This window comes from Lagopus leucura, unplaced genomic scaffold, assembly GCF_019238085.1.
Source record: "Lagopus leucura isolate 7727_CA_CO unplaced genomic scaffold, USGS_WTPT01 Super-Scaffold_100001, whole genome shotgun sequence".
NCBI lineage: Eukaryota > Metazoa > Chordata > Aves > Galliformes > Phasianidae > Lagopus > Lagopus leucura.
This window is the reverse complement of record NW_024962262.1, coordinates 66,972,535-67,044,623: the sequence shown is the minus strand read 5'-3', so window position 1 is coordinate 67,044,623 and position 72,089 is coordinate 66,972,535. Positions and strand designations below refer to the sequence as shown.

At 44.9% G+C, this 72,089-nt stretch overlaps 1 long non-coding RNA gene across 1 annotated transcript; it reads right to left on the bottom strand.

Annotated features, from left to right (window-relative positions):
- Nucleotides 1–23,830: 23,830 nt before the first annotated feature.
- LOC122178131 lies at nt 23,831–69,062 on the bottom strand. The gene is made up of 4 exons (XR_006178237.1): nt 68,921–69,062; nt 67,020–67,110; nt 38,758–38,954; nt 23,831–24,161 (listed from the first exon to the last, which is right to left on the bottom strand). It is a non-coding gene; the product is annotated as an uncharacterized LOC122178131 (long non-coding RNA).
- Nucleotides 69,063–72,089: the final 3,027 nt, after the last annotated feature.

The following is a 72,089-nucleotide window of genomic DNA, read 5'->3' as shown; positions in this document are numbered from 1 at the left end:
CTATTATAAAAATCTTTTTCTTTTTTTTTCCTTTTTCAAACAAAACATGACCCACTCTTAACACTACAAAAGAAATAAAAGAAAAACATAGGAAAACATGAAAAGTTCTGCATAATGAGTGTAAGAAACAAATGTTTATCATTGTATGAATACCTAATTAGACCAAACAGCTCAAAATCAAACCAGCAAAACTACGGGTTAAAGCATGCAGCGCTCCGCACAGTTGGAGCTGCAAGGATGCAGGCTAGAATGTGAAATGAAAACCCTGTGAAGGAAGAACCATTAAGCAGGCGAGTAAGAAATCCTGCAGAGATGAAGGTATGCCCTAGCCGGGCAGCTACTCTAATCTCTTCATTGCACTCCTTCTGGTACTCCACCCATTCGTAGTCCTGCATTTAAAGTGTAGGCCTCCAACCTGTAAAGACATCTACTCATCCTTTAAGTGAGCAGAATGTGTGGGCAAAAGGTAGACTTTTCTTAAAAACACTGACCTGCTTTGTCCAAACCAGGCTGGCTTGTGTTGGCTAATGTGGTGCTCAGGAAAAGAAAACCCATGATTGTCATCCAAATTCCTGGGAGGCCAGATTGTTCTGTGCAGAAACTGCCTACATTTGGTTTGGGTCAGAATCTAGAGCAGTACGTGGCAAAATGCTCAGAAAATGTGTTGTTCTCAGTGGCTTCATGGTAGTATCTTGTGATCTATTCTTCCAAGCAATCAGAACAAGAGGCTTCATCCAAGTCCAGATATCAGATTAGCATGAAAAACATCACCTGAAAGAATAAGAGAGTAACAAAGAACTCCTGGTGTTGTGAAGAGTAATGCTGAATGAGGAGATGTGTACAAACTTAATAGAATATACTTTGTGCAGCATGCTTGCAGGAAGGCTTCAGCTGGAAAGAGCATCCAAATTTTCCTGTCCCTGGGAGTTCCTATTCTTAAAGGTTACTGCTCTGGCTCCATTTCTTTTTTAGCATTTCATCCAGCAGATAAAAGTTAGTGTCATATGAATAAGTTTTCAAAAGTTTTCCTACCACCTCTGCCCTATCCTCAGCCTTTTCCTCAGAAAACCCTTTCTTCTGTTGATGTAGTTTTAAGTAGGTGTTCATTTCTGCTCTTCTGCATAGGAAAAATGGCAAGAAGTTCCCTCAGAACTTTCTTGCAATATAGCACTCTTCCTTTTGCAAAGACTTTCTTCCACAGTGTATCTTCTACCTTTTACTGCCAAACACAGCAGATCCCTTCCTGAGCTTCTGGAGTACCCTTCTCCCAGATTCTGCTGTTGTTTATTCTTTGGGGAATAAATGGCCTTGGGATCTGACTTAATATTTTCGTGATTGCTCCTTTGCATCAAAACCTCATCTTGCACTTGGCCTCTCAACATAAAAAAAAATATGGTTAGAAGAGCTACAACTATCCACTGAGCCCTGGAGATAGGAAAAAAAAAAGGAGATGAGTTAAAGCCATCCATCCGCTGCACTCACATTTTTCTTGGAGTGACCCAAGGTGGTGTATATGGGCAACAGGAGAGGTTCAGAACAGAACCTGCCTCACTTTAAAAGTTGCCACAGTCTGCTTCAGGCTTTTCATCTGGTTAAGAGCATACACTGAATTTTCTAATGCATCCTTGTCAGTGATGGGGTCTCACACCTTTTCTCTACCTTATGCTATTTTGCAGTTGATCCTCTTCTGTCTGAAACCACTCCTGAATAGCACTTACCTGAGCTGTCCCATACACAAGACTGCTCCAATAATGGGACAAGAAGTGATGGGACAAAGGCTGGAGGGAGGCAAGCATACCATCCAGATCCTCAGCTCTTAAACGGGCTCACTTGCAATTTTGCTGCCTGCATGTTAGTAAGAGATTAGCTGCCTTACTCCACTAACCATTTTTTGTGCTTCTCAGAGAAGCGTATTCTTGCATTTGGCTCTTTTAAAGAGCAAGCTGGGTGCATGCTAGATGTGGTATTCCCCCCCCCCAACCCCACACACACACATTTAATTCTGCTTTCTGAACTGTGCATTTTGAACACTTTTACAGAGCACCATATGCAATTAGAGACAGTCCCACAGGGCAGAGGTGCAGGCTGCATTTTGAGATATTTCTCTGCCATAGAAAATAAACAACAGCCTCTGAGACTATTTCTATGCCAAAATAATTTTAGCACTTTGCTGTCACACAGCAAGCAGTCTGGGTGGGGAGAGAATACACTGAGAGGTGCCGCTGTGGCAACCTCAGGAGGCTGGTTATTTTAAAATGCACCAGACAATTAATTAATTTTCCTTTAAAAAATGTTGTAAAAATGTAGTTCGAGGTATTACACTTTCATAACAAAGTCTCTATTATAAATGAGCCTCTCCTCTCCAGACAGGGCTGTAATTAGATTGCCTGTGGTGATGATGAATGGCCAAGGTGAATTCATTTCTGGGGAAATGTGCAACAACAGCCCATGTGCAAAATGCAGGACTACCTGTGGTCGCCACCTGAGAAATCTCTCTGCCACAACCCCTCTGTCAGTATGGGGGAAAAGAGGCTGCCTCAGCTGGGGCAAGCAGAGTGCATGCAGGCAGAGGCTATGGTGCTGCAGCTGAAATTGGAGAGATGTTTGTCAAACTGGGGTCAGTCACATATCATACATACATCATAGAATCATAGAATAATAGTATCATAGAATGGTTTGGGATGCAAGGGACCTTAAAGTTCATCTTTTAAAGTTCATCTTTTTGCCATTGGCAGGGCTGCCCCCCACCAGCTCAGGCTGCCCATGGCCCCATCCAACCTGGCCTTGAGCGCCTCCAGGGACGGGGCACCACAGCTTCTCTGGGCAGCTGTGCCAGCACCTCAATCATTCTGTGTTTAGTGATGTTGTTCACAAAAGGCATCAGCCTTTGGCCCAGCAGGACCAACAGCTTAAGCCTTGCACTTTTGCAGAAGTTTCCACTTTCTCTAATTAATTACTTTGTTCCTCTCTCTCTCTCAACTTTACTGTTGGCCATCACACAACAGGCAGTGTCTGGAAGTGAAGAGCTTCATGCAAAAGCTGCTATAAAAAGAAGAAATTGTCCCCAAGAAAGGGACATTTCAGTAAATGGTGAAGGTGATGCAAAATGAAAGATGTGCTGAGATCATTAGTTCTGAGAACACTGAAAGGACTGAAGAGGTAAAAGCTGAAACATAAGAATTATAAGCAGCATTGTCACTTACAGTTACAAAAATACTTGTGTGGACAACATCATTGGCAGAATGAGGCAGGTGATGGCTGCAGCAGCACATTTCTGCTCTGTGGGCTTCTCAGCATTAATAAAAGCAGCCTGCTTGCAGGATGGAACAGTCAAAGGGACTCTGGCTCTCCAGATGGTTGGTGCAGCACAAATGCTAAACCTCAGAAAGTAATAGTGGTTTGAAAATTACAGGCCACCTTAATGCACAGTCAGATTCTTTCTAATCAAGTTTCTATGGGTCTCCCACTCCTTCTTTGGCCCTGAATGCTTTCTGAACAATCCCAAAACTCTCAGCATCAACTAAAGTAAGTGTGACAAGATTCTCTGATAGGCAGAGTAAGGTGTCTTTCAGCCTCATTAGAGGAGGGGAGGGCTTTCCATCCGTCTTCCAGTTTTGATGGAAATAGTATATAACATGTTTAATCTTTGTGGAACAATAAGAACTAAGGGACTGTGGGTCTGGATCGCCAGCTAAGAGCTGATGATCGAATTTAATTGGATAGTAACAAAATTTTAGAGCTGAGACAGCTTGTTTACATCTATTTAATGTCATTGCTGCCTGAATTTGTCTATGAGGGAGGGCTGCCTGACTGCTTCAGACAGATAGCAGACTGGTTTGTGCTGCTTCCAGATTTATCGTCTCTTCTGGCCATCAGCAGCCTCTTTCCAGCCTCTTTTTAGCTTCCGTTCTTTTGAGCCACGCTGAGGTGAGCTCTGTCTCTGTTTATACTGTGGTCTTTCACCTGCTGCTACTGCTGCTCTAATCACATCTTTTGTCTCCATTCTGGCTCTGTACCTTTGGTTTGCCATCCTATAGACCTGTGGCAGTTTGCACTTTCTTGTTTCCAGAGCTTGGTCTTTCCTTGCTTGCAACTCAGAAAATGGCATTCTATTTTAGAGAGGGATTTCAGGTATAAAGATCTAACTGTGCAAGGACCTTGTGAACTGAATCTCAGGAACATGGAATTTCAGAGTGAGCTCATTGCTTTATGGGAGTGGGCTCATAATACACTCCTATTTCCCAAAATTTGCTTTTCCTTGAGCTGTAACTGCTTGCTCCCCAGCACACCTTTAAAAGGCAGATGGGATAGGAAAATGCATTTGTTCAGTTTCATGCAGTGTTGCACAGTGCCGTACACCGGCAGCATTGGAGCTCACATGCAGCAGTCTCTGACTAAGCACTGTTTAACTGGTAAGTGGCAGTATTTGCAAACCTGAGAGTTCAAGCATGAGAAGGAAAAGGCATGCAAGTATAGAGGCAGACCACGACGCAACTCAGAGCATAATGCATGTGTCTGATGCTCCAGAAAGTACCAGTGAATTGTAAAGTACAGTAATTGTGCCCATTGACATTCAGGTGGTGCGCCAAACAAAGAACTTCCACAGTTCAAGGGGAAAAACTATAAGCCAGTATCACTAAAGTGCTCCTGTAAGAAACCTGAAGTCAGTGGTCTGCTGCTCTTCCTTTATGCAATCTGTTATGCATAGGGAGAGATTGTGAAACCTTTCTAAGACTGTAAGAATAGTCTCCGCAAATGGCTCTGCTACCACTGCATTACAGAAGCGGGGAGATAGCAGTAAGTTTTTAAAAGTGAGAGGCAATTGCTTATGGAAAGCTGTAAGAGGAAGCATCAGATGTACCTGAAAAAATAATGGCAGAGAATGATTTTCAAATTTAAATGCTCAACAGAAGGCAGTTGAATAAATCTAACTGGCTTTGAATCTGAGCGATTCCCAAATTTCATCATTTGGGTTCTGATGGGAGGACTGCTTGGCCAATGGGTGCAATCATGAGCATTTCCAAATCCTTCAGCTAAATGCTGAGGAAACTGAATCAGGATAAATAAAAGGTCTCAGTACAGAAATAGGTGCTGGCATAGAAAAGGAATTCCAACCCTCTGACTACTGGCATATACATGTCCATCATGCTCACAGAGTCTGTGAGTAAAAGTTATTACATAAGGTTTAACTATTGCTTACATGAACTTCTAATGATAACCTGCTGCCTTGTTACAAAATAATCAGCTTTGCAGAGAGCATGAGGCTCAGTTACTACTCTGTAATGTCCTCTGAATCAAGTTAGGGAAAAGAGTTTTGGATTGCTATGTATAACAACTGGTAACAGATAGATGTTGTCAAAAAGTATTAATAGGCTAAAGAAACGAAGAAAATTGTTCCTGGAAACAGTAGAGAATAACAAAATTACAGAATCATAGAATGGCTCAGATTGAAAGGGACTTTAAAGATCACTGAGCTCCAATCCAACCATAATGAGGATCTTGTTAAAATAGATCCCACTAAAAAAAATTCTTTGAAAAAGAATTTACCTTTTCAGAAATCATAAGAACACACAGGAGAGCCATGCAAGTTCCATACCTGTCTTTAGGTGGTCTTTGGAGGTTTAAAACATTACTGATATACACAACAGAGCCTTTCAGTGTAACAGAGCCTTGGGAGATAACACTAGAGGGGACCTCCTCTAGGTCCTCTAGGGAGGCTAAGAGCAATAGTAATGTCTGATAATCACTTCTATTGGTGAAGACTAACTAGTGTACAGCTCTACCACAGAAGATATTGAATAGTATTCCTCTGGCATCGCATTTTGTTAGGCGGAAGCATTGACCAAAACTGGCATGTGGCAGGTGCCATGCTGCTGTGGGACTAGGAAGAGAGACTGCAGTCACCTAGCTGTGACAGAACTTTTAAAGATGGGTGATTGCTTTTGGTTATAGGTGAATTACAGGATGTTCTTCCCCATCCCCTGGGACTCCCAAACCTATTTGTGCTACTTTTACAAAATGAAGCCTCTTTTTCCATAGGGGAGAAAAGAGAATACCCTCCATACAATTTTACTTTGCCCATAAGGGCATCAACCAGGCATGACGTGTTCATGGCAACTAACAAGGTTTGTAAATATACCATGTCTAGGAAGTCACTGTTGGCAGATGTTTTTTCTCCATCACTGCACACAAGCTTTGTAAGGAGGAATACCCTTTAAGCACAGTAATGAAGGAAAAAAATGCAGTGACGTCTTGCCACAGAGAAACAAAAGATATTTAAGAATTTAGAGCTTGGGGAGGTGGGCTCATTTAGTAAATTAAATATGACCTTTTAAATAGAAAAGGAATGGACGTAGAACAGGCATCCCATCAGCTGCATGAGACAAAAATGTTACAATCTAGCTAAAAGCACCTCATGTTTTTTTTAAATTCTAGGTTTATAAAAAGCTGTGGGCAAGTAATTTTGTCTGGTTCCTATGAGTATTAATGTATGCAACCATCCGCAACAAGAAAAGAAGCTGTGTCTAATAATAATCGTGATGCATTCTCAGCACTAAGGGAGAAAATACAGCCCTGCTACAATCAATACAATTGCGGAGGAGTCTGATTTCCCTGCTACCTCCGTCCTAGTGCCCTTACATTTCACTGGCTGAACTGCCTTCACAGAGCTCCAGCAGACTCATGCCCAGCTGAGGAAATGAAGCACCCACTGCAGTGGATGCTGCATCTCTGGCTCCCAGAAAGCCTTGTTTCCTTCTCAGGCTCGACTTGACATGGTATAAGAGCATGGTCAGGATGCACGGTCCCATACAGGAGCTGAGAAGTGCTCCTCTTCAGCTCTTTGAGGCCAACACAGACATAGAAGGTGAGCAACTGCCCAGTACGTCCTAAAAAGAGATTCTTGAAGGGGCTGCAGAACAAGATATGGGGCTAAAAATGAGACCAATGCCTATGACGTGCAAGAGCTGTGCAGCCATTGGTGAATCCACTGGACTGCTTTAGGTAAAAAATAAACCACTATCCTATATGTTTCCATCACAAAAAAAACCCAACCCCTACTGACTCTTGCTTGGACATAAAACAAATTTACTCATAACATTATGGGCAGCTGGGAAACCAAAGCTGCCACTCAGTGTGTGCAGGCTGCCTCCTGCCCTTTGGGCCTGCTGCTGCCTTCAGCTGTCCAGCCCGTTCAGCTGCTGTGTCTTGTCACAGTCCAAGCCAATGGGCTATCAGAGCAAGGGGTTGCCAGGACACATCCAAAGAACCCTAATCTACCTGCCCTCCTGGCTCTGCTTCACATCCTGTGAAAGAACATGACCTCATGGCTGTGCTTCCAGCACTGTGAGACTAAGGGTTTCTCTGTGCTGCTGTGACAGAGGCCTCAGCACACCTCTGAGTTCTACATGCCCTCCTTTTTTAATAGCAGGTTCTTTTCATACTGAGTTGCCTGACCAGAAAAGCCTATTCCCACACTGATACTGCTTCAGAGGCTTCATTTGTACCTAGACGTTTGTCCTGTGCCAGCTCATGACCCGTTTTAAAATGGAGCCAACCCATTCAAGGAATGCATAAACTTGGTGCCCTCTGCAGTCCGTGTAACACTGGTTTCCAGGAAGAAGGTATAGTGAAGGAGCTCAAAAGAGCTTCAAAGAGTCAGCCCCTTCATTTCTATGTTTACTTATTCAGAAAAAAGAAAAAAGAAGCTTAAAGCTCTATTAAAAATAGCAGTCATGCTGTATATGCTGACCTTGCATAAAAATGGTAATCAAAGAGCCTTCTTAGTATACGGCCCTGAGAGAACTGTATAGAGAGAGAGGAAAATACTGTCTGTCCAGTCAGTGACAGGAGAGAAGTGTTACTGCCAGTGATGTCATTCTGAGGGAAAAAAGAGAAAAAGAACCAGCTGAAAATGAATCACAATACTAGAAACATATCTTTTCATATTAAAATGTTAGTGAGTACAGTCACTTAGAACCCTATCGCTGCTGGATAGAAGTCAGCAATACTTTCTGCTATGCCAATTCATGCTGTCCAAAGAGCTTTTCCTTTGACCCTGCTCTATTTTGGACTGATCAATTCCCAAGTGTAACTTCCACTTGGCGGGACTGAGTGTGCAGGTTCCCAGCAGTGAAAAAACAAAGGGCCGGGACATAGAGAGGAGACACTGGCCAAGGGTTTTTCCTTCTATTTGAGAAGTCTGTGATCAGTCGTGCCTGGCTACAGTGCATTTTCTCAGGAAAATAGTAAAACTGGGAAGCAATAGGCCTGCAGCTCCAGCTCACAATGCTATCAAGAAGAGGCACCTTTATCACGAGCACTTTACCTTTAAATAGTACAGACTGCACCAGACACAAGATATGAAAAAAAGAAGAAAAAACAGAGTGGCGGACAGCACTCTGTGCCTCTGCAAGGTCTCCACTTACACACAAACCATTTCAAATCAGCCAAGTTAAACACTGACCTGCACTATTGCCACACTCGGTACATTTCCCAAGGACACAGTATAAATGCTTCCATCAAGGCGCAGCCTAATTTATTTGTTTGCTTCTCTCCTTGCTCACGAGAAAGCATTTTTGTTTAAATGGAGAGAATAAATAGTCTCCTGACCCTTCTCTCTGCAGCACATGCTCCCGCACTAGCCTGTGTTTATGAGGCTAATGGGGGAGAATGCTGTGGGAGGCCCTTGTTAAAACACTGGCAGCACCTTCCCTTTCATAATGCAGTGACTCAGGGCTGCATTGTGTTTGTAGATGCAGGAGGAAGAGGAGCCTAATAAAAAAAATCCATTATCAGAGCTTTTTGTGCAGAAGGACAGCCGGTCAAAATGCAGGGAAGACAACAAATACCTTGAAATAAAGAGCCCATGATGGAGATAAATAATCATGGGGCTCATTCAACAAGAGCCTGCTGTTCAGAAATCCACTGGAACAGCTGCAGCTTACACGTCATTATACTTCTGATCAGTGAGCATTAGGAGCCTTTTTGTGAGTCCCTTGTTTGTTATATTAATCATTGCAAAAACAGACTCTGCAGACATAAAGCCAAGCAAGAAATGTGGGGACTGTCTTCACCCCAGCTTTGCCAGGCACCTCAATTTTAGTCTTTTTTAATGTACCACTTTCATTTTCTTTTTTTTTCTTATTTTTTTTTCTTCCTTGTGGTAAGAGTAAGAAATGTACAGTCCTTATCACTTATATCACAGTGTCATAGAAACACAGAACGGTTTGTGTTGGAAGGGACCTCAAAGCCCACCCACCCCAACCCCTGCCATGAGCAGGGCTGCCCCCCCACCAGCTCAGGCTGCCCAGGGCCCCATCCAACCTGGCCTTGAGCCTCCAGGGATGGGGCACCACAGCTTCTCTGGGCAGCTGTGCCAGCGCCTCACCACCCACTTGGGAAAGAATTTCTATCTAACATCTAATCTAAACCTCCCCACTTTCAAATTAAAGCCATTCCCCTTTGTTCTATCACTATTAGACCATGTAAAAAGTCAGTTCCCCTCCTGCTTAAAAGCTCTCCTCAAGTACCAGAAGGCCACAAAGTGTTCTCAGAGACTTTTATTCTCCAGGCTGAACAAGCCCAGATCCGTAAGTATACCTTAGGTAGATAGAGGGCTCTAACCCTCTCATAGTCTTTCTCTCCTGCTGTGAACCCTCTCCAACAGCTCCACATCTTTCCTAAGCTGGGTCCCACAAGCTTGGATGTAGCACTCCAGGTGGGGCCTCAGGAGGGCAGAGGGAAGACAATCTCCTCCCTCTCTCTGCTGGCCACTCTCTACTGATACAGTCCACAGTTGGCCTTCTGGGCTGCTTTCTGTTTTTTAAATTGTCTATCAGTAAAGCTTTGCATGACATCAAGTCTTCTGATTTGGAGATGCCCATGGACATCTGTAGACATGAAGGTAGGGTCTCAGGTCTTACCTATAAAGCTTAGTTCTGCACTGCAAACATGTCTTCTGGCCTCAGCAATACTGTGGCGCTGTGGCAAAACGCTGTGGGGAGGAAATGTTTTTCCTCCATCCATTCTTCTGGGAATGTGCTGAAGAAAAATAAAGTGTCCCTGAGAATCAAGGGGGAAAGAAGGTGCCTGGATTTGACTGAAATGAGAAGGATGCATCTTTCATTCACAAAAAGAAGAGGAAAGGAGCCTGGCATTTTTAAGGAAGCAATAAAAATGGGCTGGGATCCCAATTACTTTATTCTTCTTATAAGTATCTCCTTCACCCTTTGGATGTAGGGCTTGGGCGAATATCATTTGAGTCCCTATGCAAAGTATTGCTTTGTCACACCTACAAGGTGTCTTTCCTCTTGCTTACCTCATGGTGGTAGCCCATAAACAACACTGATAAGGTAGCAGCAGCACAGCTTCCTTCAGCAAATACTTTGTTGGACAGGAAAGGGCAATAAAACGATGCCTGCTACTTTTCTTGTCCAGTCACCCAAGTTCATTTGTGATTTCATGTCACCGTGGTTCCTCTGCAACCACAGATTTTGTATTTGATGCTTATCTGAGATGTATAGAGTCTTCTGTAGACACAGACAGCTGCCATGGAATGAATTGCATTCAGTCCTTTAAGGCTTCCTGGAGCTGCACAGATCCAGTCTTTGAAATTAAGGCCAATTCTGATGTAACTGCATGAAGTCCCAGGTTGTGTGGCTCTGTCTGCATTACCAAATTGGTCAGCAGTTCCAGTTGCTGGCTCTGGGTTTACTTTATGTTTTGCCAGGCTGAACAACACCTATCACACTGAGAACCATACTGTCTGGAGAACATCTCACATAACACAAGCAGACAAGTTCCAGCCTGGGCAGGGCTGGAAGAAAGGATTTTCCTCATTGGATTTTTCTGGACGCCACTGCAGCTGCAGTGAAGCACCACGAGGGAAGCTGAACATCCAAGCTTGACTCTTCGCTGCATTATTGCTGAATGAAAGGATCTCCCTACTTTTTGTATTTCACAACTGCTTGGCTTATCAGGAACAGATAGAAGAACACAGTTTCCATTACAGCTGGCATAGCTTTGGAGCACATCTTCCAGAACTCAGCTGGGGGCTCTCCACCTCTGCCTGGTGTGCCCTCACATAATGTGATCATTCCAGTTCCCCAGGTAGGGGACATCTCCGCAGAGACAGCGATGACTTGCCTACTGTTAGGATGCACCCTCCATGCTAGGCACTGCTCCGCTCATCTTGCTACCTGCATGCTGAGCAGGAGGGTTTATTCTGAAAGTGTTCGGTGGGGGATCCTCTGGATGCTGAACACATTCCTGCAGTTCTTCTCTGATTTCCTATCTCTCTCGGGCTATTATCTTTTCAATGGGGTAAGCATGACAGTGTAGCCTATCTATGTTAGGAACCTGAACAGGAAGTCAGCAGTTAACCAGAGCTAAGGATGCAATCAACATGTAAAAATATAATGTGATGTGTTTCCAAGATATTTATTTAAGATCCTTTGAGAGATAAAACAACATTCTTTTGAAAAATGATGTGATATAATTAAAAAAGCCTATTCCACCCCCCTTTGCCATTGGTTATTCCCTGCTCTTATTCTCCCTCAGTGCTCCCTGGCAACATACCAGCAAATAAGCAGTATCAATCACTTCCATTTGGTTTGGTTTTCGTTTTTCACCCTTGTTGTTTAATTTTAAAATGCCCCAAAGTTGTTATTATGCTCCTCCACTCCTAATAAAGAAGGAAATAATAATAAAGAAAACAACAATGGGAATTAGTTCTGACTTGCTTGTGACTTGCCAGACTAAATATTTAATCACAAACCACAGTGTTCCCTATCATGTTCTGAGCCCCTAACACCAAAGCTGGTCTTTACATTGGCACCTGGGTAACTACAGCAGGGCAGGTAGTTTCTGCAAAAATTATTCATAAAAACAATTTGCTATTTAGGAGGGCAAATAAGGCCAGTGGGATTTGCCACTTCCCCTCAAGATAAACAAAATACTCACTGCCTATATTAACCTTCTAGAATACAGTTAGACACATCGTCACCTTTACCAGCAGATCATAAATGGACTTCTCATCTAACCCATTAGAAATTTGCCCTAGCGACCTTTCTAGAGATGCTCTTTTTCCATTGGCTTTTGCCCTATGTAATGGAAAAAAAAAGTCACAATCAAGCAAACGCAAACTATGTAAAGAAGCGACATATTCCCAAGTCAGAAAAGCATGGCTAAGAAAAGTGAATTTTACTTCTACTAAACAGGTTACACTCTGGGCATTGCTGGAACAATTAGCAAACATTAATTCCATAGAAGAAAAGGTCTCCTGTGCTAGAGAGCAAACATTCAGCCTCACTTTCCATACTGACTGTAGTTCAGGGTAACACTGTTAGTCCAAAACCTCAATAGAGGGATCTTTTGTGCCTTGAATCCATTTCTGTCTCTAAACAGAAGGACCCAGGAATTGGAAGACCTACACATTTGCCTTCGTGTAAATCTGTGTGGCTTCTCCAGAATGAAGGACAGAGTACTGGTGAGAGTGGTGCCACCTCTGCCTGTTTGCACCACTGAGACTGCAGACACCAAAGGTGAACAAAAGAGCTTGAATCAGAGGTGATGCAAGCCAACAGAGGTCTGGCTGTTGGCTTCAGGTACAATTGGACTGAGCCTAAAATAAAGATGCCATGAATCTCTGAACTGTGTTCAGCCTCCCTAGTCAACTATCATAGCTGCTCTGATGTGTAGTTCAAGACCACAGGGGATTCAGCCCCCTGCTCTTCATTGCTGCCTCACACAACAGAAGGAGCCAAGACATTTAAGCCTAACACTGCAGAAGGCAGTCTGAATACAGCAAATTTTCTGCACTGGCAAGCAGGGGAATCGCCTGCCTCGAAGTTTTTGTTGCTTCTGTCTTTTGTCTTGCAGGCATCTTCCTCATCTCCTCCACCTAAGTGGCGTGCTTTGAAATTCACAATGCCCTGGGCCTGTTCCTGCACCTAGGCTGGCTGAGCAGTATGCAGAGAGGGGACACATCTGTGAGGAGCCAGCATTACTCCCCCCACGCTGCTGTCCAGCAGTTTCCCTTCACAAGAGGGGCTGTGCAGACAGACAGTCCATCCAGAGCTCGGCCAGCTTCCATTAGCTGTTAATTGCCCAGTGAAAAGACTTGCTCAGGGCTTCTCTGCCTTTTCCATGGTGTGACCCCTTGTTTGAACACACAAAAGTTGTATGACCTCTCCTCCCATATCTCCAAGAAAAAAGAGGACACAGATGGGGAGTGTTCAATCCCCTGCTGCAGGCTGTAGCCCAGAGGTTAAGGGACTCGGGGCTAGGACATCTGCATTTATAAACAGCATTTTTAACACTGTGGTATGAGTAGCGCTGAGCAGAATAGCTTGGTTTTGAAAAATGCTGCCAAAGAGCACAACCTGTTAGGAGACATGGCTCCAGTAGTAGCAATCCAATCTAATCTACCTGCTGTAAAAGTCTGTTGATCTGTGGGTCAACAGCATTCTATCTAATCAACATTTACACCCTGTCTTTGAGAGTTTCCTGCACCTCAGGCACCAGCTGCATTTCCTGTTGGATCCCAAGGACAATGTTGGACTATGCTCTGCTGCAGAGCTAGCACTGACCTGGAGTGGGGGGTGGATATCAAAACATGCCTCTCCCACTATCTCTTCTCTCCATGGGTCACAATGACCAGGGAAGATGCCCTGCCCCACACAGCACAGCACATCTGATAGCAGGAGTCTCCTGGCCTCTTGGATGGAAGATATGACAACCACAGCCCTCAGTGTACAAGCACTGTCTCTGCTGTGAGGTGCAGGCATCACTCAGGAGGCCCAGAAAATTTTCTCTGCCTTGCCAAAGCAGTCTGGCAACAGAGCTCTCACTGAGATCTTTTATCTTAGTGCTAGGAGCTGGAATTAATCTGAGGATTTGGGAATTATCATCATTTGTCACTAAGACAGAACACAGAAAGTTTCGTAGAGCAGAAATATACATGAACTCAGTTGCTCCCATTGCATCACTCACACAGACCTCTGCAACGCACATTTTTTCTTCTGCGTTTTATTTTCATGTCTGAGTTAGACCTAGCTGGCTCCTTGGAAATGCATGTGTATGGGCAAAGCCAGCATGTATGCTACAGTGGCTGATGCTGCACCTCCCACTTGAGCTTGTCTGGAAGTTTGCCACAGGAGACCCATTAGGGTTGCATCTTTACACCAGAATCATAGGGGTTGGAAAGGACCTCTGGAGTTCATCTAGTCCAACCCGCAGCTACTGTGGAAAATCACTGGCAAAGCAAGGACTCATGAAAGATGTCTTGTTTTGCACTGGCAGAGGCATATGTTATACTTACAGCATGTGTACGTGTGTAGGAATTATACATGCTGAAAAAGGCCAATTTAAGGATGCACATGTAATGTTTCTTTATGTACCTAATTTGACTTCTCAACCTTCATTTCTGCATTTTGTAAAAATGAAAAATGGTCTTCTTGTGTATGTGATACAAGAATATATATATTTCTTGTTCTGGTCTTCAGTTCTTCTATCCCCAAGAATAAAGTCTTCATGTCAGCATCTCCCTGAGCTTCGCACATGAATGGGCAATATTCAAGATACAAAAGGATTGTGAAATCTCAATTGCAATCAAAATTGGCCTGATGACAAAGAAATGTCACTGGAATGGAAGTTCTGAAGAAATTAAGCAAATCTTGTCAGGAGAAACTAATGCTGTCTGCATGCTGGGAGGGCAGGGACACGGGCCAGAGTCATGCGAGCACACCGTCATGTGGGCGTGGTGCTGGCTGGCAATGGAAAGAGCGATCAGCACAGCCCTGTTGGTGTGCTCTTACCTGCACAAGGCGCTGCAGGTTGTGAGGCAGTCACAGCCCGCATCTGCCTCAGCCTGAGCCTGGGAACATGCTGAGACCCTGTGGTGCAGCGCCTTTCCCTGACCCCCAGCTGCCCTCCCCTGACGCAGCTCCATGCCGTTCCCTCGGGCCCTGTCGCTGTCACACAGAGCAGAGCTCAGCGCTGCCCCTCCGCTCCCTGTGAGGAGCTGCAGCCGCCATCACGCCTCACCTCGGCTCCTCTGCTCTGCGCTGAGCACAGCGAGGAGCTTCAGCCATTCCTCACACAGCTTTCCCTCCAGATCCTTAACATCTTTGAATGGAAACGGCGGCTCCCAGAGCTGCTGACAGATTTTTCCCTAAAGTCAGAGAAACCTCACACCACTTAAGGGATCCACGCAATATGGCCTGGCTCCAAGCATCACTGTGGCTCTGGAGGTGGGAAGGTGTAAGTATTGGGGAATCATATCACAGAGTCATAGAACGGTTTGGGTTGGAAGGAACCTTTAAGATCATCTAGTTCCAACTCCCTGCTATGGGCAGGGACACCTCCCACTAGACCAGGTTGCTCAAGGCCCCATCCAGCCTGGCCTTCAGTACTTGCAGGGAGGGGAGTGATGCCACCCATGCCTCCCATCTAAGAAGCCAGTGCTGCTGAGCCCTTCTACTGGTGCAGCCCAGCAGATGTGAAGAAAATCCACAGGTCTGCCGTGGACGCACAGAAACCACACACCTGGCACCCCTTTAGGCCATGCTCCCAACCCACAGCTGGCATGCAAAGCTACTCTCTGTGGCACCAGCAGCCAGCAGCCCACAGGGACACAGGCATAGTTATTGCAAGCTGAAAAGCAACCAGAAAACAGGCATCTGCTCCGCTTTGATTTTAAAAGAAGCCCGGTCCCTTTTTCAAATTATTCAGCTCTCAAATTTCAAAGGCAGGGAGGAGACATCGTGTGCAACAATCCTGCTTTATTCCCTCCCTGTAATTTCTGGTGTGGTTTCTGCTCCTGGTGTCAGGGAGTAACTTTTCAAACAGAATTAAAGAACAGCAAGCACTGAGCGCCTCTGGGTGAACAAGCTGTTTTCTTTACACCTGAAGACATTACAAGAGAATCCCAGACTCTATTAACACTGCTGCCTGGCTTTCATGGTGGCAGAGGAAAGCTTTTGAATATGAACTCTGACTGCTCAGAAAACAGAAGTTGGATGAGAAATAGGGAGAATACATCAGTCAAAAGAAGCCCATTAGTGCAGACGTGGAAGGATGCAGGCGCGATTGAATGCAATTGCAGCCTGTTCGTAAATGTTTGTAAATACTGCTTCGCATCACTTGGGTATTGCAAATCCTCTCAGTTTCTGCTTTCCCAGAATTCCTGCTCTCTCCTGAAAATTCCCATTGGCTTCAAGCTGGCATCTCTCAAGGTCGCACCCGTCTACTATTCACTATTAAATCCACCTCCCACAGCAGAAACCATTAAAAAATACATCAGGAATCAGGCCATTCACCACAGAACCCATTTCTCCTGTTTCATGATAGGATGAGGAGGAATGGCTTTGAACTAAAAGAGAGGAGATTTAGGTCAGATGTTAGGAGGAAATTCTTTTCCCAGAGGGCAGTGAGGTGCTGGCACAGGTGCCCAGAGAAGCTGTGGTGCCCCATCCCTGAAGGCTCAAGGGGCAGCCTGAGCTGGTGGGGGGCAGCCCTGCCCATGGCAGGGGTTGGGGAGGGTGAGCTTTGAACTCCGTTCCAACCCAGACCATTTTGTGATTCTGTGATTCTATGATTCTCCCCATGTGTTTACTGTGCTCTTAGCTTTCACAAAAGGCTCCTGATCCTGTACTGGGCTGCTGGGTGCGACTGTGTTAAACACTAACAGGTTTTGGTTAGCTTTGTTTTAAACAAAACATGAAAATCACGGATTCCAGAACTCACAAGACAAAATGCAGCTTCAGTTGTCCTAAACTGTCTCAGCCTGTGGCAGGTTATTTGCTTTGCCTGTTATGGCATATTCTGGCTCTTAAGGAGGTCGGACTTACCTTGGTTTTCTTCTAGAAAAAATGTTGTAATGCTTTCTATGACACTTGTTTTTAGAGCAATTCAAAAAATAAATATGACCATCTGTCTGCACAGTTTATTTTTATGACTCTCAGAGAATTGTATTAATTGCTTAATTTATATTTCCATCAGGTTCCATCAATTAAGAGGAATCAGTGGTATTATTATCCTCGTAGAATACTGCATCAGTCAAAACTGAAGCAGAGTCAGAGGTCTAGCTGTTAATCAGGTCACATTTCACTTCCTGTTGACATTTTTATTTCCCTTGCAGAAAATATTTGACGTTAAGCCTTGGATTATGAGCACTGTTCACCCAGTGCAAACAGCACGGTGGAGCAGTTCTGCTGCTGCAGTGGGGAGGTGCGCACAGAGTTGCTCGCGAGGCACCTCTCTAGGCAGCGCAGGGTGGATTGACAGCCATTTGTCTGGGTGATAAATGGGAAATCACTCCAAGGTGAAGGTCAGATTTCCATCCGCACCTCAGAAAGCAAAAAACAGACCAGCAATAGCAACAGAGGTCATTCTGTTGCAGCTTTGCTGCAAACTGAGCAATTTGAGGAGTTGCTGCCCTCAGAGGCTGACCAAGGAGGCAAAAACATCGTAATGTGATAAACACAACCAAGATTTTACAGGCAACAGACCAACAGTGGGATTGGCTGATGGCAGAGCAAAGAAGAGTGTGACTGGGGTCAAGGTTTCATTTTAAAACAAAGCATCACATAGGAAGGACAGTTTTGTTATTAAGGAAATTGGCTAAGAAATGGGGAGCCTCTCAATTAGTCAGCGCTTGATATTCACACACTTCTTGAGAAACCTTGACTGGGTCATTTCATTCTGTGGGAGCAAATGTATGCCCAGTAGAGACGTAAGATGTGCCAGCTTGAAGGAGCTGATGCAGGGTGGCTGCAGCACACTACGCAATGTGGGGAAGCACAGCCCCTCTCTTTGCCTCACCAGCTCCTTCCTCAGTACTTGCTAACTTACATCACCATGACATCAAAGACATGTCTCGTGGCAATCTTCTGATGTTCACTACTGCACACACTACTGCTTGTTTGTAATCTGTAGTAAGGATGTAAAAATACTTTCTCCTGGTTCACCACATTGTCCAGACTTCCCAGAGAAGTTCCCAGTACTGCCTGTGGAATGTGAGCAGTGTGTTCTGCTCCTGAAATAGGGCAATTTATACCTCAACAGCAGAACATGGATCATAGAATCATAGAATCGCTCAGGTTGGAAAAGACCTTAAGGATCACCAGGTCCAACCACAACCTGACCCGAACTCTAACAACCCTCCGCTAAATCATGTCCCTGAGCACCACATCCAAACAGTTTTTAAATACATCCAGTGATGGTGACTCAACCACCTCCCTGGGGATCCTATTCCAGTGCTTAACAACCCTTTCTGTAAAGAAGTGTTTCTTGATATCCAACCTAAACTTACCCTGGCACAACTTGAAGCCATTTCCAACAACCAGGCTCAGTGCACCAGGTTTAACTCCTCCCTCCTCCATTCCCCCTTTAAATGCCTTCTCCTCTCCTTTTATGTATTTTGTCTCACAGTGTGTAGGAATAGAGATGCGTCAGTAGTTACTGCTTCTTTCTGCCATGCATTCCCAATCAATTAGAGTTGAGCATATCATCCGAAAAGGAGGATTTTTTTTATTAAATGTTTTGCCTGCACTAGCACCTGCAGAGGGAATCCACTGCTGATGTAAAGAGAGATCACAGAAAGAAAGGAACTTTCTAAACTTTCTATTTTTGTGTTTTAGCATTTTACTGACAACTTTCAAGTTTGGAATAGTTTGACCAAGTCCACAAGTGGCTGAGCTGCAGATTAGAAAGGAAGAAAGGCCTACACATCTGTGCATTCTTTTTTCCCAGTCAAACTTTGGAAAAGTTTCAGCTGCCACTAGGAAGCTGCTTTTTCCATCTGGAAGCTCTGCAGGCGAGATAAGTTTTTGAGGGAATGACAGTGCTGCCTTCCTGTGAGGCAGGGAGGAATGTAGATCCGTGTTGCAGTGCAAAGTCCATTCCTATGGAGTGTAACACACCTGCCTAAGGTATTCTGCTTGCAGCTAAACCTGCAGACGCAGCTCCTTTCCTGCCCTCATAGAGCATGTTTGAATAAGGCTAATGCTCCGATAAGAAGACATTTCCTCTTATCCCTGTTTGCTTTCTGTGGGGTATGTGGTGCTGCATTTCCTTTAAAACAGTGTCTCAAAACTCCCTCTTCTTTGGATCACTCTAAGCTCGTTTGTCAGCACTGCTCAGAGACTACTTTGACTCAGAATAAAAGTTTTTCAGATTCCATGTGAAATCTTTATTTCGCTGAGTATTTTACGTATCTGAAGTACATGCCTGGGGAGGAGAGGGAAGGAAAGGGGAAGCTCTCACTTCTGGCATGTGAAAACGTGTGGCTTTGCTGAGGCCAGCATGAGTGCATGAAATCACATTGCAGCTCTGTAACATTTAGAAGTGTCTCGCAGTTTCTGGCTGCCCAGAGCCATGCTTTGTGCCAGCCTGAATATTGCAAAGCTGTCACTTGCAAATCTCCTGATACAGGTAAAGCGATGGGTAAATATTGGCATCACACGTTGTTAACTTCTGTATGGAAGAAAAAAAGAAAAAAGAAAGAAAGAAAAAAACCCTATCTCTGAAGTTTAATTGTGAAACAGCTCGTTTGTTCCTTTTTGTAGTGTTGCATAAGAGAAGCTGAGTGTGGAGGGAAAGCAAGTGCATAAGTCTGTATTTTCCCTTTTGCATTACCTTCAGAAAAAGGACATGGTTTCTATTACATCTCTGGCTGCAACAGATGTAGTAAGATAATTTTTTTTTTTTTTCTGTGTATGACTATAACTTCTTAAAAACTGCCTTCCCAAGTTGATCAAGCAAGTCATGAAAAATGGCCTGTTTATAAAAATGATGATTCTGATTGAGTTAAAGCACTGTAAGGCAGGCAGTGCTGTCCCTAAAGAGACAAAAAGAAAGGCTTTATGGAGAAATATCTTGTTTTCCTAATAGCTTGGTTTGGAAACAAGTTTATAAAACACATTAAAACTCCCCAGGGCCTTCAGCTCTGTAGTGTTTCTAAACAGTCACATTTACCTTGACCTTACAGTTGCAGGATAAAAAGGATTGCCTCCTTGTTTAGTCTCGGGAATACAATACTTACCATTTATGTAGCACTTTAAATCTTAAAAGCTCTAGAACAAGGAACCAAGATTCGCTGCCACCCAAACAGGGCAGTGGATTCAAGCACGTTTAACACCCCTCATAAAATGCCCCTTTCCTGCTTACCTGAAGAGAGAGCCTGCCCTGTGGGATTCTTGCCTGCCAGGGTCAGAAATAGTCAGCAGTGCCTCAGCAGGATGCTGTGAGACTCAGACCGCCTAAGCCAGCCTGGTTCACACAGGTAGGTCACGATGAAGGAACCATTTTGACTGTGTTCAAAATAGTACTAAAAACTGACAAATAGAAATAGGATTTTCCCTTCCTCCCTTCCTCCTTTCCTCCCTTCCTTTCCTCCTCTTTTTCTTTGCCTTTTCCTTCCCTTCTCTTCCATTTACTTATATAACAATGATATTTTGTAATCCTTTTGCACATGTTTAAATCTACTTCTCACCAGCTTTATACTTGGAAGTACTTGGAAAAAATAAGGGAAAAGAGGAGCAGGTAACAGCAATATAACAAAGTAGAGAGACCCTGTCAGGTTCTTATATTATTCTTAATTTCACAGTCTACGTGTCTCTTGCTGTCCTCACCAATGCCTTAGGATTTTTACTTTACTATTTTGACCTAGCAAATTACTAAGAAAATGGCTGAATGTGAGGCTAGAAGGTGAAATTTCTTACTGTTGTGGCATTAAAGACATAGTACTTGTTTTCCTTGGTCTCAGCGCCAAGGCAGAAAGTTTCTTACTGACTTCATGACTTCTAAAGACAAGTAAAATACTGTATTTTCTTAATCAGAAATTCAGTCAATGTCCATTCAATATGTTCATGTTCACTCAGAATATCCTCATCTCATAGGGTCAAAAGTGTGGACATCGAGGTGTTTCTGAGGCTCTCATCTCCTCTTCTATCAGATTGCTACTAGAGAGATGGCTCACCTTCCCACCCTGAAAGGCAGTGTGATGGCAGCATGCTCTCCAGGGCAAGAGAAAACCACTGCCTCATACAGGGAGAACCTATAGTTTCTGAGAGGGCTCCAGGAAGTCTTGGGCAGCTGTAGGGGACAAAGTGTCCCCTACTGCCCAGGCACTCCCGTGGTAAAGATTCAAAACGAAGTCAAAGGAAAATGTGCTTTAAGGACTGTCCAACTTGAGAAAAGTGACAATTAACAGTAATAATATTACTACTGCTACTAATAATAGCACAGGCAGGAAGCATTAGAATCATAGAATATCCCAAGTTGTAAGGCACCTAAGGATCATCAAGTCCAATTCCTGGCTCTGCACAAGACCACCCAAAACTGATATTCTCTGTCTGAGGGCATTGTCCAGATGCTCCTTGAATTACGGCACTCAGGGCCGTGCCCACTGCCCTGGGCAGCCGTTCCATGTCCACTGCCATCTTGTGAAGAATCTTTCCCTGATATCCAACCAAACCTGTCCACGTTAATATGGACTGTAAGATATGTCTATCATTCCAAAGTCCAGGTGACTAGACTGTGTATTTCATTTTCACTCCTATATATATAGGAGTGAATACAATTATAAATTGTATAATTTTAGCCATTATTTTAGATTTATAACAGCTTACAATGCCGGCCTCTCAAATCACAATGGGAATCTCTCAGATGTTCACTTAATCTGGATACTAACCTTCAATTATAATGCATTGTTATTGTTTTACCCACCTAAACCATTACACAGGATTTTTTTTAAACAAAACCTACAGTTGGAATAAAAAAAGCTTTTTTTCGTATTGGCCTAATTTTCCAGATGTAAGATGCCACTTCCAAAAAGCAATGAGTATAAAAATAAAAAATTATCAGGACATTTTGTGCATTATGTAGCACTAAACTCAGAAGAAGCAGCATCAACTATAGATTTAAAAACTCAGTAGATCCCTGGGAGCCGCTATGTCATCTTAGAAATGCAATTAGGGTTCAAAGCAAATTTTAAAATCAATGTCCTTATGACTCATCAGCAGCAACCTGTCCCACAGAAGGGAAAGCTGGCAAAGAAGTTGACTAATGGATGTCTCTCTTGTAAGGCTGACAGGGCAAATAACTTCACAGCACATTCCAAAGTGCTGAATGGCCGAGTGAGAGGGGAGAGTGGTCTCCTTTACTATCCTTTTGTGCTTGAAATTGATAGGGATCCAAACCCCTCTGTAATTTCCCTGGGAACCAATCCTGAAAAACGTAGAACTCATCAGTAAAATATTTGACTTGCTGAATGATCTCAATCATGTTTTCCATAGCCACCAGAATAAAGATATTGTGGCAACCCTTCCAGATAAAATCAGATGGTAAAGAGCTGTGCCACAGACCTAACATGTGAGTTCAGCACGCTTTTGCCAACAGGCAAAGGCCAGACTGTAAGTACTGTGAAAACTTCCAGACTCCATCTATAAACCTAACTGTGTAAGCTAGGCAGTAGCATAGCTTACTCTTTCGAGGAATTCCTGTAGACCTATTGAGCTTGGACACTCTTCTACAGACCTAGAGGAAGCTCTCAGAACTATGGTTTGATTCACAGGTGGTCCTGTGCGGAGCCAGCAGTTGGACAGGATGATCCTTGTGGGTCCTTTCCAACTCAGGATATTCCAGGATTCCATTAAAGTTATAGCCTGGCTTTTTCCATGCATAGCATGTGCTCATTAGCCAACCTTTCTGTGATAATTTTTTTCCACAGCTGTGTCCTTTACATTATAACAGGCCTCTGTAACTTTTAACTCTTTTTTCATTGAATGATTTTGGTTGTGTGTGTGTCATCCTGAAAGGATGGGATGCAGACATTCGGTGGACACAGTCAGATCATGTGCTTAAGTGGAGCACAACATCTCAAAGAAGTCAAAAGCAACCTGAATCCTCTGCATCCATAGTCAGAAAGTGGGATCATATTTTTCTTACACCACACAGAAAAAAAACCGTCACACGACAAGGACCAATGAGGGCTCTCCTTCACTGTATAAGAAGTCTTTGATCCTGGCTGGATGCTCCCCCTGACAGTGGCATCTCTTTTTGCTGCAGTAAGTGTGAGCTAATCCCAATAACTTCATATAGCACTTATGTCAAGAAGGAATCCCCAAAGAGGGTAAATTGGAAAAGAAAATGGTCTCGTGCTCTTGACATGCTTTATCTAGAGGTATCTCATATGGAGAGGTTAAGCTGGAAAGGCTTATTATGGCTATAAAATCTAGCAAGGCTCCATGGGCAGATGTCATTGTCATTATTCAAAAATATAGCATCCCAAATCCATAATCCTTTTGAAATATTGCAAATTCAGTGCTTTTCTGAGCGTAAGACAGAAGCATTAGGGTTGTTGTGTTGAGAGACAGGACAGGAAGCTGGACAGAGGACACCTGTCCCTATCACTCAGGGCCCGGATTAAGCCAGGACATGTTGGCCTAAAGCAAAGCCTGAAGATATCTTTCTGTTTGGGAGCCTGCCTGGCAGCAAATCTCCTGGAACCTCTCAGATTAGTACTTCAAATGTGCAGAATTTCAGCGTGGAGGAAATTTGCAACACCCTGGTTCTGAGGCTGGGCCCCAAAGAGGGGAGAAGCACCACCATCCCCTTCAGAGCTCCAGAGATCCAGATGAGGAAGCAAGTGCTGAGCAGTGCCCCAGGAGGACAAAATCCCTCCTCTCAGTTTAGGCTACCACCATAATCAGAAGTGACCTCTCCCCTGTGATGATGGGTGCTGCCTGAGGATAGAGATGAGCCAAAAGATTTCTTAACAAGACCACAGCTGGGTTTGTTTTTACCATCAGTAACCTTTATTGCCCATGTTTCCTTCCTGGCAAGTATGTGACAGCATGAGGTAAGAGCACGAGAAGCAAGCTGAACCTCTGACATGCATGTAGGGACATAGGAATTGCTTAGGAAGCAATTGAAGTTGCATAGGAAGTAACTTCAGGAATACAGTGCAGCATTTCTTATTTATTCACTGTGTATGTGCTGTCGAGGCATCATGCTGGTCTCTGCTTCTTGTTAGCTCTTCAGTGGCACACCAGGTCCCAGCTGGCAGTGGCTAATTGCAATCAGCAGGTGAGAAAGGCAGCATCTTGGCAGCTGAATTGGCTCCAGCTCTGGGACACCTCCTGGAAAATAGAGGGAACCTGGAAAAAGAAAGGGAGAGAACTTAAACCTGGACTTCTGTGAAAAGCGTTAACTGAGAAAGACAGCAACGCACAGGACAAACCACACTTGTTTTTACTGGTAGTTATAATGGAGCAATTCAGTATTAAGAGACAGGAATCTTTGAGCACTCACCTCTAGTGGTTTTTGAGACACAACCTAATATCACTTGATCACTTTGGAGCGTGGCTTTTTTGTAAGATTTTGAGCATCCTTTGTGAGCTCAAAGGTCAATGAGGGCATAAAAAATGTCTTGCAGTTCAAATACGGCCAGAGCCTTGATGTCTGAAAGGTGCCCACTGGCATCAGTGATCCACTTGTGGTCTCAAGTAAGGGGCAGATTTCCACTTCACTGTGGGTATTACTGGGACCTGGGATGCCAAAATCAGCTTGTGGCATGTGTGTGCTCTATGTCCTGTAGCAGTGACTACTTCCAGGTGATCTTGTTTGGTTAAGGAGATCTCTACCACCTCATGAATCAGAACCCATAGCAGAGGAAATGGTGATTAAATCCGTGAGGAGAATTGGCTGCTTTCTTGCCTTGAGAAGTAGATCCTTGAGGGTCAAGGTTGAGGCACAAAAGCTGAGAAACTTGCCAGACAGCAATGTCAGCTTCTTTGTTGATAAATCTGAGATGACTTCCATTTCCATGACTAGCAATATAGTATCTTGACAGGTGCTCAGTTATCACAGCAGTAGGTACGCTATAAGACACAGAAAGCAATGGATGACGGATATATGTTTCACCAGCTCTGCATTTTAGAAGGGTATTGTGAACTCAGGATTCCTCTGTGTGGGCCATTCCTTGCTTGTTTAATCAATGAGAACAAAGATTTCATTTCCACAAAAGGACAACACACTCTCTCCCAACAGAAACCTCACTTAACCTCACATATAGGGATAGCCAGTATACAGGATACGCAGTATTTGCATATCTGCTGAGCAGTTACACATCAGTGAAGTTGTGTAGCTGCTGAAATGAAAAGACACCGAGTAGCCTGGGAAAAATGAGAGAGATACCTGGATTCTTCTAATGCAAGCAGCAGGTCTGTGTGTACTTGTTTGCAATTTTGCCAGTGTTATGAGATCATCAAGGGCAAATTCAACTAGATACAGATCAGTTCATGGGGAGAAAAAACAATTAGTGCTTTATTATCATCCCGTTCATATGCAATTAAAATGGAGTCGATTCTCCTTCAGATAAAGATGCATAAATAACCAGAGACCATTGATTTGGGTGCTGAAGTAGACAAAGGTATGCAGAAAGTCACAAAAGATCACCTGTCAGTTCAGTCACTCAGACTGAGATGCTGCAGGATGAGTTGGCTGGGGCAAGAAGAATGCAATGGGAAACAGCAAGCCAAATGGTAAGATAAGATGTATTCAGCATTTTTTGGTTGTTGTTTCCAGCCTCCATTTTAACTGCTCTGAGTTTACAGATTGATTACAATACATTTCTTCCAAAGAAACATCTGTTTTGTGGGTAACTTTAATCACGTCCTGGTGAATTCCCACGGGAGCTCATCTGTGTTGCCAAGTAATTTTCAGTGAGAGCAAAGATGGTCATGGGACTGTAGCTAGGAGTGCACAAGCGGAAACGATTGTCACAGTCCATTCTGTGCAAATTCAGTGCAACTCTGTTCCTTGCATGGGTAGCTCAGAATAAAGGAAAAGGGTCAAGAACACAGATCACTTTGTCATGAGAATATAGCTAGTACCAGTATATGTGCAATTGCTGACCATCAGCACCATCATGCAATAGTATTGCTGACCACCAGCTGATGTGAAATGGCACAGCACATTTGGTGCCCACTGACTGCACCCCAGCATACAACCCATTAAGCAGCTCGCTGAAGCACTAAGTTCAGATACGCTGGTTTGAGGCAGCTTCTGCTGTTGAAATTGCTGGCAAGTGGCCGGAACCTGGCATTTCTTGGGTCAAACTACATATTGGCCACTTAGCTGATGTCAATTGTCCCAGCAACCACGCACTGCAAAAACAGGCTTCTGCCTGTCTGGGGTAAACAGCGCTAGTGACACTCCTTAAAAATCAAACAACCTGTCTGGTGAAAGCTTTTAGAGCCTTTCACAAGCTGCAAAAGAGCACATAAGTGATCAAAGGCGGTAGGGTGGGTGCGTTATTGTTCTCATTAGAGCATCATCTGCCAATTTATTGCAGCAAGGAGCCAGAAACAGCACAGTCTTCTGTCTGGGAAATAAAACCAAAACAGTGCTATTACCACTTCAGGTACTGAGAGGCTAAGTATTGGGGTGCTGTGGATGTAGCTCTCACTGGAGCCTGGCTGATAGGAGCAAAGGGAGGAGGAGGAGACTGCTGTTGTGGGGAATGCCTGCAGAAGCACAGAACACTGCTGCAGCCACCAGCTCGGCAACCAGATTGTCTGACCATGGAAAAGACATCAGCTCCTCAGGATTTCACTATAGTGTAGAAATGCAGATTCTTGATGGACTTAATTTTTGTGCCTAAAAAGAAATGCATCACTGTCTTAGACACATGCTTCCAGTCACACGTTTATTTGATAAAGAGATTGATTTTTTTTCGCCTCTTCACTTACTTATGGCCTAGATCCTGTCATCTTTGAAAGAAGCAGTTTCTGTAGAAGAGGGTCAAGCATCTCAGCAGCTCTTGAATTAGGAGAAACTCATACTTTCTGTCCATCCACAATCAGCCACCTGACTCCTGTCCTTCTAATGGAAGACTAACAGTTTTGCTGGTGGAAGACATTCTAATGCAGACAATACCATTTATTACTTGAGGGGTAGGGGCCTGTGAGCCATTCATTTTCAACACAATATGTGGCCTAACCACCAGTTCATCCCACGACTTCCAGAAGCCAGCACTTTGGCAGACCCTATGCAATGACAACTGGTGATCCTAATTTTGTTCCTTAACAGACAAGCAGAACAGGCCAGGGAGCACAGGTCACAGCACTGTGAGCAGCTCTGTGTGCCCTCTCCCTCCCTGCTGGCATCAGCTTGTTGTGGGAGCAGTTGCAAATGTAATAATGGAGCCCTGAGATGCTCCGAAGAGCTGTGCATGCTGCACTTGAGGGAGGCTCTTTGGGGGTTGAACTCAATGATATCCAGAAATCCCTTCCAACCCCTATGATTCTATGACTCTTCCCACCCAGGGAGGGGTGGGGAGGCCGTGGCATTTATATGAACAGAAGCAGCTATTCCGCTTCTAAAACAAACCTATTCCACTCCTAAAGCATGAAGTTTGGAAATTTATTACATAAATCAATAAATAAGATAAATACATAAATAAATAGTGTTCACCCTTCTCTGAGATGGACCTGAGATGTTTCAAGATGGACACCTCTCACCTCTTTGCTTTCTCGGCTGGTTTATGTAAAAAGGATGGGCTTGCTGTTCAAGGGGCAGAGTCATTCTGCAGTGTAACACTGCCAAATCAGCTAGAGTCCTCTGGGGAGAGTGAAAGCACTGCCACTCTGGTGTGTGGATCTGATCTTTTATGAAAGCACACACAAATCAGGTAATTACATAATATTCAGATAGCTAGCACTTTCTTTGTATTTAAGTGACTCAGACAAGATCAAGCAGTAAAAGCAGAACATCCTGCTTAAAGCATCTTAGGGATGCAAAGCAATGCCCAAACAAGAAAGCTTAGTTTTCAGCCATATGCTTGAGCCCTGAGCCAAATGAGAAGTACAGATGAGGAGTGCATGGGCTACTCCAGCATCCAGGCCTCCCAGGGCAAAGGAAAGCTAGAAATCTTTGCTTGTGTTTCAAGAGACACATCTATGCTGGAACGTGAACGCAGTGTTTAATAAGCTTACACAAAGTTGTCTTTTATTTCTTGTTCTTTAAGAAGAAGGAAGCTTTTTTTATGTCTAACAATGGCTATAGCCAAGCTGTACAGCTCATGAGGGAACAAGTGAGATGCTATATTATTTCAGCAGAGTAGACATCGCTAATTACCTTCTTGCCTTGTAGAATGTCAATTTAGCAGAAAAAAATAGATCAAGCTATTCTTAAGTACAGTGATTAAAGTGATCAAAGGCTCATAACAGCATGGAGTGCAGCAAGGTTGTAGCTGTGCTCTAAAGCCTACATTTCATGATGGAAGATAACACAAGTCAAGGTGAAATGTAAACATGAACATTTTGCAAATACTCACACTCAGTTCCAAAAATCATCCAAAATGTGGACTTTTGAATTTAATAACAGATTCAAATCTCAAAGCTTTGGGTTTTTTGTTTGTTTGTTTGTTTGTTTGTTTGTCTGTTTTTCCCAAAGAAGAGCATAGCTTGTAGTGGGAGATATTCTTTCTTCTGACCTTTGATCGTCATTTTGCCATCATTCCACAGACATTAATATTCACAAATATAAGGAAATCTTGCATGCTTTAAAAGACCTGGAACAACTTCTCTGTCAGCATTCAAACCAGACTTCAGATTTTCCTGAAGCTTATGCAGCCATCCACCTATCTAACTGGGATAGAAGGATGGATCCTACTGCTTCACTATTTTTAACATTTGTCTTCACCATATTACTATGTGGACTGAATACTAAGTACCTCATGCAGAAATGAGAAATAAACCCACAGGAAAGTCAAAGCCTGGACTCTTCAGAACTTTCTTCTTCTGTACATGCAATACAGGAGGGTGATCTATTCAGGCTCCTAGCTCTCTTCACTGGCCCTCAAAGCAACCCATCTTCCCAATTAAGACAGTGCTTCTCTCATAGGAATTCCACAGAGACATCAAGAATTGGGTGGAATAAACCCAGATAAAAGTGACTTGTCCAATGTCACGTGGGGAGCCCATGGTAGGATCAAGAGGTACCCTGTTTCCTTGGCTCCTAAGTTATTCCATTATGTTCAGATTATTTTGTTGGTTTGACTCCTTCCTGAACAAACTGGCAGATGAGTTTCTTTTCGAAATTTATGAAAGATCTGCAGGGAATAAACAGATGAAAATCATGAGGAATGACAGCATCCTGTACAGCCTATGGCAACAGGAGAACCTATGTTAAGTTTGATAGGCTTGGAATTAAAGCTGTGAACCCCCCCCCCCAAAAGATAATTTCCTGATTTCATAAAGAAATCTCCCAGATGAAAATAGTTTTGACTGAGATCATTTATCTGAGCAAATGGAGTCTAATAAGTACTCAGAGGACGTAAGTCAGATCCCTCCAGACACTGTTGCATTAGTTTACAGCAGGACTAAATTTGACCCAACCCATCTAACAGGATGTTTGCTAATCAAAATGTCTTTGAGGAATTTTAAATGATTGCTTCTGCTCTTGACCATGTGTTTCCTCAACAGATGAAGGGGGCAATTCCACAAAATCTTCACAGAGATTACTGAGTACTCGGCAGAAGACAAGACTGACTGGTGAAATATATGCAGGTGTTGTCTTCGGCATCCCCATAAACTGTTACAAGACAGAAACTCACTTAGACTCTGAAACTGAGCAAAATCAAAACTTGAGATGCAGTAACATAACCACTTGTACAGAAAGGGAGACTGCAGAGAAATCGGAAATGAGTAATTTTAGAATCTGTTTGTTAACAGAAAGAACTGTTTTGCTCATTTCCATTTTCTGTCCTGGAAGAGATAATCCTCCAGTCTTTCATTTCTTACGTAGAAACTCTTCTTTGTAAGATATAGGTGACATTCCTAGCACACCTCAGTTGATTGTGGAGTCAATCCTGTTGTTCATAAAGACCTTCATCTTCAGGACGTATGTGCTAAGGTAACAGAAACACTGCTGAATTCTCACTGTCTACTACTGTGGGAGCTCCAGGTTCTCTGTGTAACAAAAGTACTGGAAATATTAGAAAACTTGAGAGGAGTTAATATTTTGGGTGTAAAGGAGAGGATGGGGGCTGGAATCAGTTCTCCAATTTCCTCCCTGTCTGATACACACTTGGCAATTAATTGAGAATCATGAGAATTCTTCCTTTTCCTTGACAACTGTTACAGGCAGAGGCACTATTAGGGATATGTAGGGATATGCAGACATACATGTTTTTGGCATTTTGATAAAGCGTCTCCATTGCTTGCTGTTCTGCTACCAAGAAAGGGAGGGCAATTTTATTTTTCCTGTATGTTAGATTACAATTCCTGGAACCCCAGTTCCCCTCCCATTTCCCTTTTTCCTTTCCTGGCTTCTTTCCCCTGGGATTTGACAAAACCAGCCTTAGACTCTGGGTTGCCCTTAAAATCCCTTCTCCTGCTGCCTCTGTTTGCATTTGGAATATATGGTGGTCCACAGTAGCCATGCTAATAGTCATGCTTTTGTACTGCATGCAGCATGACATCTGTTCTGGAGGGCAGAAAGCAGCAGCACAGCTGTGAGAACAGCAGGGAAGGTTCTATGTTTTTGCTGAGGTTCTTCATGCAGCCCTCCTTAAGGGAAAGGTTTCCTAAAGGGAGCTGCTTGGTTTCCCGTTTCCACAAGGAATTAATGGCTGCTGCTCAAGCTGAGCCATTTCCCCTAGTTATCAAAGGCTGTCCTTCCAGCATGCTTTGCTGGCACGGAATGCCATGATGCAGGATTAAAACAGATTTTATGAAAGTTTCTAAATTTCTAGCTGAAACTTTGTGTTGTAGTAATGGTGCAGTTTTCCTATTTCTGATCAAGCTTTGAAGCTAGCAAAACCTATTTTCCTTGTTTAAATGTGATGCCTTATGCTAGACTTCATATAGTACTGGTTGGAAAGCCCTACCAAAGAAAAAGGCTTTGGCTCACACTACAAGTAAAGTTTTGGTTGAAGAAGGCAGTGGTGAATGTAGTACAGCTAAAACAACACTGTTTCTCCAGCTCAGTGCCCAACAGGGAACTGGTTTACTGTATTTACATTTGCAGAGTAGTTTCCACCACACTTAGCAGCTTTTGGTCAATATTAAGTAGCTGCAGCTGCACTCACTCCTTTACATGAGTCCTAGCTCCCCACCACCTGCACTGTTAGGTTACTTAGCCCTCTGCAACTTCTTGATTGTATGGACATGATAAGAGGAGTGCCAGTGTTATGAGTTGTCCAAAAATCATGTATAGTTTCCAAGAGGATTGTGCTGCATGTTCTATGAGAAAGGAAGCCCAATCCATGTTTAGAAGTTGAACAGTGACAGCTGCAAGAGCCATAGTTAAGATAGCATAGCACAGAGCAGCTCAGGTAGCCAGTATCACCAGAAAAAAAAGTCTACATTGGTGTCACTGGGCACCAATTGGGAACCACGTGTACTTACAGAAAGATTCAACTTTTTGGAATCCTTCTGAAGAAGGATTTTGTCAAAGCTAGCAATTAAGCCAGATCTCTCACTTACCTTCACAGTGCTTAAATTGCAAGAATGCACTTGTTCCCTAATTGCAAAATAGCACCAAGGATGTGTGAGTGTCTCTGACAGTTGGATTGCTGAATGTTGGCATAATCAGCAAACCCCTTGACTGCAGGCTTTCAAGTGTCCAGATCAGCTCTGGAGTTTGGAGAGAAAGAGTATGTTGAGGAGGAGAAATCTGGTGAGAAAACAAGCAGTAGCTCACAGTTCTTACTGTCATGCTAAGCTGTAATTTTTCTCCCCCCTTCATCAGATCAGGTAATTAAGGGAAGGTTATCCAAAATCAACTTACCGATTCCTGAGTGCCTCATACTTGTATTTAGTAAGGCAAGATTTGCACTGCCCTCTAGAAAGTCTTCAGTTCATGAAGGTCTGAACAGAGCCCTGGAACATATTGTGCAACGTTTGCTTGTGCTGCTTGCCCTGAGGTCAAGCAGCCTCTTTGGAAAAGCCACTTCTTGTACTCCCTGCACCAGCCACCAGCGCTGAGTACACAAACACCTTTGATGTCCCTTTTGCAGTGCCTCCCACCCAGGTATCTTCAAGATGCAAGTAAATATTAGTTATAAAGCCCTAATGCAATCCTGTGAAGTGGGTTGGGTTTCTCTCTGCCACACCAAGAGGGTTGAACAGAGGTGCCAAGCTGGCAAATGTTCTTCTCTAGATTAGACAACATTGCTGTGGAGCACAACACAATTGGTAGGATATGGTGCTGTTGTAAGTACTGCATCCTGCCTTCCAGTCTCTGCCTTTTACTGAAAGAGCTGAAGGATTGAGACTGAACTCTCTTAATGATCATGTGGCCTTTGCTGAGCCCAAGTGCAATGCCTCCTTCATAAGGCATCTACCTGCCTATTTCCCTGCTGCCCTGATAGCATCGTTGCTGTTACCTTGAAAACCTCCTCTCAACTGCCACCCTGTCTCTCAGCAGTAGGAAATCAGATTTTCCATCCCTCAGCACCACTCCCTGCACTTTCACGTCTGAAGGGAGAGCTGGGGAAGGCATGGAAGTTTTTCTCTCTGCAGCAGTGACTCTATTTTCAGCTACAGCCTAACAGATTGCTTTGCTTTTCAGCCTCTACCACCTTAATACATGCAGCTACACAGGGTTACTATTAGTGACTGATATAACTGGCACTGCTGGCTGGGGCATTTAACTCTGGGTAAACTAAATTCTCCTCTATACCACATCCTCATTACTCCCTTGGATTTCATAGAAACACAGAATCGTAGGAGTTAGAAGGGATCTCTGGGGATCATCAAGTCCAACTCCCCTGCTAAAGCAGGATCCTTACAGTGGGCTGCACAGGTCACGAATATCAGTTATTATTATTTTATTATGTTTGTGTGTGTGTGTGTGTGAAACAGAAAATACAGAAGGTTTGCTATGTCAGGAAAAGACAAATGAAAGTGTCAGCTCCTGTCTAGGGCCAAGCCAATCGGAGGTTACCATGCACTAAGTGACCAACAGCTTTGGCCTGTTGGAATCATTCACTCTCCAGTCTCAGCCCCTTGCAATTACTGCACGTCATGCTTTTAAAATCACTACATAGGAGCAGCAAGCTGGTTATATTTAGAGCAATGCTAGGTATGGAAGCACTTATTTTAGCTTCTTTTGTTACAGATACATGAGAGAATCAAATGCTCCTTGCACAGCAAAGGAAAGTCTTCTTGGCCCTGCTGGTGAGGAAGGCTCTGGAAAGAATGGGTCGAGGAGCTGGGAGCTTACAGGATGTTTCCAAGTTTCAGCAATGCAAAATAGCCTCATACTAGCATGGAATTAAAGGAGAAGTTCTAAAATGTGCTACAAAATCAAAATTGCACTCCGCTCCTGGAATTCCAAACAGTTTATATTTACTTTTCCAATATTATGTTGAGGGTGGGGAGGTCGCTGAGGGTGCACCAGCTGGTCAGTAGAAAATCTCTGAGGACTGAAGACCCCAGTATAAGCATCTGCTCCAAAACAAGCATCCTCCAGTTCAGGTTTCCCTAAGTGGATGGATCCAGGCTGGATGTGGCTCTGGGCAGCCTGGTCTGGTGGATGGCAACCCCACACGTAGCAGGAGGGTTGAAACTAGATGATCATTATAGTCCTTTTCAACCCAGGCCATTCTATGATTCATTCTATGAAGTGCTTCCTCTTTAGCAGACTGGCCCAAATGAGAAAGGCAGTGCTCTGTGAGACTTCCAGGCTCTCAGGGCCACTGTCATGCTAGGCAAACTGGACAGTTCCAGAGCGTGGGTCTGAACACTACCCCACAGTTGTACACTTGTTTTTTTCTTCTGACTGTTATCAGCTATCTGATAAAAAGTGTTATTTGTCTCTGGGGATCTCACTTTGCATTCACAGTGGCCCACCAGCTGTGCAGACCTGCAAATAGCCTGTTACAAACACACCATAAAAACAAACACCTGCTCCCGCTTTTTTAATACTGCTGTCTCCTTCTATTGCCATTTTCTGTTTTTTATGTTTGGTACCTACCAGTCTGTCCACACACACGCATGCTCACGTACAGACACAAACCAATTAGCACAAATCAATTAGCACGCCCTCTTTCCTGTGTGAATGCAGCTGTTCCTCGGGCAGACGCATTTCACAGACTGGTGACACCTCCGCAGCTTATTTTGGGAGCTGAAGGTTGATGTTTCACACGCTGGCCTCAAAATTACAGAAACAAAATCTCTGCTCTCAAATTCTCAGGCCTTGTTCTTCACACTTGCCAGCAAACAATGCATGCAAATCCCCAGTGAGCAATAGAGGGTCAGGACAGGTCTTCCTGTAGGAAGGAGATGCAGACGGGACACAGAGCTATAGGAAGCAGAACTGCAACAGAGATGCTTTGGGATCTCAGAGGTGTGAGCTGCCCTGGCTACAACCTCTGCAGAGGGACAGATGTCAACGCCTGGTCTCAATGCCATCGAAAGCACAGCAATGACAGAGTGCACAAATGTAGAAGAGTTGGAGGGACAGCTGAGGGGTTTGCAAACTGCCAGCTCTGGGACAAGGCCTGTGAGTTTCCCCTCTCACAGTGGTGTGAGTAATTGTGGTGCGCTCATTAAAGAAATATATATTTTTCCTGTGATTTTTCAGCTAGTCACCACTGTTTGATGAAGCTGCTCATTAATTATTGTTTACGGAAAGATATTTCCTTCTTCGTCTCCCTGAAAGACATTCCGTTGCCCCTCAGTACACAGCTCAACTCTAAATTGCACAGAAATTTAAGATATAAAAATGCCATGTTTTCCAGGGTATGAAGTGGCTGGCCCGGGTTTGCATGCATAGTGTTGTGTGCTCTGTCCCCTTCTCAGCTGCAATCAATACCACCCTGATTTCTTTATCATGCCTGATGTGGGATGGAGATGAGCAATCCTGTTCATACCTCAGCTTTGGCATTTTGATTCCCAAACAGCCCATTCACTAGTAGCATAAAAATAATGTAAAAACAAATACATCAAATAAATGTAGCTTGAAGACACCTCTATTACAACCCTGATCTGTATTCTGTAAGCAAAATATGTACTGTGCATACAAACACTGGGCGAATGAAGGGATATGGGTATTAACACTGACATATCAAGCGGTTCCTTCATAAGACCATATTATCTCTGCAATCACCTAGAAGCATTTGCATTTCACAGACCACGTTTTCCAAATGGCACCTCTTGCCATTGCCTCTTGCTGTTCTTGGCTGATGTCTAGGCAAAGAATGAGGCCAAATGGGCAGTTTTCAGACCAGTGGTGGGAAGTGGTTGGAGCTGATAGCTGGGGGTCTCCTCCTTTGAGGGTTCTGGGGAGGTTCTGATGCTTCTGGATGCAAAGCAACACTACTGAAAGGTTGTGTGTTCAACATACAGGGTTGGCAAGTCACTAGGCAGGAAAAGGTCAGATGAATCATGAGCAGAATTCAGCCTGCTCTTCACATGGGTTGGGTGACTTTTTTCATCTGGTATTGTTTCTTGCAAAGCGTTTATCAGGATTCCTGTTTGCAGCACTCCATTCACAGGGCACAATTCCTGGCTGAAGTCACACGGCATTTTTATATCCCTCATCAGATGAAAACTGCATACTGGGGAGGGAGGTTTAAATAAGCCACCCATTTTGCAAACTGCCTCCTCCTGTAGTTGTGCTGACCGAACAATACAGCACCAGCAGCTCAGAAAGTTTGAAAAGCACCATAATCAATTAATGGATTTTTTTCACTATCGACCCACTCCTAAATCCTGGCCACTAGTTCAGATGGGGCAGTTAAAATGCTAGTAAAACAAAACACGGGTGTAAATCGTCCCAGCATCACTTCAGCAAGCTGCTTCCACGTACCAGACAGGCTCCAGGCCTTCACTGTGTGCTTTGGACTCTAGCACAAGAGAATTTACATTCTCTTTGCAGTTCCAATGAGACACCTGCTACTTCTCCTAAGTCACTGTGATGACACTTGCTCTTAAACAATGCCTGTACCACTCAGGGTACTTTATCTTTATCCCATTCAGAGGGACCTCGACAGGCTGGAGGGCTGGGCTTGGGTGAACCTGATGAGGTTCAACACGGCAAAGTGCAAGGTTTTGCATTTGGGCCGGAAGAACCCCAGGCACCTGTACAGGCTGGGAGGAGCGGTCCTTGAGAGCAGCTCGGCAGAGAAGGACCTGGGGGTCCTGATGGACGAGAGACTGAACATGAGCCAGCAGTGCGCTCTGGCAGCTCGAAAGGCAAATGGGATCCTGGGCTCCATCAGGAGAGGGGTGGCCAGCAGGGACAGGGAGGTGATTGTCCCTCTCTACTCGGCTCTTGTGAGGCCCCATCTGGAGTACTGTGTCCAGGTGTGGAGCCCTCAGTACAAGAAAGACATTGAGATTTTGGAAAGGGTCCAGAGGAGGGCGACTAAGATGATCAGGGGGCTGGAGCACCTCCCCTATGAGGACAGGCTGAGGGAGTTGGGCTTGTTCAGCCTGGAGAAGAGAAGGCTGCGGGGTGACCTCATTGCAGCCTATCAATACCTGAAGGGAACCTACACCCAGGAGGGGAGTAAACTCTTCAAAAGGGCTGATAACAGCAGGACTAGGGGAAATGGTTTTAAGTTGAAGGAGGGAAGATTTAGGTTGGATGTTAGGGGGAAGTTCTTTACTAGGAGAGTGGTTAGGCCCTGGAATGGGCTGCCCAGGGAGGTTGTGGATGCCCCGTCCTTGGACGTGTTTAAGGCCAGGTTGGACGGGGTCCTGGGCAACCTGATCTGAATGTGTATGTTTGGTGGCCCTGCTAGGCAGGGGGGTTGGAACTACATGATCCTTGGGGTCCCTTCCAACCCGGGTGATTCTGTGATTCTGTGATCTGATGAAACAAAAATCCAAACCCTCTTTTTCAAAGCAGGAAAACACTTTGGCTTGAAGACAATTTATATGACACTGCACAAAAACGCAGCTGACTAAAATTTATAATCCTGAATTTTTTACCTACAGATAAGCAGAACAGGAGGTGACTGGGACATCTATGCAGGATGTGGGAGGTTAGAGTTAAGTTCCCACTCTGCCAGGGGAAACATGATACACTGCTCCCATCTCTTGCTAGGAGCGTCCCTACCCTCTATCTTCCATCTGTCCCAGGCTGCCAGGCTGTGGGTGCTCGCAATATGCTGTTGCAAAACACTCAACTGTTTCTTGGCAATGGGAGAAGAAAACAAGGGAATGTCCACGTGAGGGCAGAGACACATGCATTTGTACTTGGAAAATAGGTAGGCATAGTTTAGCTAGAGAAATAAACTAATTTAGCATTCAGCTGTATGTCTCTCCTAGCACACCTCAACAACTGGAGTAATTGGGCCACAGTTAAAGGAACAAAACCACGGAAAAGAATCTTCCCTACACCTGCAGAAATGCTTGTGGCCTGTCTGAGGCCTTTTCTGATGCTTCACCTTCAGTAATGGGAGAGTTCAGGACACAGAACCATAGAATCATTATAGTTGGAAAAGACCTCCAAGACCACCTAGTCCAACCATCAGTCCATCACACCAGAGCCATCCTGAATTTTATCTTCAGAGCACCACTATGAGCTTTGCATTCACAGCTGCACCCTTCACGTGCCTGTAAACTGGCACAGATGAATTACACATTTAGAATCTTTCTACAAAAGCCTATCAGTACAAGCAGTAGGTTGCCCTGTAATGGGCTCATTTACAACCTCCTATTTTGTGGGTACTCTAAACACCACAGCAAGCACGTGCAAGAGAATGAGAGAGACAAGATCATCTCTCTTTAGTACTTAAGACACAACACTTATACTAATGTTAATCAAGTAATTATTTCTCTGTCAGGAAAGATCTGTAGATAAACTCCAGCCCACTATCGGAAATGGTTCTGCTCGCATCAGTCATTGCTACTTCCAGAACAGGTGTCACTAAATATTTCTCAATTATTAATAAGCCTGAAACCAGGTGAATATGTATAGTCATGTCACAAGGGAAACTGCTACATTAGAAAACCCCTGAGTTAAGCAGGATTGCCTGATAGCAAGTTGGAAGCGCTTCCTGTTTGTGAGGTGTGAATTTGTACCATCCTGTTGATACAGCAGGGCTGAGACTCAGGGCTCTCAGCAGGGCTGAGAGTTATCAGCTGACAGCACAGGGTCTGATCCAAACCTCATTCATGGATCAGGAATTTTTTCCTCATCTCTCCCACAGACACAGAAGGAACCACAAAGGGAATTAGTGCTATATCAGTTGGTGCCAAGAAGAGAAATGTCCTCTCTATCCAAAAGTCCTGTTCCCAAGACATAAGCCAGCTGATGAAGGTTTAAACTCCTTTGGGTTCCCTATCTTCACCCACCCCAGGTTTGTGTGCCTTTCTGATCTGTTTTCTGGGCTGTTATTTTCCATCTTGACTTTCAAGCCAGCATGGAAAAACTTCTCATGGAACACTGCGCGACTGTATTCTCTTTAGACATGCTGCTGACACCGTTCTCATGTATAAATAGGGCCACACATTCTGAAGAAAGGTCTTCCAGGGTGAATTTTACCCACCACTTGTAGGTTGTGGAGAGTCACTACACATAGCCTGTTATATTTGCCTTCTTCACACAGCCACAGTGTGTAACAGCATCTGAGCAGACATGAAAATCAGCCTCTTGAGCGCCACTGCAAACAGGCAGAGCTGCCATACGCCCACCCACCATTGAGATATAGGCATTTCTACAGAAAACTGGTGCCTAAATCACTTGGCAGATCCTGTGCACAATATTTATAGAAAAATGACACCTACTCACATTTATGGGGTTGCATGAATGGATAAAAATGTTTGAAGAATATATTGCTGGGCAGGCGTGTGAGATCCAGGCGGACAGCCTCCGGTCTCATAGCAATTGTGCTTTGCTGGTGGTCTTAGCATCTCCACATCCATAAATGCTCACCTGTGATTTCCCACTTGAAGCATGAAGTCATTTCCAGTTTCTAGCAGCAGAACCTTAAAAAGAACAGGGGGAGTAATTATGTGTGAGAAAACAGATAGCCCTATGAAAAAAGAAATCAGGGAAAACCCACACTCTAGTTTGCTCTGGAAGAGCTGCAAAATAAGTGTTTTCTGAGACCCTGGGAGGGTGAGTTAGGAAAAGAGTGAGAGATCTGAGAGCACTGACTGAACTGGGACCATCAAAGATGGAGGGCTGAGCTCTGACCTGGCACCTTTGGCAGCCAGGGTAATGAAAGTTTTGTGCACTGAGTAGCTATGCATTTAATTTGAGAGACCTGGGCAGGCTCTTTAACTGTTATCTTGGAGCTAAAAAGTCACACAATCACTTCCTCAAACAACGATTTGTAGTCAGACTGTGTTCATGTTAGTTGAAGGCAGATCACGGCCTCCCACAGGACTTCAAAGATAAGATAACAAGCAAACACACAAAAAATGTGGTCTGCCTTGAATTCCTCTGGAGGGTCACCAAGGCACTGTAAAGCCAGCTTTGAGCTGAATGAGCTGACTTACCCTTCAGTAAAATATGGCTTTCTTCCTGCAAACCTCAGTACTTCAGAAAGGAGAGGTGCTTGGGACAATCTTGTCTTTGGAGCAGAGGGGCAAACAGCACCTCCACATTGACATTTTCATGTGTGCAATCTGCTGTGTTCAGGGATAGCACTGCTTGACCTGAACCACACTGCTATGCAGAAAATGGAAGCAGGGTGCAGGGTCAAAACAAGGGTGCTGTACTATCCAAGAGCAGCCAGGGGTGGGTGAGGAAGGAAGAAGTAAGAGGAGCAAGGCAAGAAGAAGATGGTTCATCGGATTGACACTTTCTCAGCTCTTGGTGGACATGAAATTTAACTCTGACTCTCAGAGTTTAGTCCTTCTTCCCAAACCTGGCCAAGCCCTGCTGACACTTGTTTATGTTTTAGGAGCCTTTGCATCATCTAGTGGCAGTGAGTTCCATAGTTTAATTACGCATGGTATGAAAAAGCTTTCGTTTGCATTTATTTCAAATCGGCTCCTTGGTAATTTCAAAGTTCCCATTCTGTCCTATCTAATTTGGAGGATGTGTGCCCAGTGGGTAGACCATAAGACTGGATCTCTGAATTAATTCTATTTCCATCTCTGTCATTCTTCTAAAAGAGAAGGTATTATTATTCATTGGAGAGAGCTTCACCTTCAGCCAGCTCAATTAAAATTATCCCAAGCAAATAGTGATCTGGAATTTGGACTTAAATGATGTAGATGAATCTAACGTTCCCTGTACCCCTGCAGAGGACAGGTAGAAGCTAAACTGGATAATAGAGGTAAAAATTTGATTTTATACTTCCAAGGCCTGGATTGATTGGTGGAATTGAAACTGCTGCCATCATGTTACAAAACAACTTCTCACACAATAGCAGACCCCATTACACAGCAGAATCCCTGCAGTCAGGGAAAGATAAGTCAAGATCCCACATGAAAAGAAAGGATGTGTAATTTCTAAAAACACCAATTTACATACTGGCCTAAGAACCGTCTGTCTATCGAGCTGCTGTAATTGTGCAATTTGCTCCTATTGACACGTCTTCCTGTAACTTGTGGCTTTCCAGTGAAATACCACAAAAAAGAAAGAAAAAAAGAAAGAAAGAATACAGCTAGGCCAAAGAGAGCTTCGTAATCTGCCTGAAACCATACAGCTGAGAGAGGGAGGAGGAGATGCTCACAGATGTAAAGGAGGTACTCGGATTGAAAAGACATAAGTGTCCATGTTAATTACAGTCTGGGCGACATGCTAGTCCTGGCAGCTGATCTCTCCCTTCTCTTGACTTGGAGTGAGGACACCAGGGGTGGCAGGAAGAAGTGGAGCCTGGGCTGTGTTGGGGCTGGCAGCCATGCCACCACGCGTGGCTGGAGCTGGCCAGGCTGCATTCCCCCATGGGGGTGAGGGCCAGGAAGGGTGCGTGCAAACCTACCCAGCAGGCCTGGGATCAGGGACAGCCGCCACTGGGATTCCTCAGGGCTTTCTCAGCTTCCACTGTCCTAAAAAAGCCATGCCGGTGAGGTATGCTCAGGAATCCCCACTGACTCTCCATTAAGTCGCTAATTGGAGCTAATTATTGTGATGATGATTTATGAGCGGTGATAATGTGCTTGGTGCAAAAGAGACTGCAGAGCAGCACCAGTCCCCAGCCGGAGGCCCTGGTGACTGAGGGACGTGCAAACATCACAGTCAACATCTCTGGAAAGGCAGCGTTCCCCAAAAGCACCTTGTGATGTGGGAAACAGCGCAGGGAGAAGGGAAATGGGCATCTAGGACACTTGGGCCTCCCCCCAGTGGTGCTGTCCTTCTGCTCCAGCTGCTCGGGAGAGCCACCTCTATCACCTCGGGATGTGTTCCCAGCAGGAGCAGAGGAGTGGAATGTCACGATTATCTGAGTGGTATTAAAAGCCTCTCCTCCACCCACAAGCTCATCAGGGGAGACCCAAGTGCACAGGCACTGCCTGACAAGTGTAAGATTTGCATGATTCATGGCTTGTGTGTTCTTTTGCATTTGCATTTTTTTTCTGCCTGAAGACCTTTGCTTCTTTTTTCTCCCTGTAGAAAACAGTAATCTTCACCATGGCTGGTTGCACTGCACGATTCCCTTTTCCCCCACGGCCAAGATCTACACACATTTCCCAAGGTATTTTAAAGATGGGTTGGCTCTGCATAGCACTCGGGTAAAGAGGGGAAGAAGATAAAGAGAGTTGTTTGCATGTTTTCTGGCAAAGTGGAGTGAGACACTGGAAATATCCCCCTGTTTAGGCTATACAAGGCTCTTCTCTCTCCTCATATAGCTCTCTGCCCTGGGAAATGGCAAAAGGGGGCAGCTGTCTGTGGGTCAGGCCACAAACTCAGTCACTCCTCAGCTGACAAGTACCTGACAACCGCCATCTCCCCATCTTTGGAGAGTCATTTCTCTTACAGAAAATGTTCCCCTGCTCCTTCTCCTGTAAATGAAATGGGCTAAATTGTACATTGTACAATTCAGTCCAAAAGGAGAAAAAAAGGCTAATAATATGCAATGACAAAATTCACTCTGTAAAGTCAAATGAGGGGTGGCTGAATTCTCAAGAAAGAATGTCGTTAAAGTCCACAGCTCTGAGCAGGGACTGTTCTCCTGAACCAGGCTGTCCCTGGGAGGCTCTGTGCCCTCGGCCAGGCCCTCTCCATTCAGTTCACACAGCCACTGGGAATGGACCAGGGGGAGGAAGGCTGGCCAGGATTATTTTTAGCCTGTCAGCATCCCTTTAAAGTCCTGCACAATACATCAATCTGTGGTGAATCCGTGCCTGAGCAAAGACTGATAGTTTGTTTTAAAAATTGAATGCAAATAGATGGCAGTTCAAAGTTCAGCCTGCGGGCTGCTGTCTGTTTGCCCTCCATCCTGTAAAGATTGATCACACCCTATGGGAAGGCGGTCAGAAGGAAAGCCGGGCCCTGCTGGACAACCCCTAATTTTCACGTCTGTTACCCCGGCCTTGCCTCATCAGACCAGAGCAAGATTGGGCAGATACATGAGGGATGATTCACATTGCCTTCCCGTGACAAAAACGGGCCCTGGAGCGAACGTGTCACTTGGCACAAGGAAGGACACAAAGGGTGACACATCTGTGATATGGGAGTAGAAGAAAAAGATGAACACACCCATCATGAGTAACTCAACTGGTAGCTTCTGCGTGCCCACTTTGGCATTGCACTTGTGGAAACTTTGCTCCAAATTGCAAAATGACACAAGCCACAAGGCTACTCGCTCAAAATGCTCTATTTAAACACCAATGGTTTCACCACATCACCTCGATAACTTGAACAGATGTTGCACAGCATCTTTCTGAGGTATCATCAGACTTGCTGTGGAAAACCCATCAGGTACACTGTGAGCACAAAACACTTCCCACATATTTTCTGGTGGGGCTTTCTCCTGCACATTACTTGAAGTGGAGTGAGGTGGCCCTGCTGCTCCTCAGGTGCAATGAGTCAGGAAGGTCAGGAAGGAGGCAGGCAAGCTCTGCCTTGGAACTCACAGGCCAACATTCTGCCTGAAATGATGCACTGAGATGTGGCAAGCTTTGTTTAAAAACAGGTAACTTCAGCCAGGAGTCCTCAGAGACAATAATGCATCTGTTTGACTTCCTCAGTGGATCAGCTGCGTGTTAATCATTGCTTCTGCTCCCCCTTTCCAGCTCTCCCTGTTTGTATGCTTGCTAAAAAAAACACGTAGCCAGCCTTCCCATCAGCAAGCGGCTTGGGACATGTTGCCTGGAGTGTGACCTCCAAGTGGGCTGGGATTTGAATGTGAAACCCGCTCAGTTTGATCTGGCAGGAACTGCCGTGCTGCGCAGCATGTATGTCTTTAGTAAGAAGGCATGCCTTCAAACCCAGCCTTTTCAGAGAAATGTCTAAGTTGTCAGCTGCCATCTTCCCAGAGAAAGATCTAAAATTAGAGAAAAGCTGCCCTCCACTGCTGGAGAACACTGCTGCTGACATATGAAAGCAGCAAAGAAAACTTCAAATAAAGGTCTTCTGCTAAGGCTCACGTAACAAGCAAGAAAGGCTTTGGGTCTCTCCCGACCTGACTGGCGTTTGTGGGGATCTGATTTAAATAGGCAGCTACAAAACCAGTGCTCATCTTTGTCTGCCTAAGCGTTTATACTTTGCCTGTCATCATAAGCACCATTATTTTGATGGAAACCTACAGAACTGAGGGTTTCTCTTTTAAATACCTTTCTTAGAAGTCCTGTGGGATGCCAGGAGACCCTACTCTTTTCAAAAAATCAGTGAAGTAGAAAGAAATCTCCCAAGAGGAAGCAATGGCTTGAGACTCTCCATGGAGGCTGTGACAAGACACGGACGCTGTTTCCAGAGAAGAAAGGACCAGTCTGTAACTGCAGCTCTGCAGACCTGGTCAACCATGCCACACAGTCTCAGTCACTGCTCAGCCACCCCAGTCTGCGCTCTGTCCCCATTGCTATGTGGTGTTTACCTGCTGCACAAAAATTAGTGGGTTAGCAGGGTTGAGCTGCTCTGATATTCGGGGAAATGGTATGGAGTTGCACCAGGAGAGGGTCAGGTTAGGGGTTAGGAAAAGGCTCTTCACAGAGGGCAGTGGGCATGGAGCAGGCTGCCCGGGGCAGTGGGCACAGCCCCAAGTGCCAGAGTTTGAGCATCTGGACAACAGTAGGGTCTGATTTTTGGGTGGTGCGGTGTAGCCAGGTGCTGGACTCGATGATCCTTATGGTTTTCTTCTAACTTGGGGAATTCTATGACTATGATATACCGTCAGTCCAGGAGCCTCAGGAACACCCTGTGGTGCTGGTGGCATAGCAGGGCAGGTGAATCCAGGTGAGAAATGAGTGCAAACCTTCTGCTACCTGGAGGCAAAGAAGACACTACAAGAGCGCAGGATTTGGCTGCAGGTGAGGCAGGATGGCAGGCAGTATGCTGCTTTGCCTTCTAATCTGTGCATCCTAGCATGCCCCAAAATCAGAGGTCCTGCTCTAACACCATACACTGCTATAATTCACATTAAAGAAATCAGAAAACAAACTAAACAAACTTCCTTTTTCCTTCTCTCTCCTCTATTTCCAAATCCCTGTCACCCTGGGGAAAGAAAAAATGTTTTCCAGACTATGAACCCCACAGTTTGTGAACCAGCACAGCAACAAGAAAAGGAACAAAATTTGCAGCCGGGCTGTGAGTGCAGGTGACACAGCCACAATTGGTATCCCATAGGATACAGACCATGAAAGGTGGGATTCCACGGGAGAAAGTACTGGGAAGCTAATGAGGAGCAGGATTAGATTGCCGGAGTTAAAAGGGACCAATCTGTCCAAGGCAGGAGCAGTGGACATTTGCTGTCTTGCACATTAAAGTGCAACCAGGATAGTTTATCATCACCTGGCATCATCCCAATGCTGGTATTACTGTTGTTTCTGCAAATGGATTGGATTGAGTTATTAAAAGGGCAGCCAACTGTGTGCAGCCAAAAGTGCATAAACTTTTAGCATCAGCAACGTTTTAGACCTGAGACAAAAGGCAATGAATACACTGGGAAAAAATCCATTTACTGCCTTGAGTTTTTTCCTCCTGGGCTGACCTATGGGAACAGTCTCGCAGGAATCCAAACTGTCAGCAAAGCACGACCACTTATATGCTACATAGCAGGAAAAGTGGGACATGTTGCTTAAAGTGAAAAACATAAGTACCTGTGAGCCTGTGCCGGCTCAGTGTGGCGTAGCTGCAGGGCAGGGCTCAGGAAAATTTGCTCCAGAGCCACGTCCCATCTCTCTCCTCCTCTTCCTCTTCTCTTGTGTTCATTGAGGTCTGTATGTCACAAACAAAACTGGATTCAAAATGGGTTATTTATTTTAAGCCAAACTACTCAGATGAAGCTCTTAGGATGTCCGCAGACTAAAATACCTGATCCTTAATCTCAGTTTATCCCCTGACTTTGCACTTGATTTAGGAAGATGCAATCCAGTGCTGTGGAGTGGCTTCAGAAGCAGTCCCAGACTCTGAGGCCGTGAGCCAAAGGCTAATGGCTCTTTCAGCAGGTCAGTGGAGCAGCAATAAGGAGAGAAACTAGCAAATGTGCACGGGTCCAAAGCATGGCATTTGCTTGCAGGTACTGCTGCTGAGGGCTGGGTGTTTCACTAGAGATGGCACATATCTGCCCTGAAGAGACAGTCTGAATCAGACAGTTGGACTAGATAGCTTTTGAGGATCCCTTCCAACTGAACTATTCTTCTCCTCTCCTTTCTTTTCCTTTCCGTTCTCTTCTTTTCTGGCTGCTCTTTGGGCAGATTATGGCTGCCCTCAACGGTGATCACAACTGAACCATACAGTTAGTACAGTTTCCATGTCTCCTGATGACCCTTTCACAGCAGTCTGTCTCAGCTGGGATACCATGGCATAAATACTCTTCTCCCAACCTCCCTTTGGTTTGCTCTAGCTTCCCAGAGTGTACTTCAGCTTGCACAGGGAGCAGATGCCTCTGGGGAAGAAGATGTGCAGCTCAATAGAGGTGCCCCTTCTGGTCCAAACACCATGGCTGATCTCAAGCTGTCACAAAACCACTCTGGCAAGGGAAAAGGAGCAGAGCTGACATAGTCTTGAAAATCTGTCCCACGGATAGTTTGCTCACACTGTTGAAATCTTTTGCTGCTCTTACAGTGACCCTGCATGCACAGAGACACTCTTGTCCCCTTCTGTTCCCCAAGGGCACAGACTCCACCCACCCAGAGAGCTGCCATGAGTGCCATGATTAGCATCAATGGGGTGCAGAGGCCGTGGCAGGGTGGGGAGCTCTGGGCACTCAAACAAAGGGAGAAGTGGACACATTTTAAAGGATTTTCTGATATTTGTTTAGCTTGGCTGCTATACTTTGCTGAAGAAAAGGGAGGTTTTACTAAAGCTGGAACAAACAGTAGATCAGAACATTAAATAAAGGGTTAGCAAACCTGCCAGTAATGCTAGGTCAGTTATGCTGATGAGGTCAAAATTTAATTCCACTGTGAAATCGGAAATTTCAAGTACAAGTGTTCACATCAAGTCAAATTATAATATCTACCCAACCTCTGAGCACTCTGAACAATTTCTTTCACTGTCATTCACCTGACTGGTATTTGCAATACTGAAATCTACCCTGGAAAGAGAGACAGAGAACAGATTTTTTTCTGTGTAGGGAAGAAACAGGAACAAGCTGGAAACTGTCCACCCAGACCATGGTGGGTCCTCTCAAAGGCTGACAAGCTTTGCAGTACCCATCTGAGCACCTCCTCTGATCTTCCCTCCATTCCTGTGCATTCCCTCAGCTCCTCCACTCAATTAAGAGACATCTAAAGGTGCTAGTTCAGCGGGATCAAGAGGAGAAGAGAGTCAGGAATATAAAGAGAATGTGCCTAGAGGATGCTGTCTTGCAGAGGGTGCTCAAGAGCCAGATGGAGTGAGAGGGAGCACAGAGCTCTAAGCTCTCTGCTGTCGGGGTATTCCCCTCTACTCTGCCCTTGCAAGGCCCCATCTGCACTACTGCATCCAGGCCTGGGGGCCCCTAGCACAAGAAGGATGTGGAGCTGTTGGAGCAGGTTGAGAGGAGGGCCACAAAGATGATCAAAGAACTGGAGCACCTCTCCTGCAAAGAGAAGCTGAGGGAGCTGGGAGAAGGCTCTGGAGAGACCTCATTGCAGCCTTCCAGTACTTGAAGGGAGTTTATGAGCAGGAAGGGGACCCAATTTTCATGGTCTGACAGCAACAGGACAAGGGGAAATGGCTCTGAACTAAAAGAGATTTAGATTAGATGTTGAGCAGAAATTCTTTCCCCAGCAGGCAGTGAGGCCCTGACACAGCTGCCCAGAGAAGCTGTGGTGCCCCATCCCTGGAGGCTCAAGGCCAGGTTGGATGGGGCCCTGGGCAGCCCTGCCCATGGCTGGGGTTGGGACGAGATGGTCTTTAAGGTCCCTTCCAGCCCAAACCATTCTGTGATTCTATGATTCTATGATCAAGCATCCACCGGGTGCAAAGCACTAGCCAAAGCAAATAAAGAGTAAGCAATGTAATGAAGTCATGTGGCTCCTATTCCAATAGCATACCTCTGCCTGAGGAACTCCCGAATATTGAATGAAAATTAGGGTGGTCATCTTCTCATTAATCCCATGACAAAATCAGTATCAGGAGTGACTCTTCACAGGGGTCAGTAAGAGGCTGGCAGTGGCTATGCTCCTTGCTCAGCGTCACACTGCCCATCTACTGCAAAGCCAGGAATAGATCTAGTGATGCACAACATCCGAATTTGTGACTTGTGAGTAGTAAATACTGTAATTAACAGTGCTCCCAAAATACTCCCGGGGTTGTGAATGCTTCTTCATTCAAGTGATCTCCCATTTGCCTAACTGAGTAAGGGCACAGCAATTGTGCCCCAGAAGATTTTGTGAAGCATATTACATTTATATCCTCAAATTGCACATCTAGTTAAAACTGTCTTATAAGTCATTTTCCTAACTGTTTGCATTATAAACGTAATACCAAGTTAAAATGAAATGAGCAATTAGCATGCATCCCTTATAATATAATCTAAAGTTCACCAAATATATCAGCAATGCTATGTAACTAAGCAAACAGGATAGATACAAAATTAAACAGGATATAGATGCATTGTACAGAGGAGATTCAGAGGTGGAAATGAGTCACATCTCTGTCAACAGCACAGCTACCAGCTCCGTGTGCTGCATAGAAGCAAGGCATTCAGGACAGCAGTGGCTATACAAAATATTGGGTGCCTCAGCTGTCACAGTAGCACTCAATTGCCCTTAACAACACAAAGTGCCACAAACAAAGCTCAGAAACCACTACTATTCCTGCAAAGCATTGTCAGCTATGAACACATCCAGCCTCAGGACTGTTTTTGTCCTGCTCTCATGACAGATGTTGACTTCATCCAGTGCTACATTACAACTAGTTGCCTAGGATGCTGCTTGAAGTCCTGGCTGAATTCACCAAGCAAGGGATGCTGTGTATTCCTGCTGCCCTCTCCAAAGAACAGCAGTACCGAGAGCCACAGAGCAGCAGCCCTGGCTAACTTTCATGGGCTCCTTTCCTCATCCTTGGGCACGTGAGGTGCCACACCAGGTGCCAAGGAGATGTCCTTTTCCCTAGGAGAGAGAGTTACTGCCCCCTCTTTTGTAGGTAGTGGAAGAGCTGATTTTGCTCTGTGCTATTTTGCACATTGACTGTTACAGAAATGCATTCAAATATTTGTAAGGTTGATTGAAAATGTTGCTAAATCAAACTGCTCAGATTTAGCCACCAGAAATTAAATCAGATAATAAACAATCAGCATTTCATTCCCACAAAAGAAGGATAATTTTGTAGGATGTTTGGTTTATATTGTCTATGCACCTGCATTTGGAATACCAAAGTGAGGGTTGATAGCAAATTGGGCTGGCAGACAGTTTTTGAACATAATTATTCAAAAGAAACAATCCAGAATCAATTTAATCATAGCGCAACTGATTTTTAATTTCCAATGGTACAAAAAAGTGCCATTCACGTTAGGCTTCTCTTTCCTTTGGTTTGTAATCATGATCGTCTGCATTGTAGCCAAGCTAATTAAATAAATGCCAAGTATTTCTCACTATGTAATACAGCAAAAAGGAAAACAAAATTAAAGATGCCTCCTAAACAGCAGAATGAACAAAAGCTCATGGCTTGGCAGACCCCAGGATTGATGTTTACACACAGTCTGGACTTGTTTAGCAGAGGTGGAGTAACATGACCATAACTGACCATTGGGCATTTAGCAGTTGTACGTACGGCATGTGAGAAGAGATGCACTGCTTTACAAGACCCCTGCAAAACACCATGCGATGATGGGTGTGTGGGAAAAGCAAAGCAAACTGCCCCATGGCAGCTCAGTCCTGGGAGGGAAGGGCTGACACAATTACAATAATTTCATCTGGGACAGCAAGGCATCCCCAACCTGCTTTTATTCTCTAAGCGATCCTTTTTAACCAGTTTTGGTGTTTGTTCTGAATGTCATTTTTGTAGCTGGAAGCTACCGAGGCACAATGATCTTACAGCCCTGTATCCTCCAGGGACAGAAATCTGAGATGAGACAAAACTGGATGCTCGCCTTCTCATCCTGCTTTTGATTTAGGGATGGAGGAATTAGATCCTACCTTCACTCATGGGAGGAACATTAAAACCCTTTTCCTCTCCCAGGCCTGCTAAGCGGCACCAGCAGAGAAAGGCAGATCCCACCAGCACTACCACATCTATTGAAGATTGATAATTCCCATCACAAGGAGGTCGCTGGTGCCTCCTCTTTTCGCTCGCGTTGGATAAAAGCTGTGCTCAGCGGGGAGGGGACATGCACCAATGCAGTTTGGCCTTTTCATAACTCCATGCAGAACTAAAAATGAACTATTCTCACAAATGACAACCAACACAGCTCAGCAAGAAGCAAATAAAGATTTAAAAGTGCCTATTCTTTTTCCTTCGGACAACACATTTGGGAACGTCAACATCCCCAAACTAGCCTGTAGTATTCCCAGGCAATGCTACAACCCTGGTTAAAAATAAACCTGTTGAAAGACTGACCTCGTCTCACATTCACTGCCGGAATTTCCCGTGCCTGCTAAATCCAGGGTATGCTCAGCAGCAGCACATGGGGAAATGCTGCTGCACGTGGGGAAAGAGTCCCATGCTTTTTTATCCCTCTTTCCCCACACCAGCATCGGATCCTGATCTGCTAGGAAAGGGCTATGTTGACTCAGCAGGTGGGATGTGGTGCATAAATATGGGTGTCCTGTGCCACCCGAAGTACCCTGTGATACCCAGCCACTTCCCAGCTGCTGCCTTTGTGCAGCAAGACACTGACAGCATGAGGTGACATCTCCCCAGTGAGATCTTGCTGAAGTGAAAACATGAGATGTAATAGGAAGCTTCTAATACAGTAGAAGACTACAGTAACTTGTGGGGAGAGTGGTGCAGGCACCCTCTGGCTGAGAGTTGGGATCTCTCCATTTGTGATTTATATCTTTTCCTGAGACCTAGGAGGATGATAAAAGTTGCCTGGATCTCTTAAATGGGCTCAAGCCCCATTCCAAACAACTGATTGTCTTGAACAACACCTGCCCGGGAAGCGGTGCTAGATCCCCAAACCCAGGAACAGAGATGAATTACATGTGGACACAGTTGGTATCTGCATGAAGCTTATGACCCATGGGAGTCTGCTGGGGAAATTGGGCTTCAGGGAGAAGATGCAAATTTAGGAGCAGGGCTCGCTTGCTTTTCTCTGACCCCCCAAAGATTCATCGCTTCCTCAACACTGTGATAACTGGGTCACTCTTTTCATGTTTTCTTCCCATCAAGTGTGCCGTCCCATCATATAAATTTGTGCCGGGTATGTCCTGGCCTCTTTCCTGCTACCCTCCTTTGGGACTGTTAAGAAAAACACTTCATTATGTCTTTTTTCCCCATTTACCAGTGGCCAACATACTCACAAATTATGCTTGCTGTGTCTTGCATGTAAATTTGAACACTCCTCCAAAGACCTTTCTGTGCATATCTGAAAAATTTCTTATTTACCTTAACCTCTTTGCAATATTTCTTTCACACCTTACTTTGGCTTTTGTGTGTTTGTGTGCACACATGCATGTCATTCTTGCACTCCACCCACTCTACCCTATAGCTCCTCCCTCCCTCCTCTGATGTGTTACACTTTGCATAGGTCTCATCACATTCTGCACTTGCACACCCATCCATGGTGCACTGTGTTAATTCCTGCACTATTTATTACTTCATGGCATATGAAACGTGCATGTGGACTGTGATTTACGTGCCATTGCTTTTCATCTCCTACCAGCACATCTCACGTCCTCACTCTCCTTTGCTTTGTGTCATTCGAATTCATCAATTATTGTGGATTTTTTCCTTAAATAGTTGTCATAGGAGTTGACATTTCTGTCTCTGTCTGTTTGGGAAACACATCTGCCTTGCAAGAGGATTTTATACAACCACAGATGTGCCTCCCTTTTAGGCTGAAGCTCCAAACACCTCCAAGGAGTCCACAGACACCTGGCTGGGCACTGATGAGCTCATGGCATGATGAACCAGGCTAATGCTCAGAGCTCTATGCCATACCGTGGGAGACATAGTGGTTGGGCTGCCCCATCTAAGGCAGGTGGGATGAGATGATGTGGCTGCTCATCTCTGTGCTCTGCAGACAGGCAGGCTACCTGCAATTTGAATCACTGCCACCCAGTCCCATATACCATTGTCCTAATGTCCCTTATCTCGCTTATTTCTTGGCATTGCTCCGCAGCAATTACGCCTTTCCTCTCCAGTCTCCCTTGAAGTATCCTTTACTATTTACCCACATTGATTTTTTGCGTCCCCTTTTATTTATGCCAATTGTGCCTTGAATTATAAAGTGAATGGCAAATTTTTAGACTCTAACATGCTCCCGCTTCCCTCTGTGTGCCCATTTTCATTTCTGCCTTTTTATACTACAGATTCCTCTTCCTTCTGTAAGGCTACTTTACAAACTTCCACAGGGAAGCCTTGAAGTGGATGTGCACGTATTTTTTTTAATATGTCTATCACTCTAATAAGAGTGTTTCTAAGGCACTAAGACTCACTAATGCTTAATTTTATCAGTGGGTAGGTGCATCCTCTTGCACTCCCTTGGGTTCTCCTCTCCCTTTCCATGGGTTTGGTTAGAAAAAAACACCAACAACAAACAAGTGAAAAGAATGCCAATCCCAGGACAAGGAAACATCCTCCTTACCCTGTATTTAAAATCTTCAGGTCTGACAATGCCATTTTGGGGCAGCACAATAACTGAATTTAAATGCTGAAATAATTCCATGGTAAAGTTAAGTGCTCTGAAGGCTTATGGGCTTACTAAAGGTTGATGGATAGTATTTTTGACACAAGCAGTTCTGATGTCATTAAAGTACTTTGCAGAGATCCTACAGAGAATATATGCTAAGTGTTGGAAATGAGTAAGGAAAGCATCTGAAATTCAATTAATGGGCAAACTTTAGAGAAAATCACCTGACAGGGCAGCATCCAGGAATTACAGGTCAATCACAGGAGCCAAAGGCATCCCAGGCCTCCGAATAGCTCCTGGAGCTCACATAAGTAGTTTCAGCCAGCAACTGTGACTTTTTTATACCTCATAAAATAGCCCACTCTTTCTGTTTTGTTTTGCTTTTTGAGGTACAGTCAGTGCCCAAACCGTTTTAGATCTCAGGAAGCTTCATCCCAAACCCAACAAGAGCAAGCATACCCAAGTCTTGGTTGCAGCACAGATGGACAGGCCTGTGCAGCACAGGCAAATGCTTTCCTTGGCTGAAATCAGAAAAGCAGTGGAAAACGATAGGCTTGAATCACTAGAAAATGTAAATGTACTTGAAGAAAAAGCTCAGATGTCTGTGTCTTTGGTTTATTTGCTTTAAACATGTTTCTTAATTTCTTCTTTCTCAAGCACACATTTCTTTTCCCTTATTGACAATGGTTCTGCCTCTCCTTTCTTTTCCCTATCTGCCATTGCCAAACATTGCTGCTAACTGGCACCAGAAAAGCAAGAGCAGGGAGGAACAAAGGAGCTACTGTCAAACAAAGCAAGCACAAATAGACGGAGTTTTCCTGTGGTACTTTTAAAAACTACACAAAACCCTCTTTCTCTTCCAAAAGAAACCATTTTATAATGAATCATTCATTCCACAGGGTTTTTGTTCAGCTGATGAACATGTGTAAGGCACATTTAAATCAGTGCAGGTGCTGTGAGATGAGGGTATATCACAACACATAGAAAACATGTCAGTTCTGGAACGTTGCACAGATTGCAGCATCTACCCTGCTACGAAATTACTTGCAACTGTAGTTTCAACCTTCCCTTTCAGCAGCAGATCTTATTCATTGGTCATTATGATGCAGAGCTTTCCATACCAAAAGCATCATTCCAATAGCTTTTATGGCTCTGAACCAACCCCTGTTTGTGCCCAGTGTGTGCTGATGACACCAAGAGAGCTCCCTCTCTATCAGCCTGAACATATTCCTTTTGAGAAGAAAAATCACACTGCTTAACAGGCTTCAGGGAAGAGCACGTGCTGCTTCATGGGCTTTTCCATCAGGTCCCACTGAAACTGGATTAAATCCTGATGGGTGGTTTCTCAGGAAGCAGCTAGCAAGAAAGCCCTGGCTATACTGTGAGACATCACAAGTGGGAATGGTCAACAGTGACTGAAGACCGGGGCCCATCTCTCATCCACAGTCAGGCTCGAGCCCCTTGAAAGAGCTTCCTTCCTCTTAAAGCTAGTTTGCTCCACACACATTAGTAGGTGCTGCACCTTCAAGGATGGGTTCAGGTGCCATTAGCTAGCCAGGCAGCATGCTGATATCATGGAACCACAGAATTGTTTGAGTTGGAAGGGACCCTTAAAGATTGCAACTCTCTTCAATGAATAGGAACATCTACAGCTAGATCAGGGTGCTCAGAGCTCCATCCAGCCTGACCATGAGCGTCTCCAAGAACAGGGAATTCACCACCTCTTCACCATCCTTGCAATGATCCCAGTACAGAGAGAAAGGCTACAGAAAACCCAGCCAGTAGAATCACAGTACCATAGAAACACAGAATGGCTTTGGCTGGAAGGGACCTTAAATATCTTCTCGTCCCAACCGCTGCCATGGGCAGGGCTTCCCCCACCAGCTCAGCTGCCCAGGCCCCCATCCAACCTGGCCTTGAGCACCTTCAGGGATGGGGCACCACAGCTTCTCTGGGGAAAGAATTTCCTCCTAACGTCTAATCTAAATCTCCCTAATTTTAGTTTAAAACTTTCCTTCTTGTCCTATGACTAAATCCCTCCCCAGCTTTCCTGTAGGCTCCCTTTAGGTACTGGAAGGCTGCAATGAAGTCTCCCTGGAGCATTCTCTAGGCTGAACAAGATCAGCTACCTTAGTCTTTCTTCATAGTAGAGGTGCTCCAGCCTGCACCAGCATCTACACATCTTGTGCTGAGGGCCCCAGTCCCAGACATGGTACTGCAGGTAGAGTCTCATGAGAGCAGGATGCACAAGAGCAAGTTATTCTCTGTTTTGCTGAAGCAGCCAGGTTGAGCAGGCAGCACTCAGATCACTGGCTGTTCTATAAACTCACAACAGCAAGAGGTGCAAGCTGGAGGGAGCAGTCCAGCCCCCTGAGCCTGTTTCTGCACCAAGGTAGGATCATCCAGGCCCACATCACTTACAGTGTTGGTTGATCAAACCTTTCCCGAGGTCTCCTGCAATGAGGAGATGGATCCAGGTGTGGGACCACTAGTGCACGTACCCTCAAGCTGTGAGCACAAGATTCAGCTCTGCTCTGAAGGAGGTAAAGGCATCATCTGCTTCAAGTCTGCTCCCAGAAAGTGCAGACATTTCTCCTTCTGCAGACATTTCTCCCCTACAGTGTGCCCTCCTCCATGCTTCACTTGCAGCTAGTCTGTAGGACTCAGCTCTATGCTGAGTGCTGGTAGCACAGAAGCCAGGAGCAGAACCTCTGCTACCTTTTTTATTCAGAGGAAGGTATTTTCTCCAGGCCATGAATGTATTCTGTAGGCACATTCTGTTCCCCTCTCTGTTTTTTCAGCATCCTTCTGAAAACTGGACAACAGCCGCAGAAGCAGCATGGCATGTGACTGCCTTTGCCTCTTGTACCACAGACACAAAGCCCACCCCTTTCGTTCTGTCATTTTCTGCTCTGCACCACACATGTCCTATTAGCCCTGCTTGCAATGGTGCTCTGCTGAGAGTTCATCTCGAGCCATTTGCTTTGCAATCATTGGATTTATATCAAGCTTGACCAAACCTCAATCTAATTTGCAACTGTGCTAAAGTACTTTCATATTTACTTTAGTAATGAAATAAAATTTGAGTTCTGTTTTTAGACTGATTTATTTCAGCATCTCTACTGGTACAATATCTCATTTGTGTTTCATAAATTGCTAAGGTCAGGAACAAAATACTAAAACTGTTTTCTGCAAATTACTTCTAAAGAGGACATTTTTCCCTGTATGCCCGCACACAGACATATCTCTTCAGAACACGAAACTGATTTTGGTGCTCAATCTGACATCTATTAACACTGCCTTATCCTTACAGACATCTTCTGACTACCCAGTCCTCTTATGTGTCTTAGACGGAGCATCTAAATATTGTACTAAATTGAATACTTTCTGGAGATGTGGACAGAAGTTATTGATAAACATGCCATTTATGTGATCAGAATGTGGTCAGCTATTCTGCAGCATGGCAGGAGTGTGAGATGTTCAGGCTGGATATTAGGAACCATTTATTCTCTGAAAAAGTGGTGAGGCAGTGGTCAGGCTGCCCAGGGAGGTGGTGCAGTCACCATCCCTGGAGGTGTTCAAGAGCCGTGTGGATGTGGCACTGAGGGACGTGGGCAGTGGGCATGGTGTGATGGGCTGCTAGATTAGATGGTCTTAGAGGTCTTCTCCAACCTTAATCATTCTGTGATTCTACGAATCTATGATTTTACATCCCTGTCAATCCCTGTCCCCAGCCCTGTGCTGGCCAGCACAACTGGGTCTCCTCTCAGTATGAGAAAAGTTCAAGGGAAGGTGACTCCAGGAAAAGGATGGAGAGGGACATCTCGGTTTTGAAACTCATTTTCCCTTTTGGTCCATCAGCCTCCAGATTTATTAGCCTTCCCAATGAGCTGTAAAGCCCATCTATTTCCCTGTCCCAAGCTGAGGCTATTGCTGAGGGTGTGAATTGAGGAGGAGTTATTTATGGATGGTCCTTTGTCTAACTTTATGCTGCTATTTTTAATTTATGTGGTAGGCGCCCAGTGTACTGCTAAGATGCCTAGAGATGCATTTTAAAAATTTGAATACATAAATAAATAAAATACTCTGTACTCAACCAGACCTAAATTATGCACTACGGGGAGAGAAGCAATTCAATAGACATTAGAGAAAGGACCAAAGGAGCATGGCAGATCAATGCTATTTGCAGACCCAAGAATCCTTACCCTTGAGCAAGCAATGCAGAGGCTCTGCAGCTGGCAGGCCAAATTTTAGGTGGTGCTGCAGCCCACTGATTGGCCTTGCACTTGAGGGCTGGGTACTCACAGATAGCAACCCTGAACACAAAGAAGAACAGAGCTCTTCCTGAAAAAGCTGAATTGGGCAGATGTGCAACTGGAGCAGCATGTGCTGAAAGTCAGGGTGCTCTGAAACAAGAGGCATGCTTGGATGGGGCTTTAGGGAGCCAGGATTTTCCCCATTGGATTAAGCAGTTGGGTAAGTCAGGTCCAACCACTGGATGAATTTAGTGCACCCAGCACTTAAAGGACAGATGTTTAAAGAATCAAAAGAAATAAAGCAAATAAACAAGAGCTGACCTAACAACAGGATGACTCTGATGCATGATGCAAATCTCACGGTGTGCAATAAATATGGCATACAGCTATAAATGTACATAATTATAGGTAGCATATCATTTGTGACGTGATGCAATAAGCAGCATATCACAAATGTAACAAGAGCTAAGCTGGTGTGTAATGGGGGAATCTATAAACATATATAATTATACATAATAGTGCTAAACTATGCTTATAATATACTGTACTTATTGGATATGTAATCCCAGATAGCACAAACAGTGTTGTGTTATGATATGCTTGACTAAACTATATAACTAGGGCATAATAAATATGTCCATTTTATACCTCTTCATGGCTGCATGGTTTTAACTCAAATTTCAGGGAGCCTGGGCAGATGCAAGCACCTCTGTACTGCCTTGCTGTGACCCAGCACTGCCCAACCAGAGGGGCTCAGGGCTGTGCTAGGGACCAAGCAAACCCTACTGCACTGAAAACATCCAAACACTGAAAGCACCAGTGGATAAGCTTCTGGCCTGGGTTTCCCTCAGGCAGGGAACCACAGATTTTATTAGCTGAGCTGTCATTTCAGCAAGCCAGCTTGGTTTACTTTACCAGTTTAGTAAGCATGGTGTGGAATTTGGTTAGCACAGGCTCTCACTGAGGCGGCTATCACTGTGTGGATACTGCAGTCAGGATCATGGATATAAAAGGTAGCAGCACAGCTGGCTTGCCTGGGCTGTGTTGGAGGCCTGGTCTCAGCATGCAAAAGCAGTTTCTCCCTTTCAAAATGCATTCTTCCTCTGGGTTGTTCTGCACATACTTTGCCTTCTGTCTTTAGAAAGCCAGGTTGGATGGGGCCCTGGGGAGCCTGAGCTGGTGGGGAGCAGCCCTGCCCATGGCAGGGGTTGGGGCGGCGTGGGCTTTGAGGTCCCCTCCAACCCAAACTGTTCTGTGATTCTATGATTTTAACTAACCAAGGGTTGGACACCCCTCTGTGGGCAGGTGAGTTTGCTGCCCATGACCACTTTTGAAGAGTCCTTCCCAAAACCTGCCAAACTGCAGCAGAGCCAGCCCATGAGCAAAGGAGATCCTCTGAGCCCACATGCTGACCCTGGGAATCAGCATCCACCTTGGGAAAAGTGCTGCTTCCTGTTTTCTGATTCCTGGTGATGGGCAATACCAGCTTGAGCAAGGGATATTTGCCAGGTGTGTGGTCAGAAAAACTTGCAAGAGATGCATGGAAGCTTTGACTGATGGCACTGATCTTGTTTGCTGATGTGAAGCAATGGCCATCTTCTATCTAAAAGAGGATGTCAAAATGCGTTGCACAACTCAGAAGTTTTATACCTTCTGTTTTGAAAGAAGTCATTAGGAACCAGATGGCTTAGGGATTTGGTAACAGAATATGAAAGCTTTTGTCTCTTCATCGACCATTCATATACGACCTATTGTATTAGTCACAGAAAATCATCTGATTACTCGCTGCTGTCTTATGCAAAATGAGATCGCCATCCTCTCCTGCAGCCTGGCTCCAGCTGAATAGATTTTCCAGTTGAAATGGTAGGATTTTGTTCCAGCAATTTGACTTTCAGTTCATCAGCTTTTCCAGTACCAGTACCCTCCTCTACTATGAGCTGAGGTCCTGCTTAAGTGAAGCTGAGACAGACTGCCTGTGGCATGGGGTAGGGGCAACTCCACACGTGTCCTCAGGTGCGCATGCTTCATGAATGAAAGCAACTTATGCAAGATGCTTGGCTAATGCTCCTCAAAGAGCAGAGCATGTAGGAACGGGCCTGTGCCTTTATCATGTCAGCTTCTAATAAAAACATGACTGGAAACTGCAGAGGTGATGAAATTGGTGAACAAATATGTGTTTTGGCAGATTAGTTTACAGGAAAGATCTCAAATGAATGAATTGTGAGGGCAGTGAGAAAAGCGATGCTGCAGTGCATGGTGCAGCAAGTGTGGGAGTCACTCACTGTCCTGCTGCAGCAGGCTGCCACACTTCTGCTGATCCATGATGAGAGCCTGCAAGGAAAGCCCCGTGTTGTGGTAAATGCATGAGAATCAGAGGTAATCTCAAGGACAAAGCAATTCAATCACCTGTTGCACTCAGTGGAGGTGTTGTGAGACTTTTTATCTCCATTGTGCCAACAAGAGTGCAAGGGAGGAGAGCCATAAGAGAACACCCATGGCTGTGTCCATGATCCACACAGTGCTAAAAACAAGAAACAAAACTGAACACATGCTGAGAAGGAAACTGCATTAACATAGCTCAACAGGGGCTGTACAGAAATCACTGTAAATATTTTTTGGAAACACAGGAAAAGAGGGGCGACATGGGACAGAAAAGCAGATAGAAGCGTATCTTCAACCAGGGCTTCTCCCTCAACAGAGCCCTGCTGTGGAAATGCTGGCTCTCAGTGCGGGCAGCTGAAATAACCAACCTCTGCAGAATACATGCATTCTTCCAACCTGGAGGATGGGACCAGCTTTAGCGTAGTCCTTCAATGTGTGGTGACAGACAGCACCTCACACAGGAGCACTGTATATCTAACTTGCTAGACACAAATGACAGCAAACTTGTGAGACCCCTTTGGAAAAGCACTGGACAGTCCAATCCAGGGCTGTATGACAAGCCTGGACATGAAAGTCTCCATGCCCAGCTCTCTGCCCATCACCACAATTCCTTCAGAAGTTCCACTTGCCTCAGTGGCTCTTCTGAAATAGATGGAGCTTCTGGCAGCTCGGAGATGCACCGAGAGCAGGCAGCTGAGAATTCCACGAAGAGCGAGCTGAGGATTGTGGCACATTAAGAAAAATGGAGGGGCTACGTTTGTCTTCTGATTTACAACAGAGCACAGGGAACACTTGGGCTGTGCAGCTGTAGCATCGCAGGGAACAGACCACCTCTCAAACACAGATACCAAAATATACTGCAAAGCAGAAAAAGGCTGACATGTTTTTAATGGAGATAAAATTTGCTGTCCTACTCCCCTTCCTGTAAGTCTCAGTAATGTAATGTAAAAAGAAAAAAGAAGGGGTATGATCTCATGCTTGGTACTTTGTCTAAAGTGAGATGCTGATCTCAGTCCAGCTCTCTGGGGGGAAATCTGGGCTCAGCAAGCATCTGTATATTCCTTATAGAAGAAGCCATGTACCGAGGGCCCAGGCCGTCCACAGGCAGCCACTGGGGTCTTGCATCTGATTTCATGGGCAGCAGAGATGGAGGGGCAAGGACTGGGATATTTTTCATTGGTAGGGTAGTTCTTCCCAAGTGGGAGAGGAGATTAGGGCAGATTTAGTGAATAAAAGGAAGAAGCTTTTTACAATAAGGGTCGTGAGGCACTGGAACAAATTGCCCAGAGAGGTGGTAGATGACCTAACCCTGGAGCAGACTGACACTCAAGATCAGGCTGGACAGGGCTCTGAGCAAACTGATGTAGCTGTAGGTGTCCCTGTTCATTGCAGGGGGTTGGACTAGGTGACCTTTAAGTGTCCCTTCCAACTCAAACAATTCTATGAATCTATGATTTAGTCTGGCTGCATGGCTCCATGTCACCGAGGGTAAAATAGCTCCATGACCATGGAGGCAATGTGTTCAAATTTCACTTAAAATAAAAATAATAAAAAAGAGAGAGAGACAAATAAAAGCAATAGGGAAGCAATTACCAGGAACGTCAGTATAAGAACAGCTGAAAATACATTTAAAGCCACCCTGAAAGACTTGGTTCTCTTAGGAGCAGCAGGCACCTCGAGAAGTTCTGCTTCCAAAGCACAATGCTATGCTACTGTTGTGTCCTTACGTCTTATTTTTTGCTTTTCATCCCAAGACCATGGAGGACAGGGGGGGAGCCAGTGGCTGTGGGGCAGTGAGGCCAAGGTGTCCCAGCACCACATGGAATGCCAGACCATCCAGCAGGGTTGGCCACCAGCTCCCACCATGCCCGCCTCGGCACTAGCATTGAACATCGCTGGCATTTCTGTCCCTCTCCCATCTGGGCGCGTAGCTGCGTATTCATCATCCTTAGGTTTTCTTTACTTTAATCTCCCCCATTTGCATATACACGCATCCAAATGATAACAATTACCATAAAACAGTCATGCTGTCGCCCCACCAATAAAAATTGCTTTGTTAATCAGGCGACTTTCCACGGCAGCGTGCCTGAAAGACCTCATTTTAAACTGGCAGGCTGGACAGGGCAGCAGATAAATTAGCCTGTATATGATTGTATGCCGAAGTACATTGATTTAAGATTTTTCCCATTCAGCCTGACAACTTGTCTAAATAGGCTCCTGCGTGAAGAAGACAGCTTGCAGACATGGTGCAAGTGGCAGGGCATTGCAAATATAATATGGTGCTGCGCAGAGCAAGTCAGCAAAAACATCGGGAAGGGACTTGCTGGGTCACACGAGTGAAACAGAGGGTTAAAGACAAACAGAAGCAGGAACTCTGAACAGTGCAGCTCTCAGACTTCATCCCGATTTTCTTCTTCCATTTCTAATTGCTAAGTCACTACAGGGAAAAAGCAATTACCAATCTGCTATCATTCACCATGTCATCTTCAGGTCCTCATTAGCAGCTCCATCAACAACCTTAGCATTTAGCTCCCACCCTGCAGTTCTGAGCATCCTAATCATGCTGTGAAGGTCTGGGGTCTGAGGAGTGGGGAGCAGAGCCCACATCTGCCTCTGCAGCTGGAAAATAGGTGGCACTTTGGGGTGGAACACCAATAGGGAGGGACTGACAGGGATCTGGACACCCCTGGTACTGTGGGCTCCCACATGGGTCAACAACAGGAGCATTTGCAAAGGAGTCACCAGCAAGGTTGTGAGCACCAGCCCCACAAGGGCAGGGAGCAGCCACTGCAGGTGACCGGATGCACGGCAGAGGCTCTCACACCTGCATCCTGTCTCTGCTGGTGATTGCAGCACCGGCACTTGGGGAGGGTGGGGAGCTGGGAATGTCACCCTGATACACTAATTAGCATTTATTTGATCGTCCCCCACTGTAGGTCCTTACTAAAGTGTTTCAGACACGAGGCAGTTTTCTATAGCAGAGCAATACAGTCAGGAGCGATGTAATTTTAGATCACACATTTGAGCAAATAAATGGTCTAGCACAAAAAAAAAAAAAAAAAAAAAAAAAAAGAACAAGACAGAAAATAAGAGTGTACCCTGAGACTCCAAAATGCACCACTCCACAAACTCTCCTTGCATTGAGAATTGGGATCCTCTTCCTCTTTGTTCACTGACTCTTGCAGATGTAACACATCCTTTCACACCACCCTGATCCAAAGAAGGGCTAGTTCACGATGACTGTCACAGGATGTGCCTCTTTCCAGGCCATTTTTTTGCTGGAATCTGACTTTTAACTTTGCATGACCTCCTGAGTCAAACCTTTACCTGCAGCATCTTGATTTTTTACTTTGTCCTTTCTGTCAAGAGGCTGTCCTCCTCCTTCCATGATTTACCTCCTGTTCCTGACAAGCTTTCATTCTTTGTCAAGCGCTAGCTGTAAACCTTTCTTTCATCTCTCCCAGAAGGTCTCAACCCAAACCCTACTCATATGCGATCTTATCACAGACCGTGCTCCTACAACCATACAGGCATTTCCGCAGCTTGAGATCACTCGCCAGCCCCTTCCACTTTGCCTGCACATGCAGAGAGATGTATGTACATCTCCTTTATTTCCTGTTGACATAGCATGCATCACGCCCGGGTTTCTGCTGTGCAGTTTCACAGCTAATCTGAGCTAACTGCGAACAATTAGGAACGAGCTGCTTGCGGCCAGGAGCAGAGGAGCTCTTTTTTTCTGGCACCAATTGTCATTGCTCGGCTGCAGTTAAGCCTGCTTCACATTTGCCTGGCTTACAGAATCACAGAATAATTAAGGTTGGAAAAGACTGCTAAGATCACCTAGTCCAACCTCCATCCATCCCCATCATGCCCACTGCCCATGTCTCTCAGTGCCACATCCACATGGTTCTCAAACACCTCCAGGCACAGTGACTCCACCACTTCCCTGGACAGCCTGTGCCACTGCCTCACCGCTCTTTCAGAGAAATCATTTTTCTTAATACCCAACCTGAACCTGTTAGGAGTTTGCAGCTTTGTCCCTCCTCCTTTTGTTCAGTACAAGATGGTGTGGGTGCCATGGGCTGGAGAGTTGGAGATTCCCCACGCTGCACATTCATTATCCGCCATATAGCACACAGACAGCACCTCTTCCCTTTAGTGCACTGAAATGAAGTTTGATATTACTCTCTGTTCTTTGTTAGAAGCAGGTTTAAATTACATTAGAGGCTTCGAGATCTGCAGTACACGTCATCCCCCCCATCACACAGGGCAGGGAGAATAAACACTGCCAAGTTTGCTGCCTAATGACTCACGCACAGGGAAGATTTCACAGGGGGGGTCGGCTCCTGGTCAGTGCCCACACAAGTGTTGGGGCACTGCATGAGCCAGGCAGACAAAGCCAGGCTCAGCAAAGTTTTTTCTTTGTGGAACATAGTAAAATAGTGAAAATAGTGAGGAAAAGAAGTGGGAGATAGGAAGCCAAATTCCAAGGACATAATTCAGTATTCAGGTAGTTGCATCTTCAAGTTTCATCACATATGTAGGGGATTAAATGCACATTAATCACTGACAAGTCTCAGGATAAATATTCAGTTACATGAAAATTTTCTCCAGATGTACATTACAAGGTAAATGCCTAAGGGGATGTTAAGGAATGGTCAATATCAGGAACAGTTACTGAGAACCGAACAGAACATTTACTGGGAACTGAATAAAAGCTGAAGTTCAATTTTACAACAGAATCTTTGCTGCTAGTCATGTAATTCCTGTGAACCGCTCCCTGGCTTCAGTGGATTTAGATCCTACCTAAACAGTACCCAGGTTTTTGCTCACCTCCCATGCAGGAGCAGCTTCATCTTGGCTGTATGAGGATGCTGAGGATGCTTAATATTCAGCAAAGGTATGGTTTGGTTTTTGCCAGGAATTTTTCCTTTGCAATAAAAGCATTTACTTACAGTGGGAACCCTTGTAACGCTTCTATCCCCTTCCCAAAAATACCATACCTTGCACTTTCAATGGCAATAAAGTGGCTTTTGTGCCTAATCTTATGGCCATCATTAATTTTGTCAGTATTTCTCAGAACTCCAAGCATCCAGTTTCCCCAGCCACTTCCATTATTCGAGAACAAAGGGAATACTTCACATGTAGATAACATATTTCAGTCTCCTTGTCAAACTACTTGGGATAGTATCCTTTATACAGTGGTTTACTATTTATGATATTGAACGTATTTGGCCTATCTCAGGAATGCTACGTCTTTATATCAGAATTCAGCAGCACACTAAAAACACTGAAAAGAAACCCAAAAGTAAGAAAAAGAAGTAAGTTCTCTACCAGGTGTTGTTTTCAGTGGTTCGGTCTTGCATTTAGAAAATGGCATTTTTAGCAAGGAGAGAAGTTTGAAATTGGCCAAACTTAGCCCCAGGTTTTTAGCTATCTTAATTTTTTTTCTTTAAAATAAGACAAACATCCTTCTTAAACCCATCATATGCAATAGGATTCAGAGCATTTTAGAATTCTTAACAGATCAGACAAACTTGAAAACAGAACATAACCAATTTGCAGGAACCCCAGTGGAAAGAAAAAGTCCTCCTCTTATGTTTCAGTTAAGCTGTGCTTATTATTAAACCAGGCTCAACACTGAGTAGCTCAGTCACAATTGGGGAATTCATGGTACTATTTCATGCTGTATTATCAATTACCAGATGCTGATTTCTCCTGCGATCCCCACAAGCATGTTTTCTCTCCTCTTCTCCCACAATCAAATCCACAGCTGTTTTCTACATTGTAAAACTGTTTTGTGCTCAAGCCATTCTTTTCCCCTTTTCCTGCTGACTCAGACACCTCTTGGAGCTGAGTACATCTCTTTCAAGGCTCCCCAGCAGCATTCCAGCAGCACATCTGCTGGCAATGGCTTAGCTCCATCCTCCTCTGAGAATCTGAGAGCTGGTAACTCAGCATCCTTACCAGTTCTACGGCTACGTATGCACATGGCCCTCAGAAATATCCTAGGTCTGACAGAAGCCACATACTCTACCCCCCTGCACTGCTGGGCAAAGGTACTCCCAGGTTCACAAGAGGGACGGGGTGGTGGAGCCAGGACAGGGATGGTCCTCTGAGTGAATGCTGGAAATGCATTATGTGGTCCTAAGAGTTGCCTTCATTTCACAGCATGATTGCACACTTAGTCTAAAGTACCTGCTCTTCCATTTTACAGAAGTGTTTTAAAACTGCACTGTGCTAGGGAAGACCAAATTGAAATTGCTTGTATCAAAACATGTGCAATGCATCAGTAAGTGCAGCATGTTCCAGGATGAATAGGATTCACTTTTCAAATGCAGCCCAGACCAGAATGACAAAATATTTTATAGGTAGTTGTGATGCACAGTCAAAAGCTAGAGGAGCCAGTTAGAAGGATTGGAGGCAGCTAACGGTGCACTGAGGGTACAGTGCTAAACTGGACCAGCAGGTCCAGTTCCCCTTCTCATTCATCATCAGTCTGAGTAGGTTCATCTACCCAACCATGAAAAGAGAAAGAAGTGAGGTGGGTGCAAGTGGGCCCATCAAAAGCCGCTCATTTTGCAGCCAGAGCATCCGAGGCATTGGGGATCAAAGGGAAGTACTGCAAACCACCTCTTCTCCATTCTCCCCAGCCAAAACCTTGTTTTCCAGCTGAGCAGAGTTCCCAGTAGCCCAGCTGAGGCCAATGAGCACCCTAGGACTCAGTGGGGCTGGGCTGGGGATCACACAAGGCTCTAAATTTCCCAATGAAATGTTTGCAATGTTTGTGAAATGACTGTTTGCAGAAGAATCACATATTTGGTACAGCTACAAAGAGGCAGCACTGACCCAGGAGAGGTGTTTCTTTTACCTGCTGGCTCGCATGCCCCATCTGGTCCAATGCCCAGCTCTTGAAGGACACAACAGAAATAAATCACTGTCAGGTAGTCCTGTTTCTTAAGTTCAAAAGGACTGACACTTGTTAGCTCAGTTTTGAGACCCTTGGCCCAGCCTTTGGAATACTGGATCCCACTGAGTCAAATTTTGAGATGCCAACACCGTAAGAATCCTGAGATGTGCAGGAGGTGGTGGTGCTTTGTCCACTTTCCCTGGTGGGAAATTACATCACTGCTCCATGCACTGCTGAGTCCACCCTTCCATGAAAATGCCAAGAGGATTAAACAGCTTGCATAATTTCAAAAGGAAGCAGTGAGGGTGAAAATAAATACACATTGAAATAGTATAAAGTGCACTGGTTAAAAAGAAAAACAAAACAAAAAGCCACAGTCACAAAGGTATCTGGGTCTGCTGGCAGTGCTGGGAGCCAGATGGGACTGGAAGCAGGCAGGGTAATGCCAGTGACAGCAGGAGCGGTACCACCATGCCACTGAGCCCCGGGGGTGCTGCAGACATTGCAGTGATGGAATGGGCAGATAACCACAAAAAAATGATGGCTTAGGTATTTTCAGAAACTACTCTGTTTTTTTTTTTTAACCTTGTGGGGTCTGCTCCCTTTTTGTTTTAAAGTACCAAACACTGACCTGCATGTATTGGCAGAAAGCGTGGAAATTGTACTTAATAACTAACACAATAACCATCTCTTACAGACTGTTCTAGGGTGAAATAAGTGAAATAAAGAGCTTTTCTCTCCTGCCTGTGAGGCTTTGGCTCAAGTTGCCAGGGGACAAAGAAACAAAGTGCCCTCAGTTGCTCAGAGACCTTGTACTGATGAATTTGCCCATTAAAGAAATAGCACTTGAGGAAGGAGTTTCCACCTTGCCTGCCTACCTGCAATAAAATGCCGCGCATTTTGTGGGATGGCAGAAACACGAGGTGACTGTAAAGTCAGGAGGCTGGTGTCCCTGGAGCAGCCTGGGTCATTCCCTTCGCCTCTACTGAGCAGAGCCCCATTTCCACGACAAACAAAAGGAGCATCAGAGCCAGAAGCCTCCACGCTGTAATGACATTCATCCCAGCGGGGCTCCGCTCCCAAGGAGAGCAGGCACCAGGAAATTATGTGCAATACATTTCAGTGATTTACAGCTCTGTGCTCGTACAAGCCCACTGTCAGCTCTAGTTACCTTACAGGCAGTGGCAGCTTCAAGCGATGTGGAGATTTCTTTCCCAGCTCACAACACACAATCTAGGCGGCAACATAAGTCCACAAAAATCCTAAGTCAGAAAGGAAAATGTAATTTCAAGGAGGGAAATGCACATCACCCCAAAAGACAGAAAAATCTAATAAATTGCTGGGAATTAAATCCTCTCCCACAACCCTGACAGTGAGAAGCAGGGGTGAAATGGCACCGTCAGTGTGTGGGACAGAGAATCAACTCGTGCCCACTTTCATGGCTACACAGCTAAAGAAGGGCTGCTATGAATGAGAAGTTACTTGGAGGCAAACAGCACTTATTAGTGAATCAACAGCAAGTGTGGATGAGACAGAGCTAAATCCAGTGACAGCCAGTTGATGCAAAACTCGGATTCATGTGTTTTGAGACCAACATGTTAAATCATTAAATATGCTTCTGTTTCTCACTATTCTTTATCATAGGGAATTACAACTCACCTTTCAACTTGCAAAAATCTTAGTTAATTTTTAACTTACCTTCTTTATCTAACGAGAACTAAGGTGAGTTCTGTCTGTCACAGTGGGCACCTCTCCAACTTCTGCTTATAATTCTGAGTTGCCTTTCAGATGTCTCTTTTGCTCAGCATCGAACTTTGTGCCTTATCTCTTCACAGGGACCTATTTTCTTAATCACCCAGACTGAGACCGTTTTACTTTCAATGCACTGAAGTTTTAGACTGATGACTGACTCTACAAACTCTGATTTTGGCTGCTTCAAAGCCCAGAGGATGGAAATGGGATGTTTTGTATTCATTTTTATTGTCCTTGTTGTACACATGATTGAAGGACTAGGAAACACTAGGGTTCCCTATATTTCTACATGAGTCTTCTAGATGAGCCAGAGCAGAGCAAAGGGTAGAATGCTTCTTTCACATCTCCTACGTATGTGAAGGCATGCATCTACACCTGCTTATAGCCACAAATTCTTTGCAGCTAGACTTCCCAGGATTTCCTGTTCCCTCTTGACTTTATCAGACTTGGCAGGGAGAAAATACTCCAAACAATGTTTTCATTTTCCAGTTTCATTTCTGATATTCTTTAAAGGTGCTCTTCTTTAGAGCTGGACAAGGAGCATATTCACAGGACATCTAGCAGCTGCCTTCACAGCTACTATACAGTGAGCTACTATTAGTTTAGTTACTATACAAACGTGCAGAAAGACACAATTGCTATCCTGTAGGGGACATCTTCCCTACACGCCAGTGACACACATATGCATACAGACATAATTTAGATGTTGGGGGAAATTTTTCACTCAGAGTAGCACAGGCTGCCCAGAGAAGCTGTGGTGCCCCATCCCTGGAGGCACTCGAGGCCAGGTTGAATGGGGCCCTGTGCAGCCTGAGCTGGTGGGGGGCAGCCCTGCCCATGGCAGGGGTTGAGACTGAGTAATACATCCCCACCAGTGCATGTGGAAGTCCTCTGTGCTTTATGCTCATGCTTGCTCTGCAGCAACACAGACCCTTCCCCCTTCTTGTCACTGCCAAAGTGTGGGTAACAAACCTGGCTCCTTCCCTACCCATCTGCCTTTGCTTGGCTCTTCTGATCCTCTTCTTCCTGGGCGGGAGTTGGCAATTCAGGAGGCATTGCATGCTACAGCAACAGCCAGATGTTTGGTCTTGACAGGCTCAGCATGAGATGAGATTGAAACAGCACAATAAAGATCACACTTAGGAGACTCCCCCTCCCCATTTTTTATCTCATGAAACTTTTTTTTTTTTTTTTTAGGTACAGATGAATATAAGTACTATCTCAACCGTTGAGTTAATAACATGTAAAATGCACTCTTTGCCATGCACATAATTAGTCTTGCATTGCAAACACGAAATATTAATAAATAAAAATTAGCACCTTTGTTGTGGCTGTGTTTCAAACTGCTTTGAAAATTAATTAATTCCCAGCAGCTCGTGTGAGGCAGAAAACCATTATTAGCCTAGTTTTTACACACGGAGGCGGAGAGCTTTCTCCAAACCATAAGCTCCTTGTACAGCAGCATTGCCTTGCTCTTTAAATAGCAGTGTTGACTACTGGAGCTCAGATTACTTTGCAAAGGAAATTGGCTTCCTTTCCTGGATACGGAAGGAGCTGGGAGGAGGGTCAATTCAGAATGGGGGAGGTGTCTCCTCCACAAGCACTGGGGAGCAAGGAGTAGGAATGGCTCAGGCCCTGCCCAGCAGCAGCAGGCTTGTGACCTGAGATGTCAAGCAGCCTGAGATGTCAAGCAGCACAGGGCATGCAGTCTAAGCAGCAACTGCTGTGCCGGGTTTTCTAGTGCTATTATATGGTTCCTCTTGGCCAAGATTCTGAAATCTGTCAACTCAGCCCAGGCTCAGCCCTCAAAGCCTGGGCTAGGAGCCCCGAAGCCCCTTCCTGGGGCCAGATGCTCCAGGATCAGTGATGGGCGTCCCATGCCACCATGCAGCTCCCTGCCAAGAGGCTGCTTTTTGTATGATGAAGATGTTTTTGGAGGCTCCTCACATCAGCAGAGCAGCCTGAGAGTCCCAGCCACTGGCCCAGACAGCTCTGCAACATGCCCATGTAGCCTTGCTCCATACAAGCTGCTTCTTGCAGGGACACAGCTAACAGTGCAAACAACAACTGAGTTTTCTGGGGCTGGAATTTAAGACTAAAATGCCCACAGCGTTCACCAGGTCTTAGTAAGGAGCGTGACCCCCTAGAACCTGCCTGGATGCCCAGACACAAGCTGCCCCTCCCTGCTTGCAGGGAACGTGAGAACTCCCAGGGCAAAAGGCCCGGCTGCTTCGGTTCACTTGTTTGTTTGAGGTAACTGCATGGAAGAAAGGAAATAAAAAAAGGGCACTCAGGGTTGCTGATGCCAGGTAACAAAGGCCACTTTCAGCAGGGCTGTGGCTTAGCTTGGTCTCAGCTCACCTTGTGCCGGATCTTCTTCTCACAACAAACCACTTCACACAAGCCTTGTTCCCAGCCCGCTTTCACATTTTTACTCAGCCTTGGTCCCCAGTCTGCTAACAGACAAACTGCTCTCCTTCCATGCTGGTAGCAGGCAAAATGAAACAGGCCACCCCCTACAGCAGTTTCTTGGGCCGAGTAAGTGCTTTGAGTCAAGTGCAGGGGACTCTATGCAACCAGAGGTTCAGTTTAACTTCTGTGTCAATCCTGACGAGAGAAAAGCTTTCAGAATCAGAAACAGTTTTTGCAGAAGTATGCTACCATTTCACTGGAGCACAGCTGTCACCACCTTTGCTTCTGCAGGAGCACAGGCAGCAGTCAGATGTTTGCTATGTGAAAACCTGTCTGCTACATATAACTAATGTAACTCAAAAAGGGCCGAGCATGTTTTTCCATCTCAGGAGAGGCTTAGGGACCTCCCACATCAGCAGGCCAGTTCTAACCACTGCCTGCAATAAGTTCCTGACTGCTCTCCATGACCCTGGCACTCTCAGGTGCCCACCTTGCTCAGCTGACAGCCATGAAGCAGGAGCAGCATGGAGCTTTTGGCTATGACTTTCCACCTTCTGCCATATGGAGAGGGAGAAATAGGGTTTTGGTTGCTGGTAGGAGGGGTTCCTCCTTCCCCTCTGTTCTAAGCAGCAGGCATGTGAGAAGGCACTCACTTATTACTGATCTCAGTGGGAAAAACCAACAGGGTTTCAACATGCATTTTGCCAAAAGGAGAAAGATAAAAATGAAAGAGGGGAAATGCCCACACTGAATTAAAAGGGCAAAGCAGAGCCCCAAAGGACTGCTGGTGGTCTTCCCAGCGCCTTCAACCATCTTCGGCCTCTGGCCAGCCCAGGTGTGCCCAGCTGCACTCTGCAGCCTCCTTGCCCAGTCAGGACAGCACTGGCAAGCACTTGTGCTCACAGGCTGTCTTGATGACAGGTCTTAATTTGTAGAAGAAACCAAAACAACAGGGAGCAAAGGCCAGCAGAGCTTGTGAGATCAAGTGTTCAACTGTCAAGTGGTCCAAACACTATGTGAGACCACACAGTGAGAGGGCAGAGGCTGTTGAGACACCAAACCTGGCACCCTTTCTTTCTTCAGCTCTTTTTCATCTAGCTAACAGGTTTATTCAGGTTTTCCAGCAGCACCGTGTAATAGAAAAGTAGCTGCTTTCCTTTCCAAATGTTCATTTAACTTCGGTTTACCACAGCATTCATTTTATACCTTTGGTGTACTGTTTTGTCCAGACTGCCAGACAAACTAACGTCAAAGAGTAATCAGCATGGATGTCTGAAAACTCCCTGAAACACAAAGCAACTCTTAAGGCATATTTAATAAAATAAATAATAGTGAGGTTATCTATAAACTGTCATATCATTCTGAACAACAGTTCCTCGGAAGAGCCCAGGGTAATTCTTGTGAAACAAACAAATATAAGAGTGTTGACAAATGGAGTGTTGATAAATGTAAGAGTAACCTGGACAGAGTTCATTGGAAGTGTTGTGGGTAATGCTCAGGAATAATAATATTTTTAAAAGAATAATCTATGGAGGCAAGCAGAGTGGAAAGTAAGATGGTTAGAAAACTAGAGACAATTCATTTGTAGAAAAGCTGATCCCTGAATGTCGAAGATTTACCTCAGTGTGGAAGAAGCTGCAGTTTCCAAGCACTAAATGTTTTGCAGATACCCAGACACACAGCCCAAAAGCTCACCTCCATCAGTTCAATTCTTCAACTCTCTCCTTTCTGATAACTAACATGGTTGGGAAACTCAGTGCCCAACCCTGACCTATGCCAAATTTTTTGGGAAGACCAACAGTATGGAACTTTGGATCAATATTGTAAGAAGTGCTTTGAGCTCTGCTATCACTTTAGAAAGGAACAAGGGACAAAGGGCAACACTTTTTGCTGCCCTTCTCCTCTCTGCCCTGCATGAAACGCACAAACGTCCCTTGAGGATCCAGTGTTCCACTCCTGAGAAATTCACAAAGCAAGCACGGCAGGGGTTCAGGAGCTCCCATCAGTGTGCTCTTTTATGCAGTTCACACAAATCTTTTAAAATAAGATCTAAAAGCCAATGCCAGATCCCTGCACA